The 68,649-nt window shown below is 55.7% G+C and overlaps 3 protein-coding genes and 1 long non-coding RNA gene across 5 annotated transcripts; 1 reads left to right on the top strand and 3 right to left on the bottom strand.

Annotated features, from left to right (window-relative positions):
- Window positions 1–5,034: 5,034 nt before the first annotated feature.
- LOC150003745 (uncharacterized) lies at window positions 5,035–12,476 on the top strand. The gene is made up of 3 exons (XR_016512681.1): window positions 5,035–5,133; window positions 10,822–10,906; window positions 12,166–12,476. It is a non-coding gene; the product is annotated as an uncharacterized LOC150003745 (long non-coding RNA).
- A 4,096-nt stretch (window positions 12,477–16,572) lies between these two features.
- On the bottom strand, window positions 16,573–28,181 carry RBM38 (RNA binding motif protein 38). Its single transcript, XM_090285337.1, has 4 exons — window positions 27,777–28,181; window positions 26,987–27,110; window positions 26,507–26,561; window positions 16,573–17,248 (listed from the first exon to the last, which is right to left on the bottom strand). Exons 1-4 carry the CDS (start codon window positions 28,011–28,013, stop codon window positions 16,945–16,947), a joined length of 720 nt encoding a protein of 239 aa, XP_090141463.1. The 5' UTR covers window positions 28,014–28,181; the 3' UTR covers window positions 16,573–16,944.
- Window positions 28,182–36,183: 8,002 nt separating this feature from the next.
- Window positions 36,184–47,913, bottom strand: RAE1 (ribonucleic acid export 1). The gene is made up of 12 exons (XM_090286597.1): window positions 47,774–47,913; window positions 46,021–46,117; window positions 45,384–45,488; window positions 43,586–43,678; window positions 41,037–41,123; window positions 40,081–40,167; window positions 39,924–39,995; window positions 38,921–39,028; window positions 37,936–38,042; window positions 37,783–37,858; window positions 37,063–37,257; window positions 36,184–36,618 (listed from the first exon to the last, which is right to left on the bottom strand). Exons 2-12 carry the CDS (start codon window positions 46,108–46,110, stop codon window positions 36,532–36,534), a joined length of 1,107 nt encoding a protein of 368 aa, XP_090142723.1. The 5' UTR covers window positions 46,111–46,117; window positions 47,774–47,913; the 3' UTR covers window positions 36,184–36,531.
- A 5,217-nt stretch (window positions 47,914–53,130) lies between these two features.
- On the bottom strand, window positions 53,131–66,140 carry SPO11 (SPO11 initiator of meiotic double strand breaks). 2 transcript variants are annotated; one of them, XM_090285335.1, is made up of 13 exons: window positions 66,010–66,140; window positions 64,173–64,286; window positions 62,824–62,912; window positions 62,364–62,430; window positions 62,048–62,156; window positions 61,619–61,702; window positions 59,955–59,991; window positions 59,511–59,620; window positions 57,352–57,451; window positions 57,011–57,048; window positions 56,033–56,109; window positions 53,747–53,858; window positions 53,131–53,250 (listed from the first exon to the last, which is right to left on the bottom strand). In XM_090285335.1, exons 1-13 carry the CDS (start codon window positions 66,138–66,140, stop codon window positions 53,131–53,133), a joined length of 1,188 nt encoding a protein of 395 aa, XP_090141461.1. The 2 variants fall into 2 exon arrangements, with proteins under 2 accessions (XP_090141461.1, XP_090141462.1); XM_090285336.1 differs by lacking the exon at window positions 64,173–64,286.
- Window positions 66,141–68,649: the final 2,509 nt, after the last annotated feature.

Genomic DNA, 68,649 nt, shown 5'->3' with positions numbered 1-68,649 from the left:
GCAGACCCACCGCCGCCCGCCCGGCCGGGCCGGAGCCAGCGCAGACCCAGCTGCCCAGGCCTTATTTGGTCAGAGCCCGAGCCGGCCCTGCCGCTCGCTGTGAGCCCACGGGACCCCGGGAGTCCTGCGCAGGCCGAGTGCCCGCTGGCCCAGCCGCCCGCCCCCGCCCACCTGGCCTCCTCCCCGGCCCCCTGGCCGGACAGTGGCAGGTTTGGAGGCGGGAGATCCTGGGGTCAGGCTGGGGCTGTGGCAGCCTCCCTCGGAGCCCAACCCCGGGACGGGCGAGGGATTCCCTGGCTTTTGCCTATATATGGCCGAGGAGAGGCGGCGGCGCTTGGAAGGGCTATTGTTTGAAGAGGGTGTTTGGCACCAAGCAGTGATTCTTGGATTCTTGTAAAACCCTGGCAGGGAAATTGTTTGAGCCTTGACAATGTGCTGCAGGTTTCAGAGGAGCCCGCGCCTGGGGGCTCAGGGCATGTGACAGTCAGCTGCATGCCAGCTGGGAACTCTGGCAGCCGGGACCCTCCTGGCAGGGCCCCGGGCAACCTCTCTTAGAGGCAGCAGCAGGTCCAGAGCTGCCACACTTGGAGTGACCAGGCGGCATGGCCCCTCTGGGCCCGTTTCCTAGCCCACGGCACACAGGGGTCCCGAGGACACGAGGGATGGGTGTGGAGTGTGCAATGGGGTCCCCGTCAGCAGAGATGCCAGTCCCTGACATCCGTACTATCACGGTAAAAGGACCCTTTTGTCTCTGTCACTTCATCCAGGCCTCGCGAACACCCAGGAGGGGACCGCTCCTGTCACCCCTGCTGACAGATGCGGAAACTGAGGCTGGGAGAAAGAAAAGGATTGAAGACTCTGGGGTCTTCCTCCAGGGGGGCCTCCACAGGCCAACATGTATTCGTTCATCCACTGCCCAACAGGTCATGAGCTCTGCTCCGGGCCAGGCACCATCCTAGGCTCTGGAACGATAGAGTGAACCAGCTAAGAACTGCCCCGTCCCCAAGGAGACAAATACGCCTTCCTATTAGGTAGACAGGGAAGTCCTCTCTGCACAGAAGACTTTCAAATGAAGGCCCAGAGATGAGAAGGAGGCTGTCCTGGAAAAGAGGGGTATGGTGCTGCAGAAAGAGGAAACGGCATGTGCAAAGGCCCTGAGACAGGGAGAGGCCTGGTTGGGTCCAGCCAGAGGCCAGCGTGGCTGGGGCCCCGTGAGCAGAGGGGAGCAGACGATGTAGTCAGAGACCAGAGGGGCAGAGAGTAGGAGTTTCGAGGGTCCATGGTGGCGGGGCTAGGTTTTATTCCACTGGTGCTGGGGAGCTGGGTTCTGAGGGGAGATCTGATAAGAGAATTCTACAGGCCCCGCTGTATGAGAAGTGTGTCCTCTGCTAGGTGCCGCTTGTTTGTTTTCTTGTCTGATTCCTCAGCGTCCCTAGGAGGGGAATGGAATCGCATCCCCATTTTACAGACAAGGAAGCTGAGGCTCCAGAAGCTGAAAGGACTGCTTGAGTCAGTCCTATGGCACAGGACTGGGACTCCTCACTCAGCGCTGCCTGATGCCACCGCCAGGCCAGGCACAGAAGCCACCGGCGGCAGGCCTGCAGGGGAGTGGCTCAGTGGCCTCGGGGAGACTGGGCCTGTCTCCCTTCGCCTGCTATCCCACACACTGCCCACTGACGCGGTCTCCTGCAGGGTGAGTGACCCACTTGCACTGCTGTGCCCGGGACATTCCTGCTTTTAGTACCGGAAGTCCTGCTTCCCAGGAAACCCCTGTCCCAGCAGACCGGGACAGCTGGTCACCCCTGATGCAGGTGCCCAGCCAGGGGCTCCAGGATCCTCTCGGAGCTTAGAGAGAGGGGAGTGGACAGCCAGGTGCCCTTGCTAAATCCTGCCCACCTGCATACCTGGCCCCACGCGCACCTCCACCCAGGCTGGGAAGGGAGCATGGAGAGAAAAGCAAACAGCACCTGCTGCCTGGTCTGCCTCAGCCTCCCTCCGCACTGGGGCAAAGCCACCTGCCCCGGCTCAGCAGCAGCAGCAGAACAAAGGGAGGGTGGGGGCTGCTGCCAGGGAAGCAAACCGTGGGTGCGCTGGGCACTGGCCCCGAGGGCAGGGCTGGGCCCCAGGGGTAAACTCAGAGCCACATAGGCCTGCCTTGGAACCCCAAGGCTCTGTGGCCCGCAGCATCTCTGGGCCTCCTCTGTCACCTATAAAATGGCAGAGAACAATGGCCGGCAATAGATAATGTTACAGAAACAGGGGTGTTCCAAAAAACCCCAGAGTTTGCAGCTGGGGGATGGGGAGAAGGAAGCAGCTTTTCAGAATGCCTCCACATGCCTGAGGCCGGTGGCTAGTGTCTTTTTTATGCAAAATGGCTTTAATGCATCCAAAGCCTCAGGTAGATGGGAGGAGTCTTGAACCAGGGGATGGTATGGAGAAAGCACACAGAACCTGCGTAAGGTTCTGTGAATGGTCAGAACTGGTTACCGCACCCACTACATCAGAGGACGTAGTCAGGGATTTAAAAATAAGCGGCAGACATTTTAGGCGGGTGGACTGTGCAGATTTCACTAAGGTTAGGACTGACTGTGCGAATTGGACTAAGGCTGAGGCTGACTGTGCGGATTACAAAAGGACTAACTATCCAGTTTACAAGGAGGCTGAGAATCCATGAGGTTCTGGATTAAAAGCTGGTGGACCCCATAACACAGACGAGGTCTCCCCAATCAGGATTGAATGATTGGCAGCTACTGGTAAAGCTGAACTGTGTTTGGAAAGTAGGGAAAGGGTTTCTCTGACTTTTCTAAAACTAGCCTGGTTTGGTGGGGGGGAGGCAAGGATATGTGTTTATGGGTGTTTTAAAGAACATAAGACTTAACAGAAATCCGCAAATAACTAAATCTATATAACTGTTAAATAAACAATTCATTTTCTTTTCACTAAACTCTGGTATTGAGAGTTATAATTTTGGCGGCGGGCAATCGGGCCCCTAACTAAAGAGCCTGTGGGTTTTGTTTTCAACTGGAGTAGCCCAGGGGTTCTGTAACAATAAGGGTTTGCTGCCTGCCAGGCTCTGTGCTCTTAGAGATGGGGAGCAGGGACCCCCAAAAGAGGAGCCACGTTCCCTGAGAGTGGGTAGCACATCAACGCACCAGCCTCAGATGGTCATTGAGACGTGTCCCTGCCTGTCCCCTTCTCAGGAGGGGGGATCCTTCAAAGAGGATCTCCCAGCTCTGCCCCTTGCCCCGAGTACCTCCAAAATAGCATGACCTCCTTGAATCCGCAGGTGCCCGGAGCTGTCCTCAGTCCTCCCCGCACCCCAGCCGCAAGGTCACCAGCACTGCTGCCCAGGGGGAGACGCGGGCTTTGGGCATCGGTTCAACTGCCCAACTCCCATGAAGGCAGCCTCAGGGTATTGGCACTGCTCCTAGGGCCTGCCCGCCTCAAGGTCCGCCTCCACTGGCAGGTCCCCAGGGATGGAGGCCCTCCGGGTTCCAGGGCCGCAGGCCAGGGCATGCCCTTTTTTATCATCAGGTCACATTCTGATGACAGGATGCCACCCCCACGACACAAAGCTGCCCGTCCCTCTTCTGCCTTCACGTTACAGAGCAATAGCATGGATGGAAGCCCCTGCTTTTCACGGGGGCAGCCTGTGTTCCAACCTCCGGTCTGCTACTTACGCCCTGAGGGGCCTCGCGGAGGGCTCCCGAGTGTCAGCGCACAGTATCTGGGTTTTGGGGTGGTTGGGTTTTTTTTTTTATTTTCTTAATCAACCTCCCACTTCAAATAGCTCCACTGCGGGTGTTTCTGTCCCTGAAGACGAGGACAAGAGCATTTCGCCAACAGACAAAATGCCGGGTCAGAGGGCGTGTGGTCTCCCAGCTCCCGCTTCATTCAGACCCACTGATCTTCAAACCCTGAATCTGGTTTGCTGTTTTCCCCACATCCCTGCCAGCATTGGGCTTTATCATTTTATACTTGTTTTCTAATTTAATCAGCACATAATAGGGCTGCTGTTGGCGTCTCTGTTTTTGCCTGCAAGGCCGGGCGTTCTTCCCTGGGACAGGAAACTGTGCGTACCATCCCTCAGGGACCCACACGGTTTGCTCATCCCTTTAAGCGCTTCTCCAGCGGCATCTACCACAGTCCCCTGGCAGGTCACACTGGGTGCGGCTCTGAGCAAGAAGGGGAGACGGGAGAGGCTGCAGCTGGAAAGGCAATGAAAGCTTCCGCGCCCCCCCCCCCCCCCCCCCCGCCCCCCCCGCCTTCCACTCACCTGAGTGCCCAGAGCACCTCCAGCCGAGCGCATCCTTCCCTGGGGCCAGGGCCGCAGGCCCCGAGGCTGCGGGAGGAAGGGAACAGGAACCGCTGGAAATGACCGAGTTCTGGGAGCAGCAAGCCAGTCGGTGACACAACACCCCCACGCCCCGCCTTGTCCCCCTGCTGACCCTTCATACCCTCGGCGGCCGGCAGAGGGGTGCCTCTGTCCCTGCTCCTGGAGGAGCCCCGAATCTCTGCGTGTCTCTCTGGTTGAGGGTTCGCCTTGCCTTTTCTTAAATTATCCTGTTTCTGATTTTGTTTATTGATGTGTTTATTTCCTTCTCAGCTCCATGGGGACAGGGGACTGGTTCCCCAAAGTCCAGACCAGGGCCTAGCCCCCCGAAGACACTCAGGACACCCGAGTCCCATGAATGAACGAGTGAGACTCAGGACTTCTCCCAGGTCCCAAGGAGCGGATCCTGTCTGCCCACATGGCTGCAGACGCAGGCCCGCCAGGGAAGCGGGAGGAGACCCCCTCCCGGCCTCAGGCCGAGCACCCCCACACCCACCGCCGGCCGCAGGTAGTGTGGGAACCCCTCGCCAGGCGGAAGCAGCACAGACCCAGCGGGAGGGTGAGGCCAGGGTCTAATTATAGAAGGCAGGGCGTGAGGGGCCAGCCCTGCTCAGAGAGAGGAAGTGGGCTCTCAGCCCTGACTGACGGCAGTTCCCCCCCGGGAGCGGAAGCGCGGTGAAATGAACTCAGCTGCTGGGGACGCTGCTCCTTGTTGTGGGGATGGCCAAGAACCTGGCTCTGGGCCTGGTGTTAAAAGGGGGCTGGTCAAGGCGCAAAGTGGGTGTCGCGTGTAGTTTCAGGTGAGTCAGGAGCTCTCCGGGCCTCAGTTTCCCCACCTGCAGGATGGGCTGATGAGAACCATGGGCTCTTCAAGGATGCGTGGAGGCCTAGGAGAGCCCGGCACGGGGCGCGGGCTGGGGAGGCGTTCCGTGTTGATGGTGACGGGGGCCGGGGGCAGTCAAAATGAAAATGTGGGCCCCCTTGGTCAGAGTTACTGAGAATTTCAAGACACAGACAGCCAAGCACTAAGCCTGGTAGTGGGGCCCTTTTGAGACCCGTGTGGCCGCCAGGCCTGTGCCCGGGGGAACGCGGGTGGATGCCCGAGGGCAGGCGGGGGCTGCAAATGGCAAACACAGTATCACGGCACCACGCTCGGTAGGGGACCAGCCACGTACAAGTAGTTTAAACGGTGACACAGTGTAGAGAAGACCAGGGCAGGGTCCGCAGCTCCCGCGCCCGAAGCACAGGACAAATTTGATGCATCTGTGACGGTTTACTCCTTAAAGAGAAAAGCAAAAGATTACTGACACATGTTCATGTTTCATTCCGGGTCATGTTCAATTTTGGGTAGTGGTAGCAAGGGGTTCTTGACTCTCTGAAGTTTTCTGTATATTTTCCTTTCTATTTTATCTTATTAAATTTTTTTTTTATTGTTGTTCTATTACAAGTGTCCCATTTTCCCCCCATTGCTCCCCCAACTCCGCCCACCCCCACCCCCCTCTCCCACAAAAATCCCCACCCCATTGCCCATGTCCATGGGTCATTTATATTAGTTCCTTGACTAGACCCTCCCCTTCTTTTCCCCCTTCTCCCTCCCCCTCCCCTCTGGTCACTGTCAGTCTGTCCCTTGTTTCCATGCCTCTGGGTCTATTTTACTCTGTTTGTTTTGTTCATTAGGTTCCTGTATTAGGTGAGATCATACGGTATTTGTCTTTCACTGCCTGGCTTATTTCACTGAGCATAGTTCTCTCTAGTTCCATCCATGTTGTCGCAAATGGCAGGAGTTCCTTCTTTGTCTCTGCTACATAGTATTCCATTGTGTAAATGTACCACAGTTGTTTGATCCACTCATCTACAGATGGGCACTTAGGCTGTTTCCAGCACTTGGCTATTGTAAATAGCGCTGCTAGGAACATAGGGGTACATAGGTTCTTTTGAATTGGGGTTTCAGGATTCTTGGGGTATATTCCCAGTAGTGGATTTGCTGGGTCAAAAGGCAGTTCCATTTTTAGTTTTTTGAGGAAGTTCCACACTGTTTTCCACAGTGGCTGCCCCAGTCTGCATTCCCACCAGCTGTGCACCAGGGTTCCCGTTTCTCCACATCCTCGCCAGCACTTGTTGTTTATTGATTTGTTGATGATGGCCATCCTGACAGGTGTAAAGTGGTATCTCATTGTGGTTTTTATTTGCATCTCTCTGATGGCTAGTGATGTTGAACATTTTTCATGTGTCTATGGACTCTCTGTATGTCCTCCTTGGAGAAGTGTTTGTTCAGGTCCTTTGCCCATTTTTTAATTGGATTGTCTGTCTTCTTGGTGTTGAGATGTGTAAGTTCTTTATATATTTTGGAGATCAATCCCTTGTCTGAGGTCTCATTGGCAAATATATTTTCCCATATCATTGGTTCCCTTTTCATCTTGCTGATGTTTTCTTTTGCTGAGCAGAAACTCTTTAGTTTGATGTAGTCCCATTGGCTTATTCTTTCCTTTATTTCCCTTGCCCTAGGAGATATATTGGCAAAAATACTGCTACGTGGGATATCTGAGATTCTCCTGTCTATGTTTTCCTCTAGGACTTTTATGGTATCAAGGCTTACATTTAAGTCTTTGATCCACCTTGAGTTTATTCTGGTGTGTGGTGTAAGTTGCTGGTCTAGTTTCATTTTTTTTTTTTTTTGCACGTCCCTGTCCAGTTCTCCCAGCACCATTTGTTTTAGAGGCTATTTTTACTTTACTTTATGCTCCTCCTCCCTTTGTTCAATATTAATTGACTATAGAGACCTGGGTTTATTTCTGGGCTCTCTGTTCTGTTCCACTGATCTATGTGTCTGTCCTTACGCCAGTACCAGGCTGTTTTGATTACCGTGGCCTTGTAGTAAAGTTTGGTATCAGGTATTGTGATTCCTCCTGCTGTGTTCTCCTTCCCCAAGATTTCTGAGGCTATTTAGGGTCATATTTGGTTCCATGTAAATTTTTGAAGTATTTGTTCTAGGTCTGTGAAATATGTCATTGGTATTTTAATAGGGATTGCATTGAATCTATAAATTGCTTTGGGTAGTATGGCCATTTTGATGATGTTGATTCTTCCCATTCAAGAACATGTTATTTGCTTCCATTTATTTGTCTCTTCCTTACTTTCTTTCTTCAGTGTTCTATAGTTTTCCGAGGACAGGTCTTTTACCTCCTTGGTTAAGGTTATTCCTAGGTACTTTATTTTTCTTGTTGCTACAGGAAATGGGATTTTTTTCTAGTTTCTATCTCTAATATTTCGTTGTGGGTGTACAGAAATGCCTTCGATTTCTGAATATCGACTTTGTATCCCGCTATTTTGCCAAATTCACTTATCAGGCCGAATAGTTATTTTCCTTTTTAAAAAGAAGGTTTTGGTGCTCTGAAAAGCTTATAAGCATGGCATTATAGAAGAGCTGTTCTCTGCTAACCTGCTGGGAGTTGGGACCCTGGAGATGCATGGTGTTAACTGAGCACCTGCCCTGTCCCTGGTGCGGGGCTGGGGTCCAGGAATATGCAAACAAGCATTTTTCCTTCCAGCGAGAGGGACCAAAAACAGGCCTGCATGTCCGGTGTGCTGGGACCCAGAAGAAGCGACCCCAGCCCTGGCCTGGGGTGGCTGCTTTGCCATTTTCACAGGAAAGCAGGATCCTGGGTAGTTTTGCCCTCCTGCAGAAGGGCGGGTGCAAGAGTCTGCTGGCTGGCACCGAGGGCTGCCATGTCAGGGGGCGTCGTCCACTGGGGAGCAGTTACAGGTGGAGAGGCGCCCCTGGGGTGGTCCCAGCACCACGGAGCCCCTTCGATGAACACTGTGAGGCGTTGCCCTGACTCTTCAGGGGCTTCTGCAGGCAGGCCCCAGCGTCTGGGCCAGCCGCGGGCAGGGCAGCGCCTCACCTGGGGCTCTCGCCCGCCGGCCAGGGCAGCAGCAGCCTCTTTGGCCGTAATGGGGAGGCAGTGCTTTCCCACATCATTTTTCTCCCTTGTCTGTCTGATTGTTCTAACTTTTTATTTTGAAATAATTTTAGATGCACAGAAAACGTGCAAAGACAGTATGAGTTTCTACGGTCCCTTCGCCCCGTTTCTCCTACTATCAGTATCGTACCTACTAGTACACTTAGCAGAGCTAAGAAAGTCTCTTTGAGGTGATGCTGTTAACTACGCCATTGGCTGTCCTCCCTGGCGTCCGCTTTCTGTTCCGGGACCCACGTGGCACTTGGTCATCTTGTCCCCTTAGGCTCCTGCCGTCGGGGGAGGCCCCTCGCTCTTTCCTGGTTCCTGGTCCTGCGTCCGTGAGTATCAGGCAGATACTTTGTAGACTGTACGTCAGCTGGGGTTTGTCTGATGTCCTTCCGTGGTTTAAAAGGCAAACTTTTAAAGTGTGTCATTCCGTGGCCCTGAGTGGACCCGCAGAGCTGCGCATCCGCCACCGCGACCTAATTGCAGCCATTCCCATCGCCCCAAAGGAAGCCCCGTGCCCCTGTCCCCTGTGTGGCTCACCCCACGGCTCTCCCCGACCCCGTCCCCGCCTTCCTCTGTCTCTGACTCTGTTTCTGTTTTCCTTTCAGTTTCTCTTTGGGTCTCTGCCCCTACGTCCTGCTTCTCCTTCACAGAATCTCTCCTGTTCCTGCATCTCTGTCGGTCCCTTCCTCTCCCTCCGTCCGGCTGACTCTCCTTCCATTTTCTCCCTTCTCATTCCATGTTGCTCCGTGTCTGTGTGTGCATCTTTCTCCCTCTTTTGCTCTAAAGGGGGCACAGGCGCTTCCCAAGAAAACAAACAAAAAGCATCGGTAAGGCCCGTTTGGTGCTCAGACAGACGGGGCGGGGAGGGAATCTCTCTGGGCGCTAGCTAGACAGGGCAGCCATGAGACCCTCTAAGGAGGGGGTGACGACGCCAGACCTGAAGGAAGGGAAGCAGCTCACCCTAGAAGAGCCTCTGGGAGATGTCCGGGCAAGGAGGCAGTAAGGGCAAAGGGTCTGGGGCAGGAAGGAGTTCCCAGAAGCCCAGCCAGGGAGCGATGGGCAGCTAGAGAGAGGTCTCCCTACGTGCCAGACCTGCTTAGTGGGAGCCCCAAATGCCTGCCCAGGCTGCGCTTGCAGGCTCACCGGCAGAAGGCCCAGCCAGCTCAGGACAGGGCTGAGCCTCAGAGAACTTTCCAGCAGCCCCACAGGGGGCTGGGCCACATGCTCAGCACTGGGGACCCTGAGCTAGACACGTCCCACTTCTTCCTGCGGCAGAAAAGCACAGCCCAGGCTCAAAAAAAAGGGCGTGTGTTGATTTAGTCAGTTATTTACTCCAGAAACACAAAGCACCTGCTGCACGGCCGAACCCCAGATGGGCACACGCCGCGCCCCGACCTCACGGGGCTCAGAGTCTAGAAGGAGAAGCAGCCCACCCCCTCACGCCGACCATGCAGGGGAGAAAGTCTGGAGCTCCCCGCGCCCCCCGAGGGGATGACCCACGTTCATAGCAGTTTCTAGAGCAGAATGTCATGGGTTCGAGTCCCAGCTCTGCCGGGGGTTAGCTGAGCGGCCTCAAGCCTGCCCCTCACCCTCTCTGGGCCTGTTTCTCCCTCTGCACAGCGGGCTGTGAGCGCCAAAGGAGAAAGGTCGGCGCTGAGCCCCGCGCCCCATTCAGAGAGCCCGCCTTGAGTTTATTAGCCACATCATTATTGTTCCTCCAGGCTGGCGGGGAGGGCTGGCCGGGTCAGGAGAATCCCAAGCAGGCTGGGGACCTACCAGGCAGCGACCCCCAGGAGTGCAGTTTAGGCGGCTGGGGGAGGGGCAGCTTGGGCAACAGCCGAATTCTGGCTTCTGTCCTTAAATCACCCACGGGCCGCAGCAGGCTGGCTTGCAGAGTCCCACCGCCTGACTGAGCCTCATTTGTGATGCAAATGCTGGCAGCGGCTGCCCGCGAGGGCACAGGGTCCTGAGCTTGTATTCTGAAGGAGCTGAGCCTGGGGAGAGACGGAGGGGGGCTCCTCCGGCCTGCCCCCCGGCCTGCCCCCTTGCACCAGGGCTTCTGTGGCCATTTCCCAGCTCCAGATGCAGCGTGACCCAAACGAGTCTCAGCTAGGCGTGGCGGAAATCCCGGGATCTGCAGGGCTGTGGTTCTCCCTGGAGGCTCCGGGGAAGAACCTGCTTCTGTGCTCACTCAGATTGTGGGCTGAATTCAGTTCCTTGTGGTTGTAGGACTGCAGTCTCCATTCCCTGATGATTGACAGCAGGGGGCGGGTCTTTGCTGCCCACACTCCTCCTTCTGGGGTTTTCCACCGAACCCGGGGAGCAAGAGCGGGTCAGGCACCTCTTACTCTCTGGATCTCGCCACCTTCCCTTTCTGCTGCCTGTCTGTCTCCGGTTCTTAAGGGCTCATGGGATTATACTGAACCCACCTGGGTAATCCAGCCTCCTCTCCCTAGGCTAAGGTACTAACCTTGAGTTTCCTGTCCTGTGCAAAGACTCACCTGACTTGTCCTCCTCCAGGAAGATGGTCAGTGGGACAAAGTTGGCCCCTGCAGCTGAAAATCGCTGGCTTCACAGAAAATCTGCCTTATACTACTTTCTGGAGGTGAGGCACTGTGTTGGGTAGCCCCAAGAATGTGACTAAGCCCCTCCAGAAAACCCCTGCCCAGCCCAGTTCCCTAGAACTGGCCCCTGCCCCACAGCCGAATTTCCAAATTTGTGCACCAACAAACAGGGAAGCATGCTTCGCTGGGACACAGAGAAAATAAACCGATATTTATACCATAGCTCAGCGGGGTGACCCCTTGGCTCTGAGACAAATATGGCCAAAACTGAATTCCGCGGCCCTTGGAGGAGGGCCAGCTGCCCAGAAGGAGCCCGGTGGGAGGTACCCCACCCCGCGCTCCCACGGGCGACTCTGATGATCCCAGAAGGCTCCAGAAGGGGAGGGAGGTCACCCAGTCACCCACTTCTGCTTGTTCCCTCATGTCCAGTCTAGACGGCCCCCTCCTTTCCCTGGGCCTGGACTCCCGGGGGCCTTTCCCAGGTACCCAGGTCGGCTCCTTGCTGGGTCTCAAGCCTGTGACCAGGGGTGCTCATCCCCCCCCCCCCCCCCGTGGTTCCCTCACGAAGCTGCACCCCACGCTGCCTCCGTGGCTTCTCCTAAGCTGGGAAGATCTTCCAATTTAAATTCCTTAGGATTCATAGGCTCAGCAAGTATTATGAGTCCCCCTACTATGTGCCCAGCCCTGGGCACCGTGGCTGGGTACCATCAAGGCTAAGGACGGGTCTGAGACGCTCCTGCACCGCCCCCCAGCCCCCCAGCTCGTGGTCCAGGCCGGGAGAGGGATCAATGCTCTGAGAAGCACAAACCCGGACAGGCGCTTCGAAGGACACGTGTGAGCAGGCTGCAGAGCGAGGGGAGGCGGCAGAGATGGGCGCACGGCCTGACTGTCTGCAGGAAGGCACGCCAGGCAGAGGGCACCACTCGAGAGGGGAGGCAGGCCGGCTCGCCCCAGTCCTGGACGCGGTGGCAGAGACCGGGGATTTTATTCCAGGGCAATGGGGAGCCAGAGAGGCTTCTATGCCAGGGAGCAGCACATCCTGAGCTCCCTTTTCAGAGGATGGAATGGGTTACCATAGATGCAAGATTGGAGGAGGCAAGAACAGCCTCTGAGCCCTGGCTGGTGTGGCTCCGTCGGCTGGAGTGATCATCCCCTAAACCGAAAAGTCAAGGGTTCGATTCCTGGTCTGGGCGCATACCTAGTCACGGGTTCAGTTCCCAGTCGGGGTGCATATGAGAGGAAACCGATTGACGTTTCTTTCTCACGTTGGTCATGTTTCTCCCCTTCTCTCTACCATCAGTGAGCAGGTCCTCAGGTGAGGGCGAAAAGAACAACCTCTGGGCCCCGCCCAGCTCAGGATCATCAGAGACATTCCGAAGACCAATATAAGCAAGGTGACGGGTGCAGAAAGCACCCCACCCTGTTGGTGTCTGGGCTGTGTCCCCACCACTGTGCTATCGAACACACACGGATCACCGCTGTCCAGTCTGTGTGGCTCAGCTGTAACCGCGCTGAAAGAGAAAGTAAAAGCCCCGGAGTCAGGTCTAGTTCCTTCCTGCCCTTTCTGTACACCTATGGAGAGTATTTTAATACAGTTCCTTTATTTTGGAATTTGTTTCCCAACAGTGTTAATTTTATAATTTATAAAAAAAAACCAAAACTTTATATTTAATTTCTCTAAAAATGCCCCCCTCATGGGGCCAGGGAACACAGGAGCCAGCAGGAGGCCCCGGGGGCTCTGAGCTGACTCCAATGCAGCCAGCTCAGCTGTCTGGTGGGCCAGCCTCGGGGGGTTCACCCCACCCTCGCTCTCGGTGACCCCAATGTGCACAGAAAGGTTTGTGGGGGAGCAGGCGGGGAGTGGTGCTGATAAGCAGAGCCAGGCACTTATCGGCCGCCGCAGGAGGCCTGGGAGGTGTCTGGAGGCTCGGGGGCCCGCCCACGCGGCGCCCCGTGCAGACACCCAGCCCCAGGTCACGTTGGACAGCTGCTTTGCTATTTTCACTGTATCTGGATGGTCCCCAACCCCAGGGGGCTCCCGGATGGGTGTTTACATCTCTGGGGGACAAACACAAGTGTGACTCAGCAGCCAGACAAGGGACCTGGCAGGGCAAGGCCAGATGTGGCTTTGGGGTGAAGGAGGTGGCGAAGAACTGGGGCGGGGGGCAGAGCCCAGTCCCGGGCAGGGCAGCGTGGGGCCTCCCTCGTCAGGACTCCCGGGCCCCAATCCTGACTCTGCCACACACCGCCTCTGGCCTTGGGAAGGGGCTGAATCTCCCAGCCTTGGTTTTTCCCCGGGCGAGCTGGGCCCAGTCAGCCTCCCGCGGGGAGCTGGGAGCGTTCAGGGAAGGGACAGACAGAAAGCCACGGGAAGTAGCCTATACAGATGTCCGTTTTCATAAAGTCAGGGACTCTGAGGACAGACGCCCTGCCTCCAGGGGTGAAAGACTAATGTATATGGGTGTGGCAGGGTCCTTCACTCCAGGGGGGCCCTGGGTGGGTGTCACAGGAATTAGGGTGGTTTCTCACCTCCACCCCCAGCTGCCTCCGGGGTTTCCCTCTGGGCCTGGCGTGGCCACCTCCCACCCCCGCTCCTTGGGGGCTGGAGAACGGTGTCTCGGCTCTCCCATCTGTGCTGTGCCATGGGGACCCGGAGTGCTCCCCTCATGGGTGACAGAGACCACCGGAGACATGCTTGGCCTGGTGCCTGCCTGAGTCAGGGCTACAGATGTGGCCCCTGTGGTCATTCTCGTCACCTTCACTGACCATGACAGGGACCCGTGGCTGCCTGCCGCTCGTACAAGGGGACACTTGGGAACCTCTCTCCTGGGTTTGCCTCTGTCCAGAGCCCTCAATTCCAGGCCCCTGGGATGTTTTTTGAGGCCTTTCAAGGCATGTCCCAGAGGCTGCCACCGGCAGATAGCGACAGGAAATGGGCTGGCGGCGAGTGGCCCTGCAGATAACCCTGGCAGCACCCGCGCCGCCCCCCAAACCCTTATCAGCTGCAGCAACGTCTCCTGAGCCCGGAGCCCCACGAGGACCTCCCTGACCCTTGCCAATGTTTGCAAACTAAGCCCCAGCCAGCAGGAGAGGGCAGGCACGGGTGCCTGATTAGGACGGAACCCTGCCCAGCAGGATCTCACTTGACTTGGCCCTTCGTCAGGGAGAGGCCAGGCAGAGGCCAGGGGCCCTGGAACCCTGAAAGGGGAGGACTTACAGATCTCCAAGTGACCGGAGAAGGCCCGAGGAGACCCCTGGGGACCCCTGACATGGTGCAGGGAAGACCCCAAGTCCACCCGCATCACCACCCTGCATCGGGGTGACCCTGTCTCACTTCAAAGCCGAGGGCTGACCATGTAGAGTTGTTGGTGGCACTGTCGAGGGGTCAGACCCAGCCACCCAGCTCTGCGCTGCTGTCCTGTCTCCGGGGGTCCCTCTGCCTCGTCCCACGTGGACACCCCAGCGACTGTGGTCTGTCCCCTCTCTCCACAGGGTCCCTGCCTCTCCTGGCTCAGGAGCTGCCCAGCACACTCCAACCTGGGTAGTCAGTCCCCCCCCCTTAGAAATCTCTGATGTCCGCTCGCCACTGGCTGAATCAAGCCCAGGATGTTTGCAGGCCATTTTGCCCTCTGTGCCCAGCACAGCGCTGTACGTGGGGAAACAAGGATTCAACAGCAAGTGCCAAGGCCCTGGGGTGAGTTGCACCAGTTGTGAGCGAGAGGCAACAAGGCCAGGGCCCATAAGCCACCGGGACAGCTTCGGCTTTTCCTTTGAGGATGGGGAGACATGGATGTGAAGGCCACTGTGTGGAAGGGGAGGGAGGGAGATGGGGGGCAGATTGCGTGTCAGGGGACCCAAGCTGGGTGCCTGAAGAGTGGCCCCAAGGAGTCATACCCAGGACCCCTGAGCCTTTGCACAGACTGACCGCCTCACCAGGAGCCCCCACTGTTCCCGTAGACCACTGGGGGCCGAGGTCCTGCACAGCCCATCTGCCGTCTGCGCCCTCTCCCAGCTGCGGTGCCCCGCCCCCACCCCCCGCCAGGTTCAGGGGATTTCCCAGACAGGAGCAATCACAGGGACCTGAGCCTGCCAGGGGCATCTGTGCACGGCCATTCCTCCCCAGGCTGTGGTCCCAACACTCTCCTCTGGGTCTCTGCTGTCCCCCCAGCTCCAGGCGCCACCTCCCTTAAGCCTCCCTCCTACCTCCTTCCTTGCACTGCTCCGCCCCAGCCCCCTGGCTTCCATGCTCCATGCACCTACCCCAGGGCCTTTTCACTTGCTGTTCCCAGTCTAGAGCCCTGTCATTCCCTTATCACCCTGTGTGATCAGGGTGTGCAATTCCTCCATTCCGCAGGTCTCTTGTCTCCCCCACTGGACGGACTATCCCCAGGGCTCTGCCTGTGACCCAGCACACATTTCTTAGAACGAATGAATAAGCAATTGAAAAAAAGGAGTGAGTGTCCTCTCCGACCTTAACACCTCCTCTCTGAGGCCCGCGTGATTTCCCCCGTGCTGAGCGGTGGCTCCGCCGAGTTCTGGGAGATGCTGGGTCTGTCCCCAGGTTGCAGTCCCTCAGCCTCAGACCCAGACCTCCCCTTCCTCATTCTGTGATCTTGCACCCCGCCTGGCTGCCAGCACCCCTAGGGAAGCTGCTTGGTCACCTGCTTCCTCGCGGGAGCCCTTGCTCAGCACCCTTCTTTCTCTTGGGGAGCTGCCCTCCATTCCATGGGGTTCTGCTGGAGCAGCCAGTCACAATACCGGTCCCCACCCCCAGCCACTGCCCCCAGGGCCCTGCTCGGAGCACGTCATCTACACTGAGCCGACCTCCCGGGATTCTGGACAGACTGCTGAGCGGGGAACCGCCTGGGGGCGGGGGTGTTGGTTCCTTTACACGTGGGGTCCGGGCGTCCGGGCTTGCTCGCGGTGACTGTGCGGGGGATTGAGGGCACCCACGTTGAGAGAAAAATTACAGACCAACTTTTTCTTTAAAGAAAACAAGTTTTATTTTTATAATCCGAACATTCTAATAAAAATATTATTATAACATTAGCTACCTGTATTTCCTGGGCCTTGACTATCGGGCCGGCCGCAAAGTGCCTGCCTGGGCCAGTCAGCCCCCGAGGCCTCCTGCTTCCCTGAGGTAGGTCTGAAGGAACACCCCCAGCGCCCCCAGCTCTCTGCCCCTGCCCTCGCCCTCGCCCGCCCCCAGCGCCCCTGCGGCAGGCAGGACCTGTCAGGCTGGCATGCAGCAAGGGGCGCTGGGAGGCAGGGTGGGGACGCTGGGTCCGGCCCCACAGCCAGCATCACCGAGGGCCCGCCCCTCTGTCCTCTGCAGGGGTGACAGGGATGGGGACGAGTGTCGCTGAGAACGGCCTCCAGTCTGGAGACATCCATCCTCCAAGGGGCTCCTGGCAATCGAGCAACGGACACTTTCCGCACAGAAAACTGTCCCTGTCCCCTGGGGCGGAGCCACGGACAGCAGCGAGCGACTCAAAGTCAAAACCAGGCTCTGGTTTCCCGGTGGCAGGAGCCTCCACTGAAAAAATAAACTGAAATTCTGCATCATCTTAGTAGCAAAACAATAAGAAAAAAGGCCGCAGTGCTGCGAGGGCCCGGGGCTCAGCCGGGCTGGTGGTGGCCCTGCCACGGGGGCCTCGGGCTCTGGCGGAAGTGCCCCGGGCACGACAGTTCCACGCGGCGGGGCCCCCGCGCACCTGCTCCCGCGTTCACAGCTTGTGCAGATGGAGTGGCCATAAGTCCCTTCACGGCACTCGTCCGGGTTTCCCTGGAGTTAAGGCATCTCTGAGCAGGACGAAGTCTCCGCAGAACCCAGGGGGCGGCAGGGGCTGCAGAGCGGGGACGGCCCCGCCAGGGAGGGCGGGCGGGTGCAGGGAGGAGGCAGGTTGTGTGCTGGGGGGCGGGGGGCGTCCTCTGGAGCGCTCGCTCCTTCTTTTCCTCCACGTCCTCCCTCAGGACGTGGCGGGCCCTGGAGTCAGAGGGCAGCGGTCTCTGGGCCGGCCGGGGTGCAGGCGGGGGGTCCCCAGGAGCACAGGCGCCGGCGTGCACCCCGGGCCCAGCCTCACTGCATCCGGTCGGGCTGCAGCTGCGGGGGCTGGTACTGCACGAAGGCGGCGCCCGCGGGGGCGGCGGCCGGGAGCCCGGGGGGCACGGCGGCCGGGTAGCTGTAGCTCACGAAGCCGGCGGGCGAGGCGGGCGAGGCGGCGTACGGGTACTGCTCGTAGGCGGCCGGCGGGTACTGCGCGTAGGCCGGGCTGGCGGGTGTGTACTCGATGTAGGGCGACGACAGCGAGGGCACGGGCGCGGCCGGGATCACCACGCTGGGCTGCACGATGGTTTGCGGGTACACGTAGTGGGGGGTCAGCCTGCGGAGCCAAACGGAGGGGCTGAGGGGTGGGACCGAGGAGAGAGCGGGGCGCTGCTGGGGCCCGGTCCCCAGTCTGGTTTCCTGCGGCTGGAACGCGTCAGCTGCTCAGGCCCGTGCACTGGCTGCACCCAAACGTCCTCTCCTCGGGGGGCCCTGCCCAGGCGGCCTTCCCACCCTGCACCCCCCGGAGCACGACGACTGGGGGACCACGTCTGAAAATGGTCTACTCCATAAAACAGTGGCAGGGCTCAAAGCCACACGGGCCCGTGCGGGCGAGGGTCCCCGTGTGACCGCCTAGGCCACAGGCCCACGAAGGCCGCCCTGTCCCCATACTCCCCGCTCACCTTCCCCAACACCTGCCACCCACTGAAGGACACCCTACAACTTGCTGATTTGCCACATCTGTGCCCCCAACCCAAGCGGTGGCTCCCCGAGAACATTCGCTCCATGCGCTGTCAGCGGGTCCTGGTGCCCAGCAGGAGCCCCGTGAGCGCCGAGCGGTGAACACGCAGATGTTGGAACAAAAACGTGTGACGGTGACAATGGTGGCGGCCATGAAGCTGACCCCGAGGCCTCAGGAAGGAGGGCGGCCCACAGCATGGCGCTGCAGACACCGAACACCCGGAGGCAGGGCGGTGTCCCCCTGGGTCAGCCCCATTTCACCACAGAAGCATGGAGCTCAGGAGCTGGCCCGAGGCCCACGGTGATGGCACAGAGCGGCTCCCCGATCCTCGCACCCACCACGCCGGCCCCACCTGCCCTGCAGGCCAATGCGCTCCGTGGTTACCGCACACGCTCTCCTCTCCAGGGTGCGGATCAACTGCATGCTGCAAACGGGAACCCGAGGAAGGCAGCACCGGCATCTGCCCGCCCCGCCACCAAGCCGCTGGGCTGCCCTGGGTGAGTGGCTGAGCCTCTTGACCCACAGGGCACACAGGGACCTCACGGGGTAGACACCGTGGCCATCAGCCTCTCCTCCCTCACAGCAGCGTGAGCTACACAGGACGGAAACCCCGACTCCCTTGCACACCTGTAAGGCGGGCCCGGGACTCCTGCCTGGCCCCTGCACCAGAGAAGATGCTCAGAAAGGAAGCTGAACACGTGCCCTGGAGGTCCGCGCCCCCCGGCAGCGGCAGAAGTCTCGAGCGCGACTGGGCTGAGAACGTGCGCTGCGTCCCCCGGAAAGGCCCCCCGGCCCCCAAGAGGAGCCCTCACTCTGGGACAGACGCGCTCAGCACATCACGGCAGCAGCCACGACCTCGGTGAAAAGCCAGAGAAAGCTGAGTGTCACGCACAGGGAACAGGCAGTCCAACGTCCCCCCAGACCACACCGCCCGCGGCTGGGGCACGAGGCGGCCCACGCAGCCCAGGCCTCTCCCCCCACCACACCGTCAGGAGGGAGCACCGAGCAGCAGAGCAGAGATGCTGTTTATGCAAAACTGAGACATTTATGCTAAACGGCGATCCTGCCTGTGCTAGAAAAACACACGTGTGTACACACGAGCTAAGGACGGGAAGGTGGAACTGCACTGAACTTCCATTTTACGCGTCCCTGAGCTGACTGAGCGGCTGTCCACGGTGCCATGTTTCGATGCACAGGAAAGGGCTTCAGGACCCCAGTGGGTCTGCGTGCCCTTGGAGGGGACCACAACGGCCCGCTGTGCGTCCGCACACGGAGGCTGCAGCGTGTCTGGGCCACGAGGACCCCGTGCTGAGCGCACGCAGCCACGCCCGACGTACTGGCTGAAAACTTGGGTCCTTGCAGACTGCAGTCATGTAGGGGCAGGGACCCTGCAGCCGCCAGCCCCCCGGCCGAGGTCCCAGCACACCGGCACCAGGGAACTGCCACCCAGACCAGGGCCTTACGCTGTCCTCACAGCACAAGCGGCTTTCCAAGGGACAGCTTCTTGGCCACGCCTGCCTCGAGGCGCGGCCCCACCACTGGGCTGTCTGCCAGGGGACTCTCAGACACGACGAGGGTGGGTGACGTTTAAGCTGGGGAGGAAGGGGACCCGTGCCCTGTCCCTTGGGGACACTGTCCGCATCTACTCACCCGTTTCCCTCAGGTGCTCTGCCACCCGCCACTCAAGTGTGAAAACCCCGAGTTAACTTACCAAGCTTTTCGCAGCTTTGAAACGGGTGCTGCTGTTACCCCCGTTTCTGAGGGAGGGAAGCTGAGGCTCAGAGAGGCCCACAGCCGGGGCGCACAGCAGAGCAGCGTCTGCCCCCCACCCCGTCCGTCTGCCACGCGGCACCTGTGCCTGCGGGGACTGGCTGCGGGCTGGGGCCTACGAACCTGGGCCCACCTCGGGGTCCGCCCACATGGGAGAGCGGCCCAGGCCCCAGGCGCGCCTGCCCGACACGGCAGCCCCCGGCGGCTCTGTGCCCGGAGACTGCACCCCAGACAGGCGTGCGGACCCGGACTCGGAATGCCGGGGAGGACGGCGGGCTGTGCTGCACGGGGAGGCCCAGGACGCACCGCAGCAAGACCCGCCAAGCAGAGGGAAAGGAGCAGCGCCTGCCAGGCGGGGTCCCTGCCCCGCCCCCCGGCTGTGCACGGGCCAGCCACAGAGCCCTGCCGCGTGGGCACCGGGTCTCCTGGAGGCCGAGCTCAGGGCTTGCCGTGAGAACCCGCCCTCCACTAGGACTGTGCTCCCCAGGCACACGGCCACATCTGGGACATTTCTGGCTGTCACACCGGTGTGCCGCCGGCAACCAGTGGGTAGAGGCCAGGGATGCTGCAGTTCTCAGGACAGACCCCACAGAGAACCCCCCTGCCCCGCCCCGAGGTGGGGATCCCGCCGCAGACTACAGTGTGAAGGGCAAACCCAGGGCTTCTCACTGCTCTCTCGGCCACAGATGCCCACGCCGGGGGCTGGGAAGGCCGCCAGGTGGGGACCCAGCCGTGCCCGCGGGCACACCCCTGGGCAGACACCCAAGCCCACGGGGCTCTTCAGTGAGGAAGGAAACCCAGCCACACGGCAGCCGCCCTGTCTGAGGACAGCCCCTCTGGCCCCCCAGGCAGAGGTCCCAGCGCTCTGGCACCAGGGGATGGGGCACTTGTGCCTGGGGGGTTCCTTGACACTCCACCTGCTCCCCCAAAAGGTCAGGGTGCCCCCCGCTCCACATGCCTGGTCTCCAGGCTCCTGAAGAGGGCACACGCCTGGCCACACTCCAGCTGCCCCTCGGGGACTCCCTGCCCTTGCTCTCTCCCCACCCACTGGGTGCCCCATGCTCCTGTCCCCACATTCTCTCCCCCTCCGCCTCCCCGCCCCCACCCCTCCCAGCCGAGCCCCCACCCACCCCCCACGGCCGGCACCAGAGGGTCACGGGGCGCTGCCGGCAGCTGGACCGCGCTAGAGGAGCGTCGGCTCCGGCTGAGCCCCCTCGAGCTGCCCCAGGGTCCAGGCGGCCGAGGCGGCCACCCAGCGCCCCCGCTGAGAGGGGACAGGCCGAGTCCCCGCACGGACCCCACAGCGCTAACAACGCCTGGCCCAGAGGACCCCAGCGACGCGGCCCGTCGGAGACCAGGGGGCCAGAGGCGAGACGCCTGAGTTCGCACCCTGGCTGCGCCTGTCCAGCCCCCGGCCCTCTCCGGCCTCAGTTTCCTCGTCTGTAAACTAAGGGCTCCACAGAGCCCACAGCCTGGTGGGGTCCTTTGAGGCCCCTTGGAAGGCATTCATCTGGGGTTCTGAGCGGCACGGTCCCCGAACTCCCACGCAGGCGTGGGGTGTGGGCAGCAGCCAGGGGCACCCGCCTTCCAGATAGCCCGCCCCACCCCCACCACTCCAAGCAAAACTCCCGCGAGAAGGGCCCCGCCGCAGCCCGCAGGGCCCGTGTCTGACGTCTGAACGCACAGCTGCCCCCAGAAGCAAAACTAAGAAAGGCAAACGGGCTGGTTTCACTTTTTCTGTTCTCTGGAGGTTTCTGCCCACTGTGCCGGAGACACCCGGCGGCTGGAGGTGTGACCTGGGGCGGGCCCTGCGCCGGCCCCCAGGAAACCAGGCCGGGTGGCCTCCTGGGAACCCCCAGACAGCAGGCAAGGGGGAGGGGGAGACGGCCTCCCTGGGACCGTTCCAGCCCAGGCACCTGCTCCTCCGCTGAGAGCGCACCCACGCCCCAGCCTCCCCGCCTCGCCACAGAGACCGACCTGACCCTCCATTTGCTCAGGCCCAAAGCGCGGGCATCTTCTTGGATTCCTCCTTCAGTGACGCGTTCCTTGGGAAGCATTCAGAATCCCCCCTTCTCACCCTGGCGCAGGCAGGGCGGCCTTGTGGCCTTGAGCCTGGATCGCTGCTCTGGCCCGGCGGCCCTGCCCACCCAGCAGCCAGAGAGGCCCTTCAGAGACTCCAGGAACCTGGCCCTGAGTCACTCACAGTAAACTCCTAACGCTCCCCTGGGCCCCACGGGCCTAGTGAGCCGAGGGTGCTCTGCGGGGCCCTGCACCCCCATCTCCCGCTTCCTCCCTGCCCGGCCCCCCCTTCCCCGCACAGGGCCTGCTGCCCCCGGAGACACCTGTCTCCTCTCCAGGCCCGCTCGGCTGCAGAACCCTCTGCAATTACCAGGTGGGACCGGGTCTCCTTCGTCCGCACGGCACCCCGAGCCGGCACCGGGCCGGCGTCTATGTGCTGCATAAGCGCCTGCCTGAGCGCGCAGCCGCCTTCTAGCACCAAGTGCGAGGGGTCGGGGGGATGACCGGGGGCCCCAGGCACTGCGGAGCCCTTGTCACGGGCACTTGGCAGATGTGGAAACTGAGGCCCAACGAGGAAAGCCACAGGAACAAGGGGTGGAACCGACAAGTTGAAAGAGGGACCCCCAGACTCCTCACGCAGCTGTGGCTTAGGGGCCGGCCCGCCTGGGGGCCCACTCCCCCTGCCCCCTACTTGGGGACACCTCTGAGGGGATTTCAGATGCCTGCATCACCATCTGCCTGTAGGCAGGCCTCCCCCAGGGTCTGAGGCTCCCAGAGGGGCGCTCCAGCCTGAGAAGGCCCCTCCTGCCGGGGCCACTGGGGCCGGGAGCGCAGCGTGTCCTTGGAGAGGAACCCGGGAACCTGGCGGAGGCCGGCTTCTGTTATGGCGCACGGGGACAAACAGCAGGTGTGCACGGGCCGCCCACCACCCCCGCCTCGCTCCAGTGAGCGGCAAACAGGAAGTGCCGGTCACCCCAGACACCCTGAAAGTAAAAACAAGCCACGTGATGCCCCACAGCAGAGAGAGGGCACCAACCTCCTCCCAGGACCCAGTCTCTGGCTCTGACCTCACTTCCTGCCAGGCCCCCAAGGCACTGACCCGCGCAGGCACTGCACCTCAAAACCTCCTCTGCTTTATTTACTTCCCATTGTGAAACAGCGATACACGCCCAAGAAGTGGCAAAAACAGACAGAGCGGTCCCCCAGTGATGACGCCTCGTAACGCAGAGCGTCACTAAGACCCTGGCAGGAACTGCCCCCACATGGCTGTTAACCAGGCTCCGCTCGGCTGGATTTCACCACTTTGGGATGTGACCTGGTGTGTAAGCCTGACACCCCGGCACACACACGCATCACCCACCCACTGTGCCGCCCCGGGGCTCGCACAGCACCCCGGCACCCCGCTCAGGCCCTGGCGCATGCTGATGGAGTTCTAACAGTCTGGCTACCCGCTGGAAAGGGAGAGCCCTGAGCTGGGGAATGGGCCTTTTCTTTTCTCTTTTTTTTTAAGGTTTTACTTATTTACTTTTTTAGAGAGAGGGGAAAGGGAGAAAGAAAGGAACAGAAACACCCACGTGTGAGATACATGAATCGGTTGCCCCTTGTGCACCCCCAATGGGGACCTGGCTGCAACCCAGGCCTGTGCCCTGACTGGGATCAAACCAGTGACCTTTCGGTTCAGACTGCACTCAGTCCACTGAGCCGCGCTGGCCAGGCGGATGTGTCTTTCTTATCCAAAGCATCCTGGGTACAGGGCCTGGCGCACAGCAGGTGCGCAATAAAGGCCCAGTGAGTGGCTGCCCAGACCCCCGCACGCCACGCCTTCCCGTCACGCCCACCCCTCTCCCGCCCCGCTGACCAGGCGCTCCGCTCAGAACCCTGGGCACGCTCAGCTTGGGCACCGGGGACCTTCGCGCAGAGAGGGTGGGGTCCCTAACACTACCGGCCGAGCAGTGCATGCAGTGCCTGGGGGAGGGCCCCATGGCACTCAGTCGGCCCTACGAGGTGCCCCCACCACCCAGACGGGGAGAGTGCCCAGAGAGGGCTGGGCCTGGCCCCACACCCAGGCAGACCCCAGAGCCCTGGCTCCAACGCCCAGCGCACCCGACGCCCGCGCAGCCCCGGGACCCCATCTTGTCACCTGGGCCCCCGGGGCCTGGCCCCGGGCCTGGCACACAGCAGGGCTCACATAACGGGTGTGGAGCCCGAGCCTTAAGGAGGGGGTGGGTCGGCTGTGCCCAGAGAAGTAGCTGGCCCTTCAAAAACAACCCCGGGAGGGGCTCCGGGGGCAGCCTGGACCAGGGGCAAACCAGCACCCCGACTTCAGAAGGCCCCTCCAGGCCAGAACCCAGGCCCTGCCTGGACACGTGCCCTCTCCAAACTGCCCTGCCCTTCACCCCTGCCTGCAGCCTGCTGACCGTCCCACCAGCCAGCAAAGGGACGCTCGCTGGGCAGCCCACGGCCGCCACTGTCCCCTCGCTTGGAGCCACCTGTCACCGGCCAAGGGTGTCTCCGCCGAACCCCAGGCCTCAGTGACACAACGGAAGCGCAAAGTCGGCCGAGTCAGGTCCTGAGAGTGCCCCTCGACTCAAAAAAAGGAAAAACTGGGGGAGGGGAATTCAAGCAAAAAGCCCCAAGTGCAAAGTTCTCTGGCAACCCTTTCCGCCGACATCTGTGACCCAGGCCGGCGAGGAGCCCGCAGTGGCCTTGACCCCAAGCGGGGCTGTGCGGCCTTCTATGCCGAGGCAGAAAGTCAAGAAAGGGTGAGCCAGGCAGGAGAGGGTTAACTGGCTCACAGACTGAGCTGCCCGCTCCGGCCCCCACAGTGCCCTCGGCCAACGACAGGGCTGGCCTCGCTGCCAGCCCCGAGCGGACAAAACTGACCGCTGAGTCAGACCCGACCACAGTCCCAAGCCCGATTGTTTGCAAAGACAAAAGGGACGCTGACAGCCCAACGCGGCCCAACTCTCGGGCCGGGCAGGCGGGTGCTGGGAGAAGACAGCTGACGGGGGCAGCGCACCCAGGGGCCCCACCCAAGCCTGGACCTCAGCAAAGCTCGGATGGCGGCGCGCTTCCAAGAGGCTTCGGTCCACCGCCCCGGGACAGTCCCTCCACGCCCTTGTCCCTGTTTGCGTCTCCACCCCTTGGCAACCCACAAATGGCTGGATGCCTGTCCGCGCCACAGGTATCAAATGGCCGGCCAGCAGACTGAGTTACAAACACTGTCGCCTGAGGTGGGGAACACACAGCGATAAAATCTGCGACCGACCCCCACTGCCCTCACAGGGGTGACGCTCTGGGGATCCCAAGGGATGAGGGCGGGGTGTCCCAGAACCCGCCCACCCCAGAGAGCAGCGGCGGAGAGTGGGGTTCTGGAGCCAGCCGGCCCGGGTGCAAACCCTGTTACTCCAGCTTCCCTTGACCTCTTTCCCCGTCTGTGAAGCGAAGACACGTCCATCCCAGCTGCTGCGGGCGGTCTGAGGACGGAGGCGTGCCGACACTGTCAGGTGACGGAACTGGAGACCCAGGATGCACCCAGCTGCTAAGTGACAGACTCAGGATTTGAACCAGGTCTGCAGGCCCCAGAGGCCAAGCACTGACAGTTACTAGAGTCCCCAAGGCGGCCGCCATGGCGGAGCTCAGACTTGGGTGAGGAAGGTACTGCTGCATTGTAAGCAGGAGAGAGCTGCCTGGGCTGGGCCGGGTCTTTGTGCGGCTGGCCCTGCCCCGGCACCTGGCGTGGCCCCGCAGAACAAAGCCAGGGCTCGGAAATTGAGGAACACCCTCCTCCTGTGACCTGAACCCAGAGAGGAAGAACCCAGGGTGACGGCAGGACTGGGGTGTCCCCAAACCCCTTCCCAGACAGCTGCAGACATTTCTGAGGCAGAACCCCAACGAGAAGGCAACCCCGAACCACCTGCTCCCGGCCGCCCTCCGGGCTGCGCCATCCCCACGGAGGGCAGTGGAGCTGAGCTCACACACGCGCAGGCCATGCTGAAGCCACCGTGCAGCAAGCCCGAGTCGCGGGCACGGGGCAGTTCCCCGGTCACCTGGCTGACCCGCCCGGTCAGGCCACCAGGGCCTGGCCCTATCCCTGCTCTAGCCCCCGGTCCACACTGGCCCAGTGAGCCAGACGCTCCCTGAACTGTGCCTTGAATCTGGAGCCCAGGGCTGGTCTCTGACAGCTTAAGAAGTGCTGATGTCCTAACAGAGGCTCCCTGTTTTATAAACTGACTGTCCTCCCCACTCCCCACAAGAAAAAAGCCCCCCAACCCCAACAAACAAGTCCCTTGCACTAGGGCACCCGGATGACATCAATCACACGGGGCTGGGAAGTCGGACCGCATGGCAGGCTCCTTTGTGCCCTGAAGTCTGTGTGTCCTTCCCCAAGCAGCTGCCAGGCCTTATTAGATGTTTAAAAAAAAAAAAAGGCAAGGAAAGGGGGGCCTTTTTTGGATGGAAGAGGGTGGGACACACCACTCCAAAGCACAGCAGACAAAGGGCCCAGAGGCCGGCCGGCTGGCTTGGGCTGGGGACATCTGGCCCCGATCCCGGCTCACCTGCAGCAGCTTTCACAAACACCGGACCCCGGCTGGCATGACCTGCTGCCACCATCTGTCGGGCACTGGAGCAGGTCAGAGGGGCCCCCTGACAAGAGCCCCGCTCGCCAGCCCCTAAGTGCTCACCTGCCGCCCAGGGTCCGCACTCATGGGAACCAGAGGCAGAGGCACCTGTCAGTTGCTGGGGTCACACAACTAGCAAGTGGGAAGCCGGGATCCGAACCCAGGCTGCAGGCTCCACGGCCCCTGCTCCTCACCTCTGCTGCGCACCCTCAGCCAGGGGGCGGAGACACGCAATCTGCCTTCTCCCAGTTCTCCCAGCTCGTCCCCACCCCACCCCGCCCCACCCCCACCCCCAAAATGCAACCATGTTTTTGACAAGTTAGAGAAAGTGTTCTCTGGACGCCTTACGGCACAACCAAGGCAGTTCTGGAGCGAAATGGGCGCCCACCCTGAGAGACGCCGGAAGCCCCCTGCCCATCCCCCCAGCAGCCACTGCACTCACCCGTATGTCCTCTGGACCACGGCCGGGTGCAGCTGCTGAACTCCGATGGCGAAGCCTAAAATGAGAGACCCGTCAGGGGCGGGACCTCCTGGGGGTGCAGAACCGCACAGCCAGAGTCCGACCAGAGGCACTAATGCACTTCCTCTCCTCCACCAGCACCCCCACATCAACCCCAAAGCTCCCAGCTGAGCAGGCCGAGGGACCAGGGGGCAGCAGCCTGTAGGCTTTCGTGCTCCCCACCTCAGGTCCTGGACACCAACCCTCCGGCCGCTGACAGCCGGGTGCCGCGCCCTGCCAGCCGGTCCCACTGCCACAGGCAGCGGGATGAAGGGGCCCAGCTCCCGAGCAGGGGAACGACTGCCCTGTGGCAGCACATGCGGCCGACTGCCACTCCTGGGGGGGGGGGGGCGCTCCACTAGACAGACACCAGCCCTGAGCACCGCAGCCAAGAAGCGCCAGGGAAGGGAAGCAGCCTCTCACCCGAATGGAGGCTCCTCGGCTTGGCACCCAGATAGGCCAGGTTCACGTTGGCCTTGCGGCCGTCGATGTTGGGGTTCGGGTCCTTGCAAGCCCTCTCAGCTGCCGCCCGGTCCGCCATAGTCACCTGGAGGACCAGACGCGTCTGAGGGCTCTGCCGTGACCCGGTGCTCACTGCCCCCCACCCCTCGGACCCCAGCCTGGGGCCCTCCCACCAAGCGGCCCCCTGGATTCCAGCTCCTCCCTCCAAGTTCAAGCGCCAGGAAGCCTTGCCTCCAAGGGCAGAAACAACCCCCAGGGGAGAGGTGCCACCCTCCCTTCTCCCGAGAGTGGCAGGGGCCTGCAGTTAGAGGCTGTTTTCAAGCCGCTTTTTACTTTAAATGTTTATTTGTGGCGGCAGAGGGGGCTGTTGGAAAACACGGGGGGAGGGGCGCTGAAGGGCTCCAAAGCGCCCGGGGGCGAAGCCTCTGCCCCTCCCTGGCGGGTTGCTCCAGGAAGTCCTGAGCAGTCGCCTGCCCCCGAAACCTCCCCACCAACTTCTGAGTTCTAACAGAACCCAGCGGATCTCCCTTTTAAACCCGGCGTGGGGTGGGAGAAGGTTAACCCAGCCCGGAGGGGGTGGGGGGGAGGCGGGTTCGGCTAGAACGTGAACCGCCGTCCCCAGAGCCCGAGAGGGGGCAGCAGGTGCCAGCGCCGGCCCAAGGCGCCCCGGGCGCCCGCCGCCGGTTGACTCAGCGCCCCGGGCCAAGAGAAGTGCAGGTTGGGGAGCGCGCCCGGCCGCGAGGCCACTTACGAAGCCGTAGCCGCGGGACTTGCCCGTCTGGCGGTCGGTGATGACCACGGCCTCCTCGATGTCCCCGAAGCCCTCGAAGTACTTCCTGAGCGAGGTGTCCGTGGTGTGGTACGGCAGGCCGCCCACGAAGATTTTGGTGAACGTGGTGTCTTTCTGCGAGCCGTGCATGGCGCCGGGGGCGGCCGGGGGCCGCGGGAAGCCCGCGCTCGAGGCGCACGGCGCGGGCTGCAGCAGCATGGGGGGCGCCCCGCGGCCTAGGGACCCGGGCCACGCGGGGATGCGCTCATGGGCGGCCGCGGGGAGCGAGCTGGGCGGCAGCGACGCCTTCGGGCCCGTCCACTCGCGAGCGGGTCTGGTCGCGCACGCCGCGCTCTGCTGCGCTGCGCTCCTGCCGGCGCTGCGGGCACTCTGCGCCAGGGCGCCCGCCCCCGGGCTTTGTAGCCGGCTCCGCCCCCATGCCGCCTCGGGCCCGCCCCTGCCCCGCCCCTGGCGCGCGCGGGCCGCTGGGAAGCGTAGTCCGGGCGCCCCCCCGCCGCGCCCAGCGCTCTCGGGGAGGCCTTGGGGTGAGGTCCACCGCGGAGGACGGTGCATCCGGAAGTCTCCCGGGGTCCTACCACGGGCCTGCGGAGGTCCCGGCTGCTGCCCTCATGGAGTTCAGAATCTAATGCATCAGACATAAGTAATTATTAGACCCCCCCGGTGCTACTAGGGTAGGGCAACGTATTATATTCACGGTACAATGGTTTTTGTTTTATCTATAGATATATTTAGACGAACACGAATCAGGAGTGGGGGCTGCAGGGATGTGCAGAACACACTCCAGCCCCACGGAGCGTCTATGAATAAGACACTACTCCACAAGTAAATACACAATATATAATCCGGAAAGAAAGAAATCGGGGTGCTGCCGTGCAGGCCAGGCCCAAGTGGTCCCGGAAGCCCCCCAGAGGAGGTGACTGGGCAGGGGAGATAGTTCTGGCCTCTTCAAAAGTCTGTCCCCAACCACAGTGGGTGTCAGGGATCCCTCCGTCCGTGCGGACCACCCTTGGAGGAAAGCAGGCAGAGGGCTGTCCACCTTCCCTTTGCTCCGGGCCCCAGCCACAGAAACAGGCCGCCTCATTTCCAGCCCTCTGAATGTCGCACGTGGCAGGACCGACCACAGGATGTTTGAGAGCTCAAAGTTGTTAGGAATTTCACACCCGACGGCAGAGCCCTGAACCACCTGGGGCCTTTCTGAGAGTCCGGCCATGTGCCTGTGCGGGTCACTGCCCTCCACGCTGGCCCTGGGACCAACTTCCCCACCGGTGGGCCACTTCACGGTGCCAGTCTGGCTCTAGGGATCTTGGACTCTCTGCATGTCCAGGCCCCACCATTTGGACGCCCTTAACTGGAACTAAGTGGGGTCACTCTGGTCCCAACGCTATGGACTCCTCTCTGGGCAGTGGGACACAGGCTGGGGGTCGGTGGGGCCACGAGTGGCACCAGGTGGGCTGCAGGGGACAGGAATGCAGGTGAAGTGTTTGCTGGTCACTCAGGCTGTGTTCGACCCCAGGTCCAGACAAACCTTGTTTCAAGCCCCTGGACTCCCTGACCCCAAGGTCGACCCTGCAGCCACTGAAGTCTGGTCACTCCTTCCCCAAGCTGCTGTCGTCAGCCCCCTTATGCGGGGTATGGAACCCCAAGTCGTCCAAGAGCCGACTGGGAACACACTCTTCTGTCTCAGCTCATTTCCCCGTCCCTTGTCACTCGCTGTCCCTCCAGCTCACCAGGCACAACCCTGCCTCCAGGCCTTTGCAACATCACCTGGCAAGCAGAGGGGCCCTTAGGAAACACTCGAGTGGGTGGTCCTGGGAACCAAGGAGCCCAGGAGAGCTCTCAACCCAAAAAGGGACCCTCGGCCCCCACCGGCCAGCTCAGGGAGTTAGAGCATCGACCCCATAGGCCAAGGTTGTGGGTTTGATCGCCCAACTAGGGGCACATACAGGAAACAACCAATGAGTGCGACAACAGAACAGTCTCTCTCAAATCAATAAACAGAAGAAAAAAATTTTAAACCAATAATGGACCCTCTGAGCACCCTTTGAAAACTTGGATTCAGGTGTGACCTAGCTCTTTGCCTCCCCGGCTGCTTGAAGATCAGCCGCCTTCCAGAAAGACGCAGTAACTATCCGGACCAGGAAGTTCATGACCAACAGACGACATCAGAGAAAAGAAACTGTCTTTGATGTCCTTGGCCCTGGGGAGGCAACAGTACCTAAGCCATAAATTCGGAAAAAGCTGGCCAAACTGGGTAAGTCGACAGCAGGCGTCCTCTTTGTGTTTGGAGTCGGAACCCATTTTGGCGGTGGCCTTGGCGTGATTCATGGTTCCCTGGATTGCAAACGAAATCGAACCCAAACACAGAGTGGTCGGACAGCCCATACGAGAAGACCCCAAGAAAAGAGCGGAAGGACCGCAAGGGCAGAACCACGCTGGTGCCGGCAAAAAATAAATAAGTAAATAAGGAGTAAAGATTCTTCCGTGACTTTGTGGGGATTACGCAGGTTTTCATGAGAAGCTCAATAAACTAAGAACTTTTAAAAAAATGAAGCGTGACCTACACTTGTTGCGCCTGGGAAGGCGGCCACTGCTCGTCCACGGGACCTTCGGCAAGCTGGGGTCCTCCGCTGGGTCTCAGTTTCCCCTTTTGTGACAGGTAGGTCCCCACCGCCTTGGCCAGGAGGAGCTGGGACAGGAGTCAGGGAGTCCTTGGCTCGCGGCGCCTGGTGCGGGCGGGGGCGGGGGCGGGTGCGGGCGGCCGAGGTTCCGGAACTACAAGTCCCAGCGCCGCCCGCGCGGCCCCGCCCCCGCTCGCCCCCACCGACGGCGAAGCCGCCGCACGCAGAGGTGCGCCCGCGGGGAGCGTGGGTGCAGAAAGGCGGCGGGCGCCTGCGGAGCACGTGCTGGTGCCGGGATCCGGAAGCGTCTGGACCCCGGACGGGCGCCCGGGGCGGGCCCATGGGGTCAGAAAAGCGGGAAGCGTAGGACTCCGGCGGGGCCTTGGTGCACCCCGCGGTGGGCGGGCTTGTCGCGCGCACCTGGCCGCCAGCCCCGCCGGGCAGGTGGCCGGGAGGCGGGGGTGGAGGCCGGCGGCGGGTGCCGCAGAGTCTTGAAAAGCGGAAGCCCAGGTGCGGGTTCCTTCCCTCGCTCATCCCTGACCCCTTCGGTTTCTGCGTCGTCAACCTCTCCGACCGTCCAGGGGCCCCGCGACCCCGCGAGTCACCAGCTTCTGCCTGAGCCGTTTACCCGACTCTTACTTAACGCAAGGGCCATCCGCCGGCGGGCCGGGGTCCTAGGCCCCGCGGACACTGCACGTCGCCTCCGCGCTTGCCGCAGCGAGCTTCACATTTTAGCAGCAGAGACGATAAGTGCATATTGTATTGAAGTTTTCCAGGCAGTTGCTGAGAAGGGGACCGAGAGGGCCCGGAGGAGAGGCTGGGGGACAGGTGTACCTTAGCGTCAGGGAAGCCTCTGGGAGCTGCTGAGAGCCGGAGCCGTGAGCGTGAACGGAACAGCGGAGGGAACAGAGAAGGTGGACGCTCTCAGGCGGAAGGTGCAGCCACCAGCAGCCACTGAGTATTTGTTGAGTGCGCAGGGCTTTTATGTGGTTAATTAATCCTTCCACAACACTAATAACAATAAAGGCCAGTTGCCTTGGAGTGCCTGCTTAGGGCCAGGTCCTTGACTGGGTGACTTCTATAAATTAGGTGATTTAACCAAAAAACAGCTTTTGTCCTAGTCAGTACTTTTAGCCCCGTTTTAAGTGGGAGGGGACTGAGGCTCAAAGTGGCTTCCCCACCATCCCCGCCTGCGTCTCCGAGGCACCGCCTGGCTGCAGCCCCCGGACCGACTCAGACCTTTGGTTCTCAGCCCGCCCTGGTGCCCGGGCCAGCTGTCACTGTGGGGACACATCACACACGTGCTGGGGACCTCTCGGGGCCTCAGTTGCCTCAGCTGTAAGATGGGCATGATGACAGTCACTTCCTCACAGGGCTTTTATGGGGATGAAACCAGAGAGTACACAGAAAGTGCTGAGCTCGCTCCGTGTTGAACGGGCTGGCTCAGTAATGCACAAGCCTGCGATTTTCGTGTTTTCCCCGGGCCCGTTTCAGTTTCCAGCCTGCTCAGCTGCCTGGGAGGTGGCACGTCAGTCCTCCCACACATGCTCTGTCAGTGGGTCAGCGGCTCCCCGTGGCCTGGGGACAAAGTCCCGAATCCCTTACTTCAAGATGCCCTTCCTACCCCCTCCCCAAACCAGGGCTGAAGGGCCCAGCTCCACCCTTAGGAAAGTGGCCCGTGCTGACATGAAAACGTGGGTGATAAACGCGCCAGGTCCCGCGCCTGAGGCTTCACGCCTTTTCGTTTCGGGCACTCCCCAGGTTAGCAGGTGTGCCGGGAAGCCCCGTCGTGCAAACGGGAGCCCCTGTGCCCAGCACATGGGCAGCTGATTCCTGGGCTGCAAGAAGTCTGTGACCCAGCGCTCGGGTAAAGGCCCAGCCTGTCCCTGCATGGGAGTGAGGTGACCACCTGCTTTGCTGGCCGGGGTCTTCCTGGTGGGCGCTGGTCAGGAAACCCTTCCCCAGCCGGTGCGGCCTGGCAGGTGAACAGACCTCCTGTCCTGGGAGTCCAGAAGTATTTGTGGAGACTCCCGTAGGTACAGCATGGCCATGGACTGTATGTTCCGAGGGCAGTGAGGGGACAGGCATCACATCACACCTGGGAATACTGTCTTAGCTTGGGCTGTTGTTACAAAGTAGCACAGACGGGGCAGCTCACCAACAAACGTAATTCCTCCAGTTCTGGAGGCCGGACGTCCACGATCGAGGTGCTGAGAGGGCTGGGTTTTGGGGAGGCCTCGCTCCTTGGCGTGCAGACAGCTGTCTTCTCCCTGCGTCCTCAGATGGTCTTGTCTGTGTGTCTGGGTTCTCATCTCTTACAAGGACACCAGTGACACTCGATGGGAGCCCGCCCCGAGCGACCTCATTTAACCAGTCACCTGTTTGAAGACCCCGTCTCCAAATACAATCACACTCTGAAGTGCTGGGGGCTCAGGCAGCCACGTGTGATGGGAGGGGCACAGTCCAGTCGGTAACACACACCGGGTTTGTTCTGCAGGCAGTTCTCAGTTGTTGACAGAATCGTGTGTGGGGCCTTCCACACTGGCCACAGGGCCCTGACTGCAAAGTCCCCCCACGCAGCCCGAGGAGTGGGTCACATACCTGAAATCCCAAGAGATAAGGAGCCTTGACAGATTCCCTGGACCCTCCAGGACCAGGAGTCACGAGTCTAAAGACAGTGGGAGGTACCGGTCATCCAGCAATTCCTTCTGAGAAAATATCAGCCTCCATTGCACTTCTGTTTCCACAGCCACCCCGGAGCCTGACAGATCCATGCAGGAAGGGAAATGATGGCAAGTTCAGTGCACGAGTCGGTGCCCAAGGTCAGGAGGGCAAGGCCCAACGCGCAGAGGAAGGCGGCCAGGCGTGGCCGGAAGTCCAGGTGTGAGCAGGTGAGGAAGAGCCAGCTTCTCCCAGTCCCGGGGCAGCCTGGCAAAATCCGTCGGGGGCTGCGAGTCCCCCGGAGAGCAGCTGACAGTGTATGACAGGCCATCAGGCACGTCTGATCACTGAGACTCGTACGCAGAGGGAGGGCCCCCGCGCCTGGCTGGTGGCAGAGAAGAGAAAGATGTGAAGACGCAGGGGTGACGGGCACCGCCGTGGTCAGGACAACCCAAAGGGCAGCAAGGATGACTTGGGCCCATGGGAGGCTGGTGATTGACAGTTTCTTCTTAATACTTTGTCCCCTTCCTCTCCCCGCCCCTCCCCTGCCCCACACCCATGGGGAGAACTGACAAGAATAAGAGCACGCCACTTATTTTTTAAGGGGCTGACTTACGATTTTAAGCAAGCACACAAGAAGTTTTTACTGGCTTTGTAAAAGCCACGGCGAGGGGTGGGGACTTCGGTTTCGGACCTTTCCTTCCCAAACCAGGGCAGGGATCGTGCTGCAGGGTGAACGGGTGCTCAGAGCCCCTGTTCCATAGGCCACCGGCCTCAAGGTCCCCGAAGGAAACCACCCGGGACATTAAATTCATAAAGGAGGAAAGTCGGGACTCTAGCGTCTGAAAAATGGTTGCTTTCAGCGTCTCCTACGAAGGCCCTCCATCTTTCTGAAGAGAAGTGTACGACTTTTAAGAACATCCTTCTCACAGCGTAGGGAACCCCTCGGCTCCACTTTCCGAGTGTCTCACGAGCTGAGTAACAGCAGCAAACGGGAAGCCTGCGGTCATTCCCTCTAACAAACCCGGTCCCTGAAATTGAACCCAGAACCGCGTCCCCGACGGGGCACTGCCGGCGCTGGCGCCACCTGCTGGCGGCTCCGAAAAACAGCACCCCCTGCGGGACGCCCCTCTTGGACCGCCCGAGGGGCCCGGCTCCCGGGGCAGGGAAGGCTCGTTGCAGTGCGCCCGCGCCCACGTCGCTCCCACTAACCCCACCTGGTCTCCTCCCATCCAGGCCCGTGACCCACGCCCCCGACAGAGGGGGTCGGAGGCGGTCTCGCAGACGTGCGCGCGCGCGCACAGAACACATTTCGAAGCCTCTGCCCCCTAGAACATGGGGTCAGAGATGCACCCTCTTGTAGACAACCCCGAAATCCCGAGGACACCCTCCACCTGTCCGGAGAAGCGCGAGCCGGGAGAACCAGACGGAAGGGCGCAGTGCGCGCGGAGCGGGAACCGCAGCACCGGACACCGGGCTGACGTTCGCTGTAAGACCCACGTGTCTTTTCCCAAAAGGTTCAGACTCCACTTTCTATTTCCAACCGGATATACAGGACACTTCCAATGGCACAATGACTTGACATTTACTGAGTCACGATTACACCTGGATCTTTTTCGCATGAGAAGATGGCATCAGAATTCCCCAAACCCACTGAGCCCCTACTGTATACAACACGCGGCACTGGCGGGGGCCTGCTGGGATGGGGAGTTAGTGGCGAGTTCCTCAGGGGCCCCTGTGCCTTTAGGAAACACGAAGACAAGTACCTTCAGAAGTTTTAACGATCTCAGCAAATATGTCCTGTTCACCATCAGCAAACACGTGGCAGTTTTTTATGCTCCTGGTGGGCAGCCTGGTTCCTGGTGGCCCCCAAGGCCAACCTTGGACTTAGGCAAATGTGCCCAATTTGCCGGTTACAAAAAAACCTCTCCCCTGGGTGGTGGCAGGGCCCAGCGCTGGGAAAGAATTCTGAAAAGCTCACAGCTTAGACTTGTTATATTGCGGCCATTTCCAACCATAGCTTGTAAAAGAATAGCGACATATAACAGGACTAAACGGTAATGGGGAAAATGCAATGAAGATTAAAAAAGAAAAAAGAAGAGCAACACTGGCCAAAGCTGTAATCTACTCGCACCTCCAGGGAAGGCTGCTCCCGAGTGGGCCCGGCTCCCTCGCTGCCTTTCCTGCCCCGCACCTCCCCGTCCACACACGCCATAAGCCACAGGGCTGAGTCATAAAAGGAGAAAACGAGATGTAAGGTTAATTTGACAATTCAGGTTTATTTTTCTGGTGCGCATGTCTTTTTCTCTCTCAAAAAATAACTTTTTAGGCTAACAGACAGAGCCAAAGACAAAAGAGTTAATGGGTAGGAATTCATTTGTGATCCAACTACCAAAGAATGTCAGCCACTGAGTGCAGGCGATCTCTTCCAGTAGAAAACTTTATTTGCAGCGCTTTTTGTGGGTAGGCAAACACATCTTACATTACGAGAGCAGGTTTCCACGCTCAGCAAGTCAGTTAACACACCAGCCCCTAACAGTAAAGCGGAGGAAGCATTTGGGGTCACAGGGTAAAAACACAGCAGACGCAAAAGTCAAGCATTAAGCTGAACTTCGTTTCACGCTCTCCCATCGGGAATGTTACAGGCAACAGAACAGCGGCACCGCCGCACTGTCACCACCGGGGGGCGTGAGGAAAGGGCACGTCCCATGCAGGGGCCTGGGGCTCGGCCTTGCCGGCCACACGCACATCGCCCACTCAGGCCTTGCCCGGAAAGGCCGTCCGTCGGCACAGGGAACACTCCCCACTTGTCACCGGGGCAGCTGCCGAAAAGCACTGGGGACAGCAGTGACGGGAATGAAGGGGAGACGAGGAAAACTCACTCTGCCTGCCCTCGCGTGGAGAGGCTGCTGCTAGACACCCCGCTCGGCAGTCAGTCACAGCCCAGGACCCCCGCCCCCCCTAAGGTGCTAGGGCTCCGCATTTCCCACGGGGCGTCTGAAGTCACATGAAAACCCAACAGTGACGCCCAACAGGAAAGACGCTCCGGAGCTTCCCGGGGGGGGGGAGACAGACAAGGGAGCGTAGGAGGCAGTCTTCAAAACGTTTTATTACAAAGTACAGTGCAGCGTCCACAGACTGTCTGCCAGGGTCTGGAGCACGCGCCGCTGAACGAAGCACTGCAAGCTAGCTGGCAGGGGCCCGCGGGACTACCTGTGACAATGACCTCAATCCCCGCAGTCACCGAGGACACCTGGAATGGGCAGTGGAATGGAGACCAGCAGTCACTGTGGCCTGCGGGGGCCCAACTGCTAAACAATGGCGTTGCTTTCCCCAGGGGTTGAAATCCACATCCATGGCTCACAACCCACCGATTCGTACGCAGAGAGGGCGGGGTGGAGAGAGAACAGCTCCGGACACCCCGGGAGCCTCCGCCACTACTTCTTGTTCCTGGGCTTTAGCTCTTCGGCTGCGTTCCGCAGGAAAATGTAGTTTTTCTTTTGGGGATTATAAAACTCATGGCCCTAAAGGGGGAAAAACAACCACCTTACTGTGGGAAAGCACCCGTCAGCACTCGGCGGGCGCCCTGCACATGCCCAGCCCTGTGCTCCACGCGGACGCGCCACCGCTGCAGGAACCAAGCAGGCAGATGGAGAGGGCAGGCCAACGCTCAACAGTAACTCAGGTCCTCGAAGAAAAGGCTGGGACCTGGGGGAAACCCGCCTTCAGTGTCCCGCGTGGAGGAACCACCTTTCACACATTTGCCTTTAGGTGCTGGGACTCCTAACCCGCCACCCCGGCGCAGATGACCGTCCTCAGAGAGCAAGCCTCGGGGAGGGTGGTGGGCCAGAGGTTCCATGGCAGAGGGGGCCTCTGGGGACAAGGGCGGCCCGGGGCGGGCGTCCCCAGACCAAGAGAAAAGGGAAGGAGGCGTGGTGGTGAGGGCGCCTGCCGGCCGGGAACCCCACCTTGGACCAGTCGTAGCTGGACGCGTATGCGAAGATGTTTCCGTTGTGGTTGAAGCAGCAAGCCGAGACGGGCTGGTCTAACTGTTCCGAGGTTTTCAGCTTCGTCCTGGCGTCTTTGTCCCAGAAGCTGAATCTGCCATCAGACCCCACCGTGGCCAGGGTGCCATGAACAGGATGGAAGGCGATCCCATTGACCTGCAGGGATGGGCCTGCGCAGTGAGAGGCAGACCCACCGCGGGGGCGGACAAACCTGCTTCCCGCTTCAGCGAGGAGCGACGGTCCCTGCTCTGAGCCACCGCGCTCCCTGTCCGCCCGCCGGCCCGGACCCGGACCATGTCTCGTCACCACCACGGGTCAGCAGACGTTAGTGAGCGTGTGGCCAGTGACACCGAGGCACGGACCTCAGGAAGACGCGCTTCTCCCTCCTTTCTCAGCAAAGAGCAGCTCCTCGGTGTAAGCTAAGTGTGCAAACCGTCCGCCAGCACCCCCGAGGGACGCTCACCCCGCGACGCTCCGAGCTCGCCGTCAGAGACAGAGCGGAGACCGTCAACACGTTCTCAAAACCAGAAGCTGAAACCTGCAGCCCAAGCCCCACGCCGCCAGACGTGAACACACATGACGCCTGTCCCCTTTTCTCATCCCAGAATGACCCAGCCACCCATGGCCGAGTCTAGTTTCTGGACACGTTCCATTCTCAGGGTTAAGTTTCTGAAAACGTACCGCGTAGATGTCCTGAGGCGCGGAAGTGTTGGTTCCGTTGGAGCGGTGACACTTGAAGGTGAAGTTATCTTTGGCCCTGAAAAACAAAGGCCCGACTAAGTTTCCTTAAAAAAATAGTCCCAAGTGAAAACCCGCTGGCCACGCCCCACTCACGGGTTTGGGGGGTTGATGTAGTGAATGGCCACCCTGCCCTCGATGCTCCCCAGGGCAAACCCTGTCGGCTTGTTCTGCTTGTCTTTAAAGATGGCCACACAGCGGTGCTGCAGTTTGAAAAAAAAGACAAGTACATTCTTACGATGTAAAATAAAACCCATAACAAACTAGAAGGTAAATTATTTCTATCCCATTTTTTGGTTTTAGAAGAACCAGGAACATATCACTCAAATACGACAGAACGTGTTTCCATTCCTCCAGGAAGCATCATTTTCTAACTTTTATGAAGAAGCCAGAGGCCACGTGCTGCGAGGCAGGCAGCCTGTTCCCCACCACCCAGAAGGCCCGGCTGTCACTCCACGGCCCCCAGAGCCTGTCCCGGAGCCGGCCCCTCATGGGGAGGGACAGAGACACATCAGCAACAGCGAGGCTGGCCCCCTTCACCAAGCCACCCAGGGCCCTCTGCCTCCGCCCCCGCTGGAGAAGGGGAGTGTCTGTCCAGCCGTCACAGGGGAACGAGGGTCAAGCGGGCAGTGGCGGGGCAAGCCCTTTCCAAACCGAGAACGAACCACGCAGAAGTGAGACACTACACGTGGTCCAACACTGAGCATGGGGCCCAGAGGGGCTGCTGGGCTCCACAGAAGACCCCACAGGAAGAGCCCACGCCCCCGCCCCCCGGGGTGCCCTGGGTCTGCCCTTCCCCCTCCCAGCCATGACCATTTCACCTGCCCCGGACGACCACCCGCGCTGCCCAGACTGGACATCTCCGCTTCTGAGAGGAGCGTGGGAGGCGCAGGCAGCCCCGGGGAGCACAGGTGAGCTGGGCTGATCCAGGGGTGGAGCGTGTTCGCCCACTAGACGTCTGTGTTTGCACCCTAAACCCACTCCCTTTGAGCGTCCTTACAGGCGTTCACAAGCGCTTTATTCCACACGCAGACACGGGGCAGGCGCTAAATACCGGCTCCTGCCCCGGCTTCCGACTCACCTGATGTTTCAGGGGAGATTCTATCCGCCTGAACTCAGACGGTTGGTTCTCCAACTGATAGACAATCAGGCCCCTCTCCGCAGTTGCCACCACGGCCATTGGGTAGATCTAGGGAATGGCAGAAAGCAGAGACGCCTAGAATGAGGAGCTGTGCCTTTAAAATAAACACTCGGCCCAGGCGTGTGCCTTTCTTATACCAAAATGCTAGATCAGTTTGTTTAGTTGTAAAAACAAGTCTGATGTTTTTCTAAATTAAAAATTAACAATAGCATCAACATTTTATGAAAACATAAAACCTTATTTAAAAGTAGAAAATTCATGTAGTTTTAAAAGACTCATTTCTTTAAAACTAACAAATACATGAATACCTAGAATACACTTAGGAATGTAGAAGAAATGACACTCACCCATCCCACCCCTTCAGATGCCTGTTAACAGTGTGGTATGTTCTACTCCAGCCTTCTCTCTGCGCATGATACATGTACACGTGTGTGTGTAGATCTCTGTATAACCCGTATCAAGTCAAAGCGTGTGTTCCGAGAACACAGCGACTCTGATCGTCCCTGCAATGAACCCACCACGGGCCCCGCTAACGGCGCCCGTCCTGCCGGCCCGCACAGCACTGTCGGTGTTTCACGGGACTAGACGCAGCCAAGGTCATCTGCATCCTTCCTGCTCCCGTGAGAAACCTCTGCAAGTGCAACCACCGGGGCAGCGGGACAGACCTTCAAGGCGGATGACGAAACGGACAGAGGAGGCCTTCCTTCTCTCTCCCACTGAGACAGTCCCCAAAGACCTGGCACGGAGATACTGCCCGATGTCCTGCAGCCACACGGTACATGTTGTACACTCATGGCCCTCCTCCAAATGACGAGTGACCCCAGCACGCAGCGCCCCGGGGACAGGTGCAGCACGGGGGTCCCCTGCTCCGAGACCCTGCGGCACCCGGACTGCGCCCCTCCCTCACTTGAAGGACACGCACGCGCAGGCGGCAGCCGCTTACCATGTCGGCGCAGTAACACCGCTCCGGGAGCTGCAGCACCATCATGGGGTTGGACGACCGCGTGTCCCAGAACTGGAAGACAGCAAAGCCCGGGGCGTGAGGGCAGGGGCCCCGCGGCGGTGCGGGTGGGCCGCGCGGGCCCTCGGGGCGCCCGTACCTTCAGAGTCTTATCCCAGCTCCCGGTCATCACGCAGCTGTAGTTCGGCGCTTTGATCCAATGGATGGTCTTCACCGGGGCATCGTGCTTTCAACAAGACAAAGGGAAGTGTGACCAGGGCCATGGAGCTCCAGTTCCGGAGCTCACAGCGAAGGAATCAGGTTAAATGGTGAGGCCGTGCCAAACGAAACCCAGAGGGCGTCTGAGCCCTTTGCCACGACCAAGCCAGTCAGGTGACAACCAAGCACACGCCTCCTTCCCTTCCTAACGCCTCAGCTGGGTTCTCCCCACAATTAACTGGTGCGTGCGAGGGAGCCCCTCCCGGGACCTCACTTACTGAGAGGACGTGAACTACGAGACCGGGAAGAGCTGCTCGCACACAGGACCGTGACCTGGGCACGCCAGGCCTTCCTGAAAATGGCTGTGTCCTCAGCAGGGCACACCCTCTGGTTCTAGGTTCTCCCGTCTTCGTTGCTGCTGCCTTTCTCAGCAGACTTCACTCAAGAGCCTGCCTCTGTCCTTGAGCAGACTACAAAGCCCCAAGGGCGTGGGGAAGTGTCCCCCTCACCGCTGGACCGCCCTGGTGACAGTACCTGGCACACAGCAGGCATCGGATAAACATCAGCCCAGTGAATGAGGGACCACAGAGCTGGAAAAGGCAAATAACTCGGGGGGCGTGAGTGTCAAGGGCCACCTGTGACATCCGTCTTTAGATTTAGCGTCACTAAGCCCTTACGACGCTACCCTCACCTATGTATGCACGGGAGACGCCAGTCACGACAACCTGTGACGTGCCAGTGAAGACGGGGAGGGTCACAACACTGATGTCACGTCTGTGTGAGAGGGGCTCCGGGGCACCTACGCCTCACAGACCAGCGCGGTCCCCTGCACTTTTCTCCGCCACAGATGGTTCTCCCTGGGCACCGGCCTGTGTGCAGAGGGCAGGGTCTCCCTACCTGGGCGATCTGAATTGCCTGGTTGCTGTTCAGGTCCCACATTTTGGCAGTTTTATCACACGAAGCTGTAAATACTTTGCTCCCATCCTAAAATGAAACAGAGAAAATCTATCATTCTACAAAGAAGAAAATCTGTCTGTATGTATATTTAAATGAGGTTTTGTTCTGCAATTTTTATTTTTCCAATTATTTGGGGCCACTATACTGTAACTACAATCATATACAAAACACGTTTTCAGCTCCATTTTTATTACGATTATTTTTCTAAGAGATCCTACATAAACAGGATCAACACATCTGAAGGGCCCTCAGTTACACACGAGAACACGGCCTCACGCACCGGACGCCGCGCCTCTTGGAGCAGCAATGGCAGTGGCATGTCCCCAGGGATACTGCGCAGCATGGACCCCTGGGCGTTACCGGGCCACTTACGTTGTTTCTCATTTCGATCAATTTCAGGCCTTCACAAAAATTCCAAGAATGGAACAACGCCATAAACCCTCCACCTACATTCACAAATTAGAAACATTTCCACATGTCCTCTCTGTACACACACACACGTCTGTACTCGCTACTCCTTCTGTTCAGCTCCACACCAAACGCTACTCCAGAGGACACGCAATAAAACCGCACTAACGTTCACTCGTCACTGGTCCTATGTCAACTACAGAACAGCTTAAAAACCAGCAGTCCTTGTGTGACGGGTTTTAAACATTCCCACACAGAACTCAATGCAGGCCAAACACGAAGCAGCACAAGATACTTTTCAATAGAAAGAGGAAGGACTGAACGGAAAGCCTAGACCAGTGGCTGGCAACTGTTTCCTTGAAGGGTTACAATTCCAGCAACATTTCAGCCTCCACAGGGCCCTGGTGCCCTCCTCAACCTGCCATCGCGGCCGGCAGCAGCCGCCACGTGACGCAAGGGCATGAGCGTGGCTGTGCTCCGGTCCAGTGCTCACGCTCATAGGTGACGGCCACAGGGGCCCATGGGCCAGAGCTGGCTCTTCTCTGCTGCGATCACCCTCTCCGTTTTATAGGTGAGCAACACGCCAGTCACTTTATGCCGCTTTGAATCAGCGGCACAGCTTCCCACGACCTGACGCTCTGACGGGTTCCCGTGGGTGCCGTGAGAGCCCACGCGCCCCAGGAGCAAAGGACGCGCTCACCTCGCCTGCCGACCCTGATTTCTGCTACGTACCCAGTGCTTTAGCGTACTAGAGGGGCGTGGTCGTTACTGGCTGAGTTAAATGCTATTGTTTTCTAATTATAATCTTCATTTTGTATGGGAGGAAACAGACACAGACTATGTAACTTGCCGAAGTCAGAAAGCTGGAGGAGGCAGAGGTGAAATCGGAACCGAGGCCTCGCCGGGACAATCCGTAGAGCCACAGGCACGCAGCCCCCTTTTCCTTAAAGATGCACCTCAGCTGGTGCCCCTGATGAGGCATTCACGCCCCCCTCCCACCGACACCCTCCTCGGAGCAGCTCGCTGTACCAGACTCCTCTTCCACGTGTGAGTCCTCCGTGCGGCGAGGGGCCACGCGGAGGGGACAGGCTGCGGTCACTTTGTAAATGCAACAGCCACCCGGCGTGACCCGGGCGGCAAAATTCCTGTATCAGTTCACACCACTTCCTACCGCACTTCATAGGAAACCTGCCAATTCTGGTCCATTATCCAGTCAGTAAAGAAAGACAGGCAAATTAACCTAGAAGTTAAATTTCTCAGTATGTAGCCCTGGCTGGTGTGGCTCAGTGGATTGAGCACCAGCCTGCCAGGGTCACCAGTTCGACTCCTGGTTGGGGCACAGGTCCGGGGTGCAAGCCAGGTGCAACTGGGGACGTGCAAGGGGCAACCAACTGATGTTTCTCTCCCTCTCTCCCTCCCTCCCTTCCCCTCTCTGAAAATAAATAAATGAAAGCTTTATATTTCCCATGTGCAAATTAGAAGTAAGTTATAGCTGCAATAAATGTATCACTTTTCGAACTGTTTTCATCCACCCACTGGCACATGTGCTTCTGACCCCAAGGCCCTTCGTCCTCTTGCTTCCGGGGCTCAGACCGCTGGCAGAGAGGGCACAGAAGAGCTGGCTGCCAATCCCGGCCCCTCCTGTACCTGGGGGGGCGGCCCCCACAGCGCGGCTCTCCCGCCTCCGTAACTGCTCCTCGGTCAATAACCACAACACAGCAGACCGCATCTCGAACGTGTTTGCTCTTGTAGCTGATGTTCAGGAGGGGAAATTCCAAAAACGCCAAAGGACTTCAAATGTCGAATAACAGAGGAGGACCTGTCCCCCTAAGATTTATTTCCTGAGCTTGTGAAGTTCTAATTTTAAAACAACATTCGCTCATGGAATGTGTAGAAGTAGGAAAGGCTTTAAGAAAAACCCTCTGTTCCAGGCAGCGTGTCCGTAAAACAATGGCTGTTTCATGCCAGAAAAGCTTTTCCCAGAGAATAACTAAAGCCAACACCGAGTGCCACCCTTCCGGTCAGACACCCAGAAGCGCGCACACAGCCCGAGGAGGAAGCCACGTGCGGCACGGACTCACGTCACTCCAGCAGGCGTCGAGCACGGGCCCCGTGTGCATCTGCTGCGCCTTGGGCACCGTCTGTCCCGTGTCCTGGACTTCCCAGCAGCGAACCTGCGGCGGAGAGACGGGTTAGTGCGGGCCAGCAGCTGGCGAGACGGCCGCGCACGCGAGGGAGGGGGCCGTGGCCGTCCGCGTGGGCGTCGGGCCGCCCGCTTATTTAACTGGGACATGGGCAGCTCCTGTCCCGCTCCTACTTCTACGCCGTTAAAATAGACACGTTCTCCGCTTCCCCCCAAGACGCAGCTGCTCTTCCCGCCCCCGCCGCGAGCGGCCCTCTCCGAGCAGAAGGCCGTCCGCCACCACTCAGAGAACCCAACCAGAGCGGACACGTGCCTTTCTTCTCTGAGTCCTTTGGCTTTGTCTATCATCGTTCCCCGCTTACAAAGGCGGTGCATGTTACTTAGAGATTTTGTAAACATGACAAGAAAATAAAAATTGCCCCCATCCTGTCCGCTAGCTGAGAGCTGTGCGCTTCCTGTCTTTGCGTGCACACACATTTTCTTCCAAAAACGAGATCGTAGTATCTTCACGTCTGTAGTGATAACTGCTGCTTCCCTCACCTGCATTAGTTGCCAATAAGCGTTCTTACATTTTCTACAGAGAACCAGCTGGAGTCTTTCCAGAAATCCCACGTGGAAACCACGCCTGCCCAGCCTTGACCGCCCCCCGCTACGCCCCGCTCCCCCATCTCCTGCCGCAGAAACTCCCCACGCTCGTCACGACAGCATTCCTCGCCTGGCCACAACCCACAGGGCCGTGGCTGGCAGATGCCACAATTTTCCCAGCTCTCATCACACGAAGGCTTTTCTAAAGGAGGCGTATTGGGTGGAGTCTGGGAGCACAGGCCCTCCAGGGTCCATGCGCAGATGCCCCTCCAGCCCCAGAAGGGGAAGCCCTGAGACACGGTATAAACGTGAGGATTTCTGGGAAATGTTACCAATCACCAAAATACAGGCCGACCAACAACACATGTAAGGCTTCGGCTTGTTGTCAGCACCAAGTATAATTCCTTTAAGCTTTCTATCTGGGTTAATGTGACAGAAAAAGAAAGTCTGCCACGTAATGTGTGGTTCCCTGATTCTAAGTGTGGCTCAATGGCTCGAGTTTAATGGGCCCCTTGAACTCCTTTTGTGGGGGGCCTGTTCGCGTCCCTAGCTTATTTTCCTACCAGTTTTTGTCTTATTTGTACACAATGGACACAACCGGTAAGTATAATGGCTATGCAGAATCCATGCTATATCTAAAGTTGAAATAGTTTACCATATGCCTGAGAAACATTTTCAGGATGCCTAGAAGGGAAATTTGTGTATGCCAATATCCCTTCTTTCTTTTTAAAAATTAACCTTTATTGTATACTTTTAATTACCTCTCAGTCCCCTTAAATATCCATTCTCCGTGACCGCTCCAGTCGACCAGAGACTGGGCCAGAGGAGGCCTTTCTGGGCTGTCCACTCGACTGTGCTTTCTTAACAGAACAGTGCACTGAGATGTGCTCGCTGCCCGCTCAGCAGGGTTCACACCCTCTAACTGATTTACTTAAAAATACTAAACTATTTCTACAGAAAACTCTAAAGATAGGACAGTTCCCATATATCCCACATCCAGTTCCTTGCTTCCTTCTTACACTGGTCACTATGGTTAAGGCTTAACTCAGCTTCACTCGCTTGGGAGAGGATGTAGCCAAAGAGAAAGGAAGAAAGCGAGCCCTGCCCACTCAGAACATGGCTCCCAGAAGACACCCCGAAGGAGCACTTACGTCGTTGGCCCACGACCCTGCGATGAGGAAGTTCCCCGGCAAGGTGGGCGGGCTAAAAGACAGACAACCAATGCTGTCATCAGGAGAGGATGTCACTTCAATATCCTGCGGGAGAAAGGTCACCTTAAAGTGTGCGCACCGTCCCAGTTACATTCACAATTGCTCTCTTTCTCACTGAACACCTCCCAGGGGACCGCCCTGGTCCCAGCCACCGACTGACTCGGACGCGTCTTAACTCTGATCAAAAGGGTGACAGGACACAAGCCAGTGAAAGGACTGGCACGGCCGCATTTCCAGATGATGGCCACCAGCTCAGCCTCGCCCAGGTGCTCGATCAAAGCCCTCACCTGCCCTCCTTCCCCCACAAGTTCTGATTCAACAGTGTGGGTTGGGCCCTGGGCACCTGTGGTTTCAACACGCGCCTCAGTGATTCTGGTGACCGGGACCGTGAAGGGGGCTGGGACACTGTCCAGGGGACCCAGAGTTTCTGTGCTCCGAGTGTGAGAAGGCAGCGAGACAAGCGTCACAGCTTTCACCGCAGAGGCGGCCCCCCCACTGCCTCGGTTTCCCAGGCTGTCACTGCTGGGCAAGCCTGGCCTGCACTCTTTGGATAAACCCGGGCAGCCCGAGGTGGTACCTTCATGGGGTTGTGGTTGTCTGTGGTCGTGCTGCCGAACATGCTGGTGCCGCTGGTCCCAAACCCCGAGGTGGTTCCAAACAGACTCATTTTGGCCCTAAAACACAACAGAAAACATCAAGGGCAAGTCCTTTCTTAAGTAATAAACACCACTGAGACTCCACATAAAGCTCATTATGCCACAGGAGGGAAACAGTCCCCATGGCCTGACGCCAGGTCTCTCTTTTGAAGAGATCTAACTATGTGACAAGTAGATGCTTTTTAAAAAACAAACTTTCTATTTTAGAATAGTTTTGGATTTACAGAAAATTACAAAGAATGGAGTTCCCATACACCCCACACCGTTTTCTTGTCTCCTTCTTACGTCTCCCACCATTAATAAGCCAATACTGACACGTTAGGGTGGCGCCCCTCATTCAGCAGTCAGAGGTGAGCCCGCCCACTCTTCACAGGTACGGACCCCGGGCTGAGCACCGGGGGACAAGGCGCCGCCCCAGGTCCCCACTCCGAGTGAGTTCCCTCTCTCACTGCTCTCCGCGTGCTGCTTTAGGTCAGTACCTCCGCATGAAGTTCCTGAGAAACGCAAGCAGCCCTGGCTGCAACTCAGCAACCTCTTTGTAGAAGTTTTAAAAAGTCACCCGCTTTGGTCTGCTTTATTCTTGGACCTTGACCGGCAAGGATTCCCCCGTCCTGGGTTTTTAGTAAGCCTGCCAGGTTTGGCCCCCGCCGCTGCCCCTCCGCAGAGCAGGCACGAAAAACACGAACGCTCTCTCCGGGGTACTCCGAGGATGGATCAGTCTGCGTGCGTAGAGAGCGCAGCGCCACGCAGTGCGTACGACGGACAACTTTCCTTTGCACGGGGACAGCCCGGGGACTGTAACTCCCTGCTGACACTCACGTATGTTGAGCAAATGTTTCCACCAGGAAGTCTGGCCTGGCAGTGCCCTCTCCCAGGGGCGCCTCGGAGCCGAGTGACACGCTCACTAACAAGGGCGGCACCTCTGCAGCCGACAGCAGACTGGGGCACTGCCAGGAACTCTGGAATGGCGTTTGCGTCCCAAAGTCACGACAATGTACAGGACGGAGAAACTTACAGTAAAGTTCCTAGATGTTGTATCTTTCTTTTTCTTTTCTTTTTTTTTTTTTTAAAGGACACCACCTCCGAGGCTTCTCCGCCCCCCCGTTTTCACAAATCCCCCCTCCGATCATCACCCCCCACCCCCCGTTTCTCTGCACAGCCCCTGTCACGATCTGGAAGCTCTCCACTCAATAGGGGCCTTCCCGCCTGGGTTCTCCCTTAACACGCCCCCGGGGCGGCTGGTAAGTTAACCGAGCCCCGCCTGGGGCAGCGTGTTCGGGCCGTTATAAATGCCCGGGGAGGAACGAAGACACAAAAAAGGCTTCGTTTCGGAGAGCGGCCTGTCCTGGGTAAAGGACGGTCAAGCAAAGTCCCCGAGGAGGCGGCAGGTGTCCGACAAAGAGCCAGAAGCACGCGGGGACGGGCAGAGGCGACAGCCGCCGCCATCACCTCTTGTGGTCGGTCCTGGTGCCTCAGTTTCCCCACGACAGGACCGAGGGAGTTAGATCCGAGGGGACCGCTAAGGCCCTGCGTTCCAGCCTTGGCGTCACTCCCAGGGAACACTAAGGGAGCTTCTCAACAGGCCAGCTCGCAGCGGGGCGCGTCCCGCCGCGGGGACCCGGCCTCGACGGCGCCATGGCGGCGGGTAACGAGGGGAGGCGGCACGGGGGCTACCTGAGAGTCGCTCTGCGGCGAGGAGCAGGCTGCGGGGACCGGAGGGGCTGGGGAGCCTGCGAACCGGCTCCGGCGCGAGGGAGGCGAGGGCGAGAGAGCGCGAACAAGAATCTTGAGAGCCCTGGGTCTTCCCACGCCGGCGGAAGAAATTGTCCGGATTACCGTGGAGACGTCGCGCACGCGCCGCCGAGCCACTTCCTGTGTCGCCCGGAAGGCAAGGAAAAACAAAAAGGCCCCGCCCCCCGGAGGCGACCGCACATGCGCACAAGAGCTATTGACGCCGAGAGGAGATCCTCTTGCCAGCAGCCTGCGGATTGGTCGAAAGTTCCTGGAGCCAACCGCAAGTAGCAGAGCGAGCGCTTTGATGAGTCCGCAGCCCGGGGCGGTGGAGGATGGTGTTTGCTCTTGCGAAGGAAAAGTCAAGCAAAATTCTTATTGCCGCCAATTCAAGCCCAGGTCCATCCTCCGAGAAGATGATGGGACGCTTCGGGGCTCTTGCCATGACGTCCCTGTTTGCGAGAGGGGTATCCTGGGCCATCGGGCTCTCTGGACCTCAATTTCCAGCTGCACAGTGGGGATCATGATGCCTACCTCTCGGGGCTGTTCTTACTTTGGTTCTAGTGAAGTAACTTACGCGAAGGACTTTCCATAAGCGTAAGGTTCCGTAAGAATGTCAGGCTGTTAGGACACTCGTGCCAATGGTGAATTTTTCAGCTGGTCGCTTTTTTCCCTTCTCAGCAATGTCCAAAGGGGTGGAGTGGGGTGGGGAAGAGGAAGGGATCTCCTGAGGTTGTAACCTTCTCCTTTACTGCTCGGTGTGGTCTGCCTACCCAGAGCCCTGACATCTGCAGGGAGTTCTAGCAACCCCTGCATCTTGTTATCGAATGCACATTCAGTAGGCCCAGGGTGGCCCGGAGAGCCCACATTTCTAGCAAATCCCAGCGGGGCTGGCGGGGCCGCGCACCGCAGCTGGGCACGTAGGGTCTAGATCAGGTATTTCGAACTACTTAAGGGAGCTTGAAAAAGCTCTGATGCCCGGGCCTCCTCTTCCAATTCTGATTTAGTTGATCTGGGGTGGAACTCTGGGAATCAATATTTTCAAAAATCTCCCAAGGAATTCTGAGATGCAGCCAAGCTTGAGAACCTCTCCTCTAGATGATAATAGTAGCTCTTTTGAGCACTCGGTGGTTCCTCGCCTGTCATTTCCAGAGCAGCCCTGTAAGCTAGTTACTGTAATAACCCCCATTTTACAGAAAAGGAGAGTGAGGCCGAGAGAAGTAACGTGATTTGTCAGAGACGACACAGCGGTAACCAGCGAAGCCAATGAAGGCTGCCCCGTGCCTACTGACGCTTCTACCTGCCAAACCTCGGCATCTTCTCTGACAAGTCCTCCCTGGCACCCACTCCCTTCCTCATTCTTTCCCAAATGGGTCACCTCGTGCCATCTCTCCTGTAAACGCTCAAAGCCTGCTCAAAGCCAGCTCAGCGCGTATCATATTCAGCCTCACAAATCAGTGCATTTGCCTTGTCTAGCTTCTTAGACCTTAAACGTGGTGTCTTACTGCCATGTGTATCTTCTTGCAGCACCAAGCACTGTGTCTTACATATATTCGGTGTTAATGTTTGTTGCATGATACTGTCCTGTGCACAAGGAGTCTTTCAGAAGCATCTGTTATGATATAGGACTCAGCATACTTTTAAAAGTGTTCCCGCTATTTAGGGTTCTAACTGACCAGCTGCTTCTGCATAGACCATCAGTGGAGCAGCAGCAGCAGCAGGCTCGTGCAAACATAATAATAACGAACTTCCCTGGACTCTTCCCAAAGGGTATTGTTCAAACACCCACTTTCCATGAATTATCTTATCATCACAATGACTATACGATAGGTATTATTGTGATCCCATGAAACCAAGGCCAGGCGGTGACGTCCCAGCCAAGGAGGCAGTGAATAGAAGTGGATTGGGGATGCAAACAGCCGGTCCCCCAAATATAACTATACCGTGACAGATGACAGATTGTGGAGAGTGTCACACTTTTCCCCCTTAGAAAACAAGAAGAGGCGTCGCCACAGTCTGGACTCATGGGTTTGATTAATGAACCATAGATTATAAGTGAAAAATTATTAAAAATAAAAAAGAATTAAACTGAAGTTTGGGTTATGGCTGTCACACTGGTAAACCCTTTACAGGGAACGGTTATGAATGATTGCACAGTTTGTATTCCGTTGCTGTGTGAACAAAACCTGAATATGTTTGTAATTTTGTATCAGTGCCCTTTCATTTGAAGTGATCTTTAATTCTTAAATTTTTATTGCAAATGTTAATGTTGTTTAAGGTTTTGTGAAGAGCTCGGTTGCAAAGAGCCACACGTTACGTGTAGCTTTACGAGGAATTGGGGGCGTCCAAAGCTGGGGGTACGAAATGGACCCCTGTCAAATACTCAGAGTCTCACCCACACATCCTCACAGTTCTCCACAGCCTCCTCCTTTGTTTCTCAGACTCTTTCACCCCATCCCGTAAAAGAAAAACTTGAAAATGTGTTAAAGAAATGACCACCCCAAATAGTGGAAGGATTTGAGAGGCAAGCAAAGCTTCTGTCAGCAGAGGGCGACCTCAGCTCGTTTTTACGGGACTGTTTCCTGGGCCACACACCCTCGCTGGTGACAGCAGTAACGTTTCTCAATCCTTTCCGACAAACAGCCCGCCGAGAAGACCTTTTAGGGTTCGTGTACATGTGGCTTAGCTTTGAAAGCATTTCTTTTCTCTTTCAGCGCCACTGAACAAGCATCTACATCAAACGGTTCAACGAAGACACGCTCATGGAAGGAAGTCATGGAAATCCCGGAGCGTTTTTGCCTCTTTGGTAGAAAGTGCAGTATGTTTTTTCCCCATGAAACCGTGACTTCTGAGCTCACTGAGCATCATCAGTGATGACAGTTAAATTTCCCCGAAATGTGAGCATATTACAGACCTTTTATTTAACCAGGGTGATTATGAGCCGTTAAGGAAAAAAGAGTCTCTGAACATCCTTTTGTTGCATGAGTTTTTATTACTTTGATTATAAACAGATTCCAATTCAAATATTCTTTCCTGATTAAACTATGGAAATATTTAACATGAATGCAGTAGATATGGTAGAGGGGATGTCCGTTGTCAGTTGCCATTTTAAATAGCTGCCTATTTTGCAATAATCGTTTTGGGGAAACAAATCTTAAGAATTAGAATTTTAGATGATTCCCAAATAGCTTCTAACATTAATTTTTCATCTGCATCTAAAAAATATAGGTAGCAATACCAAACCATAGTGTACTTTTCTCTTTCCATTTTCAGTTTCCAAAGAAATGAAGATTATTTTAAGTAAATTTCTCATCATAAATTAGAGATGAATTGAATTGTCTGAACTGAATGAATATTCTGCAAGCCTTTCTCAAATTTTAATGACTAGTGTCGATTTTTCTTTCCCTGTCATTTTGGCAGTATATCTTGATCCAGAGATGCTCAGTCTTAACCATGTATTTCTAAGTTAGTGATCTTCTTTAAAGAACTTGTTAAAGTTGAATGATACGATTAGATGTTAGTGGAAGATGTATGGTATAAATTCAAAGAAACAATGCGATTTATAAAAATTTTCTCAGATCTTCGATAGTCTCACAAGTCGGTCAAGTTAACAGTACACCAGGACGCTCTCAGAATGAAATGCTTATTTCTGATGTGACCAGGGAGTGTAATAACGTAACTGTTGACACCACAGGCTTGGCCTAGGGACCCTGATTTGACTTGGAGCTCTTCCCCGAGCAGTGTGCACCCCCGGCCACAGGAAGCGCTCTGCATGTACCGTGTCATGGTTACGGCATGAGCTCGGAGCCGGACTCTCTGGCGTCAGACCCCAGCTTCACTGCTTAAGCGACCTTGGTCAAGTCCCTTAAGCTCTCTGCACCTTTGCTGTGTCATCTGAAGGACAAGGATGATAAGAAAACGACCCAGCTCATAGGGTTTCTGTGAAGATGACATTCATGTTGGTACACCAACTAGAAAAACGCCTAGCACACCATGTGTCACATAAGGTATTGTCTTTGATTGTCACAGTGCCTCACTAATAGTTACCAGGACTCGTGAGCAGGGCCAGCCTCATGTTCATGCACCCGGCAGTCACCCTGGGCCCCACGCTGAGAAGGGCCCCAGGCTGAGTTTGATTCTCTGCTGCTTTTTCCTTGAAACTCTGAATCACTTTGAACAAGGGAGCCTACACTCCCATTTTGCACTGGGCCTCACATATTTAGTTGCTGGTCCTGCCTTGAGGTAGACAGGATTATAGTTCACATTCGGCCCTGTTCTGGCTACGTGGCTTTGGACAAGCAACATTCTCTCTGTTCTCACCTGTAAACTACAGGTGTAATAGCTTCTGGGGAGAGTTAAATAAGCTAATGTGTAAGCAGTGACGGGCACCTACAAGTTGTCAGAAATGATACCTATTGTTATTATTAACATTTCCTCAATAAAATAGGTAGCCTGGCATTTTTGTGCTTCTCCTATAAATACATATTCTTGCTCACCATTACAAAATACTTTTCAGGGCAGTTAGTTTATTGAAAGTACATAATGAAATCATAAAACTCATCTGAAAAAATTAAGATATGTTTACAAGGGTGAAAGATCACATCTTAACTGTTACAGAAGGGCCTTATTAAAATTTGAGGCTTCTGTAAATCTCAGAAGTTCTTTGTTCTAGAACCCTGGACCAGAGCAGAATTCAGCTGACTTGAATTTGGGTGACAACGGATAAAACCCCTGAGAAACATATTAGTAACGAAGAGTGTGTTCAGAAACAGCATAAGAGGCACTGAAGACCACACGCCCCCAAACATTTATTCATGACAAACTGTACGGACTTCACAGGGGAGTGAGTGAGGTATGACGCGCGCACTGAAAGCAGAGAGGAATGTAGCTGAGGGCCTGCTGGACGCTGACTCCTCTGCAGCCTCTCAAGGATAGGCTATTATTTTTGTTGCTAATAAGATCTTCATGCTTTAACATTAGTTGTATTGTAGAAAGTAAATAAAATATTTCTGTAGACTTTGATGACATGTAAACACATTTTTTCAAATAAAAGTCAAAATAACATATATTCTTTCATAATTTAGAACACAGGATAGAGAGCACTCTCTATAAAGAAGGGTAAATAAAGCCTTCGAAAGAAAATTAGGGTACAGCATTTGTTTTGACAAAAGCATAATTAATGAAGAATCATTTCACCTTTACGAAATTAAGAATATATGTTGGTTTTTTACAACAGTCTCTGCTACTGGAAAAAACACTGAGAATCCTCTTGAAATCACAAGATATATTCTGATGTATTTTTATATCCACCCCCCAAATTTTAACTTGTTAGGTAAGTATACTCTGGAGAGATAATCTGATGACAGGAAGGTCAAAGCTTGAATCTCTGCCTTCATTTTAGAGTCCGCCATCATTTCCATCTGTCAATAAAAGTAAACTATAGTCACACCAGAGCCCTTGGTTCAGTTCTGTCAGCTCAACAGACTTGTAAATCTACCCTGGCTTTACTCGCCAATACCATGGGCGACAGTTCTCAGGGTCAGCTAAAATATTCTAGAGCTGCAGCAGCTAAAAGTACCAGGGGCCACCCAGTGCAGACGCCTCTGTAACTAGGAACAGCCTGGGGTCTTTGCAATTACTTCCCTTCTTGCCCCTCCGTAAGCTACGACGCCGCCGCAGACAGCGGGCACGCCGCTATGATAAAGGCAGAACCAGACCAGCCCCGCCCGGGCGATCTCACCTGTGAGCACCCACAATTCGACGTCCCCACAACTGTGCCCTACCGAACAACACCCACCTTAGCTGTTGGTTACATAAAATTTCAAGGAGGATATTTTCAAAATATTACGCGAGTAGCTGCTACTAAAGTCAAAGGCAATAAAGCATATAACACTCAAATTTTAAAAAGAAACATACTTCTTTTCTCCAAAACGGTTGGCAAGTAACATAAGGTCTCTTCAGGATACTGTCGAGTTTCATTTGGTCCCGTTTTGTCAACGGAATTAAATGATCTTTAGGTACATTTAACCTAGAAGAAGCCAATGAAAAAATTAGTAAAAACGAAGTGTTTCTATAACGTGAAGGTCACACTTATTTCACTTGTGTTTATTATACTATTCCAGGACACTCAGAAATCACAGATAAGAAAATCAGTACAGATCCCCCTTTAAGTCTGGAATTTTGGGGTTCTGGCACGTCCTAGACCAACACGTGGTCAAATTCACAGTGGAAGTCTGTTCTGAGTTGCTGGTTTTCTCGCTGTCTTACTCATAGGACAGTGAGAGGAGGACAGACACTGGTCATAAAACACACCCCGAGAGCATTAGCCTCACGTGTCCACACCGAGGCGGCTGCAGGGCTCCGTGGTACTGGAGCCCTGAGGTCCCACACGCGTGGCCACAACGAGATCTGTGTGGGGTCTTAGGTTCCACTGAGCGCTCGAGTCCTCGTGCTCCGTGAGAACGTTCTGGGCCATGAAAGTTAGTCTGTTACCGTCATATATGTGCACATGTGCATGCATGCACACACACACACACACCCCTATCTAGTTTTAATTTTAAAAAAGTAAAATGTAATTTTATCTTGGTATGTGTTTTAAAAATAGAACGTGGAAGGTCCAGGACTTAGGGTGCAGACTACTTTATGAAGTCACGAATGCTGGATTTCCCCAGACAGCTCCACAGCCAAATAGTCTTCTTCGGTGTCCCCATAATTATGACTACTTGCCAGCGGCAGCTATTGGATAGGGTGACAATTTGATTGAAAAGGGACCTAGTGGATTTCCCTTGAAAGCATATTTGTATAGCTGACCTACTTTTGAAAAAAATTTGATTGTCCATTTATGTAGAGTGGCTTTTGAGAGCACGAATGGAATCTGTGAGCTGCAGCGAGTTTCTCCAAACCCTCCACCTTAGTAATCGCCAGGTCGTTTGCTCTGGATTTGTGTTAGAAATGACATTCAAGCAGCACCCCCTCAGGGATTTTGACCGTGCCACAGAACACTAAACGGAACACGACTTTGATTCACTGGAGTGTAAAGACCCAAAAATAAAAAATTACATGTTTTCTCTTGCGCCTTTATTTAGTAAGGAGTGGCTGTCACCCCACGCCATCCACAGTCCAGATTTAGGACATAGTACCCCTTATCAGAGCCCGTGCCCTGCTTAAAGGGTCCGATCGACACGTCTAAGTTTGGTCTCACAGGCCAATTAAAGCAATACTACAATATTTGTAAATGTCCCATTAGCAGAGATGACTAAAAGTGAGGTCCTGTGCTGAGGGCCAGGCGGGCTCTTACTCCCCAGGGAAAGCAAAACAATTAACCTATCCAGAGGGCAGTCCGAGCCTCGAAAGTGCGCCTGCCCTTTGACCCCGCCATTCTGGGATGTCAGCCTCGGGGACTAATTAAGCCACAAGCACAGATTCAGTTACAAGAGGGTCCAGCAAAGCACCGTCTGTCAGACAGAGACCTGGAAACCACCCACGGGCCCGACTTTGAAGGGCCGGCCGAGTCAACACTGGGATATCCAGTATGTGAACGCAGTAACGCAAGGCATTAAAATGAGGCCGTAGGAGAGAGATGTGTTTACTGATTCGGAAAAGTGGCCTCATCGTGCTGTGTGAGAAAGGAGATTACAAACTAATATTAGAGTATGAGGCCGTTTTTGTGAGAAGCTGTCATTCTGCTCAGAAAATAATCTACAAAGGTAAAGCTGTTCATCTGAAGGTAGTTTTTACCTTATTTCATTTTTTTCTGTAATGAACACATATGTTAAACTTGCCAAACTTTAAGTTCATCAACGATGTATCTTAAAATGAGATTTTTTTATGAAATTGAAAATTTAAATCTAAAATAAAATTGATTCATATGCCAAATATTGTTGTCAATGATTACCATTTAACTAGATTCAATGTCTTATGCTTTATAAGTATAATACATTTCAAAGTATTTAACAGTAAAGGTAAAACAAAAACGTTTTCTAGCTACCCGGAAGCTGAACTCACCAACGTCATTTACGTATTTTAGTAGCCGAAGCAGAAACACTGATGGACCTGATGCACAACCACGTAACCCTGAGTCTCGGTGAACAGCGTAAATAACAAACACTAAGAGCTCTCCCTGGCAGTGGCCCTCGAAGCTTATTGCGACATGTTCCAACGAGTCATTATTTTAAGTGTCCCAGTTCTACTCTACTGCCTGACCTTTTGATGTCCGAAGGGAGGAGACCGAGCCACCGAAGAGCTGGAACCGTGAGGTGATGGGCTTCAAAGGCCATGGACTGCAAGAGAAGCGTGGTAGGTTAGGCTAAAGTGCAGAGAAATTGTACACTTGTCTTTGCAGCCCAATGTTTTATTTATTAAGAACAGATACTAAAGATCTCAAGCCGACCCCTCCCCACCCAGGGCCCACAGAAGTGAGAAAGTCCCCGAGAGCTTCGCTGAGCTGGACTTCCGGTGAGGTTTTCAAACCGCTCTGTAGTACCTCTGGGCTGATTCCCTAGAGAACCACGAAGGAGCCCTCTGCCTGTATGTAGCCCTGATGACTGTGATTCCCTATCAACACACCCTTTCCGTCTGCTCCCAACACACACGTCAGGGACACTCAAGGGGTATACCAGGGGCTCCCAAACTTGACCTGCAGCAGGACCACTTGGAGGGCCACCCCTAGAGATTCCGATTCAGTGGGTCTGGACAGGGACTGAGATTTGCATGGCTAACAAGTTCCCCGGTGACGCTGATGCTGCTGGTCTGGGACCACGCTTTGAAGACTGCTGGGGCATGCTAGTTGCAGACCCTAGAGGTAAAACTGGTCCTTAGGGAGGGGGAGAAGGGAATTGGCAAGGTCAGGGATCAAGGCACATGCAATGCTCAGAGCGTATTTGCTGGTCAGACAGCGTTGTTACCCAGAGGCCTGCGATGCCTTCAGCGGGTCAGCAAAGCGGAGGATACGGACGCCTCCGGCCGACAGCTAACCCCACTCTGTCGGCAGCCTGGTGGCACTGGTCGTGCTGGAAGCCGGAATCACAGCACAGAAACGGACTGGCCCTGGACTAGGGCAGTAGCTCCCTGGTACTTCTATGGGCCCTCCACTTACTAGGGGCTGATAAGTAAATGCAGAAACCATGCCAATGAATATAAAATATCTCAAGTGGAAGAAGAACAATACTTTTCTGTACTTACCATAGATCCATACTTATAAATGCACATTATTTCTATGCCTGTTAAAAGAGAGTTAACTTTAAAATTAGACTTCTCATATATCCTAGGTTAGATAATTTGCACTCTCAAACTAAGTCTAACGTCTGCAAATTTTATTTTTGTTGACATTGTCAATGAAATGTTATGGTTCATTTGAATATGGCTAAAGTAGCAATAAATTACCTCAAATGATTACAGTCATTAATTTTAATCCAATAATCATATTCTTTAAAAATATTTATGGAAGTGCTCTAAGAGCAAAGAAACACAAAAATACAAATATGAGTTAATTATTATAGTCTCAAATATAAATGATGAGTTACCATGTGGGTCAGCATCTACAAGAGTGAGAACGGGGATGTGAAATGTGTCCCACAGCTTCTTGACTAAAAGTCTGGTGTTCAGATCAGGCACTCCCTTCCCCTACAAGCAAGATTGAAATGGTGCATTGTAATTCCAGAAGAAGGAAACTGATAAAACAGCGTCCTGCTCATTAATAATGTAAGAGTCAGCTCCCCTCACCTTACATCGCAGGTGGTGGAGGACAGGTGTTGACAGGGGAAAATGTCCAGCATATACAACAGGGTGAAAAAGCCCACACCCATTCGTACCTGCGACTTAGTTGTTCCGGGCCGAGAGCTATTTCAGCAGAAGCAGGAATAATAAAAACCCTACACGCTTAAAGATGTTCACCGCGTTATTTTAAAATGACAAAAACACTATAAAGAGCCATAATATCTCGCAACAGGGACACCGAGGGGCAGCACTGCACAGTGGTGGCTTGATACGCGCCAGCCAAGGGGCCAGCAGCCTAACGTCCCTGGGCTGACATTCCGGCTCTGCCACTTCAGAGTAGCACAAACCTGAGTGAATCCCCAGCCCTCTGCGGTTTAGGGCGGTGTAACACTTTATGAGATCAGACAGGAATTAAGTTATTCAGTAACCGTAAAGCACTAAGAGTACCCGGTTAAAACTTAGGACGTGACAAAGCTGAGAGGTGGAATAGCCTATTCTGAAGCCATGAAAGCCATTACGTGGAACAGTGGCTCACTGGGCCTCACCACAGTGGTGAGTGGGAGAAGCAGAGCAGCAAAGGAAACGGCGGACAGAGGAGAAGGCTGGTGGGGATCGGGAACAGGCTTCCCATCGCACAGCTCTGAGCTGGGATTCCTCCTCTGCCAATCATCCGTGGGTGGCACCGGGCGAGTTTCTTAGTCTCGTTAGGCTGTGGCTTTATTTATAGAATCGGGATAAACATGCCTGCCACACGGAACTATGTCTCTCTAGCAATGTGGAGCGGGACTATCCGAGCCCGAGTCCTGGTTTTGCGGTAAATACCTTCTGCACCCGAGCGCCCTCACGCTAAAATGGGGCGATGGTAGTGCCTACCTCATAAAGCAGCTGCGGGACTTCACAAGCTGTTATGTGACAAACAGCAATAAACATGGACTCTAAGCAAAGTGCTCAGAGCAGGATCACTTAGTAAATGGTAGTGTACTTTTATTTTTTCCCTTTGGGGAAAGACAAGATGTGTATGTGGCGGGGGGGTCAAAGGGAACCAAAGGACACCCCGTGAATAAAGAGCCCCAATCTCAGCTCCCCTCCGCAGCGGCAGCCGCGACAGTGGGCCACCTTGTGGGTGTTCCCTGGACGTCACGGCAGCCCTTGCCAGCGGAACCGTGGCAGCAGCAACGTGCGGGCAGGCAAGGACTAGGCGGCGGCACAAAGAAGAAAGACGAGCCGGAAGAGGACCGCGTGTGACGTTTTCTTCTCTCAGTGTGTGTCCTACCGCCCCTGGCAGGGTGACACTGGAAGCCTGTGTTTCCTCACGTGGTACTAGGAAGTCGCTGGTATTTACAGATCAGGTCCATCACCTTGGTTTTGAATTTTTAAAAATATCTTTATTGCTTTTCGAGAGAGAAATATCATTGTGTGAAAGAAACATTGATTGGTTGCCTCCCGTATGCGCCCTGACTGGGGGTCAAACCCGCAACCTAGGTATGCGTCCTGACTGGGAATCGAACCACAACCTTTGGGTGTGCAGGACGGTGCTCCAGCCAGCTGAGACACCTGAGCTTGATTTTAGTCAGATTTGAGGCTGTTTAAATAAATACCTTTGAGCTCCGGCTGGGGAGCTCAGTTTATTAGAGCATCGTCCTGATACACCAAGACTGAGCATTTGATCCCCAGTCAGGGCACATACAAGAAGCAACCAATGATGCAGCAGTAAGGGGAACAAAAGAAAATCAGTGTCTCTCTCTCCCTTTTTCTCTCTCTTCCTCGCTCTCTTTCTCTCCCTGAGCCTCAAGAAAATCAATTAAAAAGGTTAAACAGACACCTCGGAAATTCTTGTTCTATGACCCCAAAGGACGCATCATGGGGATAAAAGAATGTCCTCCAGGCTGCACAGAGGACACCGACCCTCCTCCGCAGCGCCGAGCACCATGTGAGCCGTGGGGCTGTGGCAGAGGTGATGGTATACCGTAACGATGATGCACGGAGACATCCTGCTGCAGAAGTTGTCATCTAGCAGGCGCTGAAATGTCGCATCTTTTTCTACAATTAATAGAAATTTTGCATCTGTAATTAAATCTGTGAAGTTAAGGAAGACAAATTTAAGGTAAGAGCGCTTCAGTTTAACCAACTGAATAACGGTGTCCTTTAGATCAATTCAGAAGCAGTTACAGATCACAGGATTTTCATTTTTACCTTGAAATACGTAACATACTTATTCCTGTGTGTAGTGATCTGCCTCTCCTACTAAATGGTGAGCTCCTAAAAGAACCCCACAGAAGGGACCATGGCATGTTCATCTTGACCATCGTAGGGTCTGGCTTGGTGGTTGGCCATCAGAAGCCTTAATTTAACAAGGTAATAAATGAATGAACATTCCAGAAGTTTAAGCAGTTTTCCATTCAAAGGATACTCCAAATTCCTTGAATATTAGATGGCACAGCAACAGCCTAAGTTAACAAAACAAGACAGTTTTTATTTTAGATAAAAAGAAAGTATAAAAATGACAACAAACTCACAACTATCAACCACTGAATCTAAAAAATAACAACAAAACTCAACTAAGCAAACCAGAACAGGAACAGAATCATAGGTGTGGGGATCATTTGCAGAATTATCAGCTGGGAGGGGGGAGGGGATGAGGTGCAGGGACTAAGAAGCATAACTGGTTGGTACAAAATAGACGGGGGGAAGTTAAGAATAATATAGGAAAGGGTGAAGCCAAAGAACTTACATGCACGACTTATGGTCATGAACTAAGGGGGGTGGGATTGCTGGAGGGAAGGGGGTACTGGGCAGAGGGGAGCAAAGGGGAAAATAATTGGAACTCCTGTAACAACATAATCTATAAAATATACTTAAACAACAACAACAAAAAAATAAAAAGAAGAAAAGGAAGAAAAGAAAAGGGAGATCTGCTATGTATGCAGGAAACCACACAGTTGTCAGAGAAGGAGCTCCGGGGAGGAGTCACTTGAGCTGAGACCTGAAGGACGGGGAGCAGCCAGCAGTCCAGCTACATGCAAAGGCCCAGAAACTTTAATTAAAGGAATTGAGAGGAGGCCAGAGGCTGGAGCACCGTGAGTAAGGGGGAGATTCACACAACAGAAAACCAGGTGGTGAGAATTCTTTAAGAAAACTAATACGTATTAACCAAGGCGCTCCAATCAATTTAATTCTAAAAAAGAAAAAAAATAAAGTATAACTGCATTTTAAAATTTATCACAAAAATCCTGTATTTCCATTTTTTACAAAATGTACCTGCCATCAGAGGTTTAGGCCACAGTACGAAACAATAGGGAACATTTCTTCTTCAGTAAGAAAACAGACGCACCCTGAGCTACTTCCCAGCAGGTGGGAATTTCTTAAGAGAGCGAGGCTGTGCGGCTTAAAAGGCAGGAGCAGCGGGTGAAGGAGAGACCTCCCTGTGCAGACCCGGCAGCACCCGCCCACAGGCTCCTCTGCGACCCGGAGCGCTGGCCCTCTGCAACCCACTCTCGCTTCACGCTGCGGGCCTTCTGCGTGCCAAAGCCAAGCTAAGCGGCTTTCTTTTAAGCACATTAGTTTCAGAACCAGAAGGTTTTATGAAGATTACCTAAATAGTCACGTTAAAATGGTCAACCCACACTCTACCTGAAAACAACAGTATGGTTTTTTTTTAAAATAATTTATTTATTTGTTTATTTATTTATTTATTTTTAGAGAGAGGGGAAAGGAGACAGAGAGGGAGAGAAACATCACTGAGTGGTTGCCTCTCACTCGCGCCCCCAACTGGGGACCTGACGTGCAACCGAGTCACGTGCCCTGACTGGGGATCGAACCAGCGACGCTTGGCTCGCAGGCCGACGCTCAATCCACTGAGCCACAGCAGCCGGGAACAACAGTACGTTTTTTAAAGAAATGTGCACGTTTATTTCAACGACACCTGACAAGTGGCATATTTTAAAACTATAGCTATTCATCCTTCAGCTTTAGTTAAAACCTTGAGCTCCAAACTACATGGCAAGCAGAAGATAAAACACGTTTCTAAGACGGGGGTCGTACAGGGAGCGAAGGGGGGAAAACACGGGCACTCACCGTTGCGCTGCTACAGTTCACTTTGGTGCCGTCCTCCTCGGTGAACCTTAAATTGCCAGCAATCAAGCCTTTTGATGTAGATAACTAAAAAAAAAGAAAGAAAAAAAAAGACATATTCGAAAACTTTTTCACAAATATATTTTTATGCTTCGAAGTCATTCCTCACGTACACCTGCTAAAACATATGTATTTTTAGCTCATTATATGTAAGTTGTATTTAGAAATGAAAAATATTTGGTACTTCATTTATTTTGATCCCATTCATCCAAGGGAAAATATTGAGAATAGATATTTAAATTTACAGTAAGAAAAATACAGTGTCAAAAAATATCAAAAGAAGGCACAGATCACATTTATTCTTCCATTATAATTTTTATACAAACGTTTTGTCTTAAAAAGATAAAATGTCTTGTATGAAATGCTACTCACTATATGCAGACACCTCCTGGGCACTTTCAACATACAGGAAATGTCATTGATGATGCTGTCCACGACCGTCTGACTACCGAAGAGCTGGCTGTCCGTGTAATATATGTCTCTACGGAAATTTAAAATATATATGTATGTATTAACCATGTTCTCCTTGAATATGACAAGTTTGATTGGATGAGACACACATATAAACAAAGTAATCTATTACCTGCAGTCTAGTCTGATGTAACTTTCCAGAACATACCATGAAAGTTAACCTAACTAAATCTCACACGGCCTTTGAAAGAGTAATTTACCAGAACAATCCATTTACCTCTTGGTGGCGTAAGTGTCGCTCTGGACTAATTTATAGATCATGGACAGTATTTTAAGAATTAAAGCTGGAAAATAAGATACAATAAACAAGTTACTCATCATTTCTCTAATTCAAAACATTTGACAGCCACCAGTTCCTTCCCATAACATTACAAAAGTGGTCTTTCCAAAACAGAAGTACAGAACATAATTGCCTGAAGAGTTAGATAAAATTATTGCTCAGTGAACAGCAAAATGGAGAACATACTTTCTCACCAAATCGTGTACTCTGAAAATTTATTTTGGAGTTACAATTTACTTCCACGGTTAATGACAGACAATACAACATCTACAAATTTATTTCGAGTATGAGAGTGGTTTATTGAAGAACAAGTGAAATTATTGAAGTAGGAATAATGAAAACTCTGCAGGTAACCAAACTCATTTATTACTAAAAGCCGAGAGAGAGGTGAACTTACCAAAATTTTTCACTGATTTTGGTGAATCACTTCTGATTTTCCTTGTGGTACAATGAGATACCATCTGAAGACCCACAGAATCTTCAAACCTGCCATTTTATTTAAGGCAAGGGAATATAGTAAAAAAACAATTAATTTCTGAATTCCAAACAATATACACTTAATGTCCTCTTCTGCATATCATTTAAATCCACAGTTCCCTGTAATGTAAGCATGAAGGCTTTAGGATAATCCCAGGTGACAATTGGGTAATTAGTGTTGTGGCAGACAGAAGAACTAAAAGAAAATGTTTAAAATAAAGACATTATAGACCTTTGATTATGACATATGTGTGTGTCTATATATTTCTTTCCTGGGAGGACATTTAGTGTATATGAACTATTTTCAAATATTTCACAATTAGCATTTTGCTAATTTTAACAATTTACTCAAGAGCTTTATTCAATTTAATGAGTTTTGAAATATTTAATTTCTGATTTACCTCCAACGTTACATGAAATGAAACCCTTTGTGCTGGGTTGTGACAGTGAATTACTGAGCCTGTCCTAAAGGTGGCAGAAGGCACCGGGCAAATAAGCCAGCAGTCAGGGGCTGCAAGGCTTGGTGAAACCCATTTTGCAAAACATGAAGCCAAATATGATTCAAAAGCTTAGGTTTTATATGGGTTATATTAATCCTAAAAGAATACTCAGTGACTCTCAGCCTCAAAACTACTTCTGCTCTGTTTCTGTGACTCTGGCGGAGAACTACTTTTGTGGCGTTTTCGTGGGTCAGCGGGAAGATTCTGCAGGCCGAGGGCCCCAGGAAGACAGGCCGTGTAACCAGCTCCCAGGACTGTGATGCCCTGTTTGCTGACGCTACCCTCTGGGACACACGCTCAGCAGGGGAAGGCCTTAGCAGGAAGGGCCTCTGAAAGGCGCTCTGCGTTCAGGACACAGTCCCATTGTTCTCAGCAGCAGCGTTGGCCGTGGGTCCCCAGAACAGGGGTTTGCTTCCTGAGCAGAGAGGAGAATCCCCCCTTGGGGTGACGGGAAGCCCAGATCTAAGCGCGGAGCCTATTTTTGGCAGAGCCGGACGGCCTTATCACAGGCATCGCCGTTCCTAGCGCTCTCTGAGCTCCGGTCTTTCTTCCTGGCCTTGTCTCCCCGCTGCCTCGCCTTCCACGCCTCCTTCTAGTTTACAGAACCTGCCTGTATGGTATGTGTCTTGTAAAATTCCTTACATACTTTTTGGCAGGGGTAAAACAATTAAAAAAAAAAAAAGAAATCTGACTAGAACTCTAACTTAACTAAATTCAAATAGTGACATAGATACTGCATTTAAAAGTATAAAAAACGCAGAACGCCCACTTTATATTTTCCCAGGTCGCTCGGTTGTCCATCGTGAATGCGGGGGCTTCGTTTCTCGCCAAGCTCGTGATTACGTCTCGGATGACACCTTCTATGGACGCGAGAACCTCAGCACTGCAACGAGGAGCACACGTGACTCAATCTGAGTCCTGAGCGAGGCCTCCGCGGCAGGTGACGTGTGCCCGGATCAGCGCTGCGGCCGAGTCCGACGGCTGTTTCTGAGACCGGGTGACGCACGTCATCAGGTGCCCCGCTGACCTCTGACCTCAGCACCGCGTTAGGACACCAGCACTGACAGCGGGCACTAACTCGTCAGGAATTGCATTTGCTTGTAACTTTCTTTTTCCAACAATTACCCATTGAAGGTGCATCTCCCTCTTAATGACTAGACACTACAATTAAAAATATATTTTAATCTACTTTCCATATTTAACCTACTTCGATACACACTTCTTGGCTGGAAAGACTACTGAGTGTTTCGATTTAAAAATGATGTCACGTTGGCTGTGGGTTTCCTTCCCCAAACCGCACTGCAAAAATACCCCCCTTTCCAAAGAAACACTCCTTTTTGTAGCCTGTGACCCTCATTGATCGCATGCTTTCAATGGGCCCTTTTGCATTTTAAAACTTTTAAAAAAATCGCTACCATGAAAAGACCTGGCAACGCTCATGCCCCTTTACAGCAGGCCATTCGGCCCGAGCCCGGCGTGCTGGGCGCTGCCTCAGTTTCCCCACGCGGCTCCGGGAGATCGAACCCAGCACACGCGCGAGTGCGGGTTCTTCTCGCTCCCCCCGCAGCCTGCGTTCGTCGGGACCGCGTGTATCAGAAGATGAAATTCAAACCATTTCAGGTTTTCCCGCGTCGGCCTGTATAAACTGACGCTACTATTCATTTCTTCCCAATTAAAAAAAAAAGCTGCAGGACCAGCTCGGAGATACGATCAGATTAATTTACATCTGAAATGTAAAGCGGGACGTCCTCCCTTCCTGCAGCCCCTTAAATTCTCCCCCAAACCAAGTCCTTACGCAAAACGTGTTTACTGGTGGGTTTTCCTTCCTTTTTTTTTTTTTTTTTTTTAAATGGTTGGTTTGGGTTTAAAAATAAAAGTAACTTATTCAGGCCGAAAGACTTTGCGGATAACCCCGAGAAGCGGACCACGGACGCCAAACGACACGGCGTTTCCCGGGAAGGCCGGCGCCCACGGAAACCATTTCCTGCGGTCACGCCCGCGTCCCGCGGCCCCGGCAGCGCCGCGCTGGGCCCCAGCTGCCGCCGAAGAACCCGTTTAAAACGCGGGTCGTCTCCGCCGGCAAGAAAACGGCCATTTCCGTCTAAGCGACTTACGACGCGGCGCCTGCCTTGTCCTCTTGGACGAAACGCACTCACTGAGAACTCACGACTTTCCTTTTTCTCTCCCTCCACCCCCCAAAAGGTGACGAAAACGCCTTTACTATTTTCGCCAAAAAGAAAAAGAAAATTGTTTTGTCTTTAACTGGGACCCAAACTCCTCGACGGGCAAGCTTCTCAGAAAAACCTGCGAGCGCGGCCACGGGGAGGCTCCCGGAACATTCTAGAAAGGGACGCGGGGCGGGGCTGCCACGACGCCTTGGGGGCTAAGTAAGACTTAGAAGCGGGGGCGGAAAGGCGGCTTCTCAGGGTCACGGCCGCGGGCACCGGGGGCCCCTCTGGCGGCCTCCACATTTGGCTGCCGATGTGGAGAGGCCGGAAGCTGCAACCGGGCATTTCCCCTCAGGGCGCCTCAACCCGCCCGCCAGGCCCCGGAGCCTTGTCGCCTCCCGCCTCTGGGGCGCGCGCCCCGCGGGGGAGCCCTGGTACCTAGAGGCCGGGTGCGTCCCCCCGCCCGCGGGCGCCCCGCCGCCTCTCCTCAGGGCGGCCAGCAGAGAAGCCCTGTGCCGGTCCAAAACCTCGAAGAAGGCGGGCTCAGGCCCCATGGGCGCGAAGGCCATGAAGACGGGCAGCAGGGACCGCCCTGAGCCTGGAAACCCAACGTGTCCCCGAAGGGCTCTCGGGCGCGTGTGCGGCGCGGGCGCTGGCGGACCAGGCCTGTCCCCGCTTCCTGGCCGAGGCCTCTTGCGCACGCGCACACGGTACCCTGCAGAGGCCGCGCAGACGCATGCGCAGAGCAGCGCCCTGGGAGTGGCGTGCGCACGCGCAGTCCGGGCACTCCCCCGCGTGGCCACAGCTCGGGGGGCCGCGTGTTGGGTCCTTCCTCGCAAGAAACGGGGACCAGCGGGGTGTGCTCGGGATGTGGGACCTAGATGCCACGGGCAGGGTTTCCTGTTTTCTATTTTTGGCTGTTTAGGGAAAGAAGTGCCGCAGATTTGTCATTGTGACCAATAGCGATGGCAGCTCCGCTGTGTGGCGGGCGCAGTGCGAGGCCGCGGGCTCGGCTGTGCGCGGAGCCAACGAAGTTCCTGCCCGTCCCACCGTCTGTGCGGGCGTTGGGGCTTGCACAGGCCGGTCCGCTCGGCTTCCCGCTGTCGATTCTCATAACCAGCCCCGCAGGTCGCGCGTGGGCTCGTGGGGACGTTGCAGGGGCGGGCGCAGGGCGGCCCCCGGCTCGGCAGGCCCGCGTTAACGCTTAGCAGGTTCAAAGGCAGGACACACTCGGTCCATTTCGAATTTCAGATAAGCACCAAATGCTTTTTTTTTTTTGAAGGGTAACTAGACCCCACGCAATCTCCGGGACCATCCTTTTACGAAAAATGTGATTGTTCTGAAATTCGAATTTAGCTGACGTCCGGTGTTTTCTCTGGGGATCCTGCCATTGGAGCGCGTGGTCCCCTTGCCCACGGCGGGTGGCAGCTTTCTCCCTGCTCACTCCCATCCTCTGGGGCAGAGGACAGGGATGTCAGCCCCAGGGAAGGGCTCTGGCCTGTGTCTGGGCGATGCCGTCCTTGAGAGAGGACAACGGGGAGACACCCTGGAGCCGCGCGGCTGACCGGGGCCTGGGCTCTTTGTCCCCTCAGTTCCAGGTGATTGCACAGTTTTAAAACAAATCCTGCTTTCCCTCCATGCGTCATAATGGCCTTGCTCTGTTCCCAATGACGGTTGCTGCCGGTGCCGAGCACGATGCCGAGTTATCACAAACGCTTGCTCGCCATCTCCGCGGTGCGAGGAAGTGTTAGGCACCGAGGGCGCAGCCGTGAGCAAAGCGGGGGTCGGCGAGGGGCGCACTGGGATTAATAGGCGAACAGGGGAATAGTTAAGTGGAGGATCAGAAGAGGATTCACATCGACGACCCTAAGCAGTGGGAATTGTTATCCTCCGTTCACAGAGGGAGAAACTGAGGCACAGAGAGGCTGAGCGATTGGTGCGGGATTGCGCCACGTGCACGACCGAGCCGAGAGGCAGAGCTCGACTCTAAGTGAGTTCTTTGGACTAGGATACGAGGCGCTGCTGATGGTCTGGCTGGGAGCCTGTCATCACTGTGTGCGGGCGTCTTTGGGGACGGGGTGGCCCCCTGGCCTCAGTCCTCTCATCTTTCAGATGGGGGCATGGCAGCAGGTGGGTTCCCCTTTATTATCACCGATAAGGAGCAAACAAACAGAGGCCTTCGAAGGGAGAGGCCAAGTCAAGGACGTCCCCGAGGTGTCTGGGCGGGGCCTCTCTCCTGGGACCAGAACCACCTGCAAACTTGTCTCTGTCTCCCGTGAGGACAGGCTCCTCTGTATCATGTGTCGCTACATCTGACATGACATGAAAGGTCCTGAGCTGAGCGGGGGCACAGCGAGGGGATCAAAACAGGCAAGGGAACAAACGCATCACAAACGCGGCGTTCCTGCAGGGAGAAGCTGCCAGGCGCGGCCTGGAAAGGTCCCTGCTGTGGCGGAGCAAAGCAGGGGGCGTCTGTGCCTCCCAGTATCCAGCCCCACTCAGGTCACTGGCACGCGTGGCAAATGCACCATCTCCGATCAAAGTCAGCCGTAGCCTGAGGCTGTGACAGGAAACCAGAGAGAGAACTCTGCCCTAGCAACGTACCGCAGACAAAAATCGGCAGGTGCCGCTTTCCAGGGTGGTCACCCCACGCACCACACCCGGTTCTCTCTTCCCGTGGGTCCGCTGTGCTCAGCATGGGGACGGCGCCCGGGCTGCAGGCCACTGAGAAAATGGAAAGCCTTCCCCCAAACTCACTTTCTTCTGAGCTCCACCTGATGCCCTGGACTCTGTCTGAGGGCTGGGGCCTCCCTGCGGGTTGGGAAGAACACGGTTAAATTAGGGATAATGCTATTCTATTCTATTCTATTCTATTCTATTTTTTACTTGTATTTTTTTATTTTTAAAACCTCACCCAAGGATATGGTTATTGATTTGAGAGGGAGAGGAAGGGAGGGAGAGAGAGAAGCATCAATCATTGTACCCTGTACACACCCTGACCGGGGATCGAATCTGCAACCCAGGCATGTGCCCTGACCAGGAATCGAACCCACCATCTTTTGGTGTATGGGACGATGC

Source organism: Furipterus horrens, unplaced genomic scaffold (assembly GCF_987537825.1).
Source record: "Furipterus horrens unplaced genomic scaffold, mFurHor1.1.pri manual_scaffold_8, whole genome shotgun sequence".
NCBI classification, from domain to species: Eukaryota; Metazoa; Chordata; class Mammalia; order Chiroptera; family Furipteridae; genus Furipterus; species Furipterus horrens.
This window is presented reverse-complemented; position numbering and strand designations above follow the sequence as displayed.

Bases quoted from the DNA above. Each gene is read 5' to 3' on its own strand.
- RBM38 (XM_090285337.1), bottom strand. From the start codon at position 28,013: ATGCTGCTGCAGCCCGCGCCGTGCGCCTCGAGCGCGGGCTTCCCGCGG. The intron at 26,562-26,986 runs GTGAGAGGCTGC...CTCTCATTTTAG, and splicing joins GCCGAGGAGCCTCCATTCGG to GCTTCGCCATCGGAGTTCAG. The intron at 17,249-26,506 runs GTGAGTGCAGTG...TTGGCTCCGCAG, and splicing joins GTGGTCCAGAGGACATACGG to GCTGACCCCCCACTACGTGT.
- RAE1 (XM_090286597.1), bottom strand. From the start codon at position 46,110: ATGAGTCTGTTTGGAACCACCTCGGGGTTTGGGACCAGCGGCACCAGC. The intron at 39,996-40,080 runs GTACGGGCGCCC...GCTGTCTTCCAG, and splicing joins GCTGGGATAAGACTCTGAAG to TTCTGGGACACGCGGTCGTC. The intron at 39,029-39,923 runs GTAAGCGGCTGC...GCCATTCCCTAG, and splicing joins GGTGTTACTGCGCCGACATG to ATCTACCCAATGGCCGTGGT.
- SPO11 (XM_090285335.1), bottom strand. From the start codon at position 66,140: ATGGCCTTCGCGCCCATGGGGCCTGAGCCCGCCTTCTTCGAGGTTTTG. The intron at 59,621-59,954 runs GTATCCTTTGAA...TTAACTTCACAG, and splicing joins TAATATTCAAGGAATTTGGA to ATTTAATTACAGATGCAAAA. The intron at 53,859-56,032 runs GTCAGGCAGTAG...GGCTTCTTCTAG, and splicing joins CTCCCTTCGGACATCAAAAG to GTTAAATGTACCTAAAGATC.